Source organism: Diabrotica virgifera, chromosome 7, assembly GCF_917563875.1.
Source record: "Diabrotica virgifera virgifera chromosome 7, PGI_DIABVI_V3a".
NCBI lineage: Eukaryota > Metazoa > Arthropoda > Insecta > Coleoptera > Chrysomelidae > Diabrotica > Diabrotica virgifera.
In genome coordinates, this window is record NC_065449.1 from 11181226 (window position 1) to 11253314 (window position 72089).

The following is a 72089-nucleotide window of genomic DNA, read 5'->3' on the forward strand; positions in this document are numbered from 1 at the left end:
TGGTATAAGAATTTAGTCCAAGTTTATACCGACCCACACCCTTGTTTAAGTCTGGTATAACCTATTTTATGATTGTCAGTGTCATCAGAGGCAAAAATATAAATATTATCTTTTGATTTGTTTTGTGAGTAATTAAATAATAAAAAAATGTGTTTAAGGGGTATTGCGGCTTTCGAAGAAGTTGATAATTTAATTAACATGATAGAAAATACACGAAAAAGGAAACTTCTCAAAGATAGAATAAATCCCTTTTCACAGTACACTGATAAGGAATTCAGAATTAAATATCGGTTTTCTAAAGATGGTGTAAGGTTTTTAGAAAACTTAATAGGTAATTAACTTATTTAAATTCGATATTGCATGAAAAGTTGAGTCAAACAGTCCATATAATGCACAAAAAATTTCAAGATGATTCGTTAATTAGTTTAAATTTTATTCAATTTGTTTACCCATAAGAACTATTTTTGCAATGTTATTGTTCAGAAAATAATAGTGATACAGAAATTATGTGGAAACCATATGAAAGAAGAATACTGGTATTTTAAACGTATTTAAAAAATTAATAAACACTCATTTTTATCATTCCGAAAACTTTTCGCCTAGGTTAATTTGGTTTGTCAGTTACAGAGAAAAATCAAAATTGACATATTTGACACAATATATCGTTGTTCTACGTATTTGTGCAGAAGATTGCAACGTTGCCAAACTATTATTTCGGAATAAAGTAGGAATACTTATATCTAACTTATACCGGGTTTATTAGTAACGAATTATTTTCGTACTATATCTACCTTATACTTAGGATAACTATTCTAGATATAAATACGGAATAACCTTAGAATACGAGTGTTTTATTAGTAACAGTGTTATTTTACAAAAAAGTTAATAGTAGTTTAATTCGTATAGCTTATATTCTAAGAATAAACTCTTAAATCACACGCCTTTCGATTATAGAGCTACAACCCCTTCGCAAGAAAACTATCCCATATTCCCGACTTACGAGAGTTGTATTTAAAATAATTTAAATAAATTATTTGGCGACCAGATATCGTTTAATAATTTATGAGCTCGCAAAATATACGCATCTCAATTATTGAATTGCCATTTTCTTTCTATAGTGCAGTCACTGAAGGTAAAAATCAACTATGACTTTCGATTTCGGTAAATCTCCATTCATTTTCACGAAAATTGGTGAGCGGATTTTGATGCTATCAACTTTTTCTGGAGCTCATTTTTGATAGGTATTTCTAAGTACTTTGACAAGTATTTAGTACCTTAGTGTTATAAAATGCATCTCTTTCCCGTTATTTAAGCTTGAATCCTTAGATTTGAATAATCGCAGAAACAATATACATTTAATTACCAATAACTTACTTTAAATTAACATTAAAGGGTTTTTCAAGTAAGTAATTTATTATATTTTTTATTAGCTTGAATTTTAGTGATGAACACTTTTTTGTAAAAACTTACAGTTTTTGAGTTATTTATGAAAAATCGCTTTAAAGGCCTGGCTGAAAGACTTCGGTCGATGGTCTTTTGGAACATTGTATCAATAAAGTATGTCCCTCTCTCTCTCTCTCGCTTTAAAGCATGCATTTTCTTTCACAAAAATTAAAATATTTGATCTTTAATAACTCAAAAAGTATTGATTTATTTTAATCACATTATATAACAAATTTTTTAGTGGGGAGGGCTGACTCAGCCCCCCCCCACTAAAGTATCAAATTCCTGCTCAGTGGAACGAGCTCAAAAATTTTAGTTTGCGGAATATGAGAGCTCATAAATAGCTCATAAATCAGGGCTATTTGTTTTTTGATTTTGGCAAGTGGGGGGGGGGGGCAGATCAACACGGGTGAATTAACGGCAGTGTCTAAAATATAGATGAATAAATTTATTTTAAATTTATTTTCATCTGGTAAGGGCTCGTCCACAGATTTTTCGTAGTCAAATAAACGTTTTTTTCTTCTGGCTCGAATTTCATTTTCAGCTAGAAATTCGGAACTTATATCAAAATTTTCTGCAATTGCATTAAATTTTCATTTGGTCATTAGCCACATTGTCTGTAAGTTTTCATTTTTTCTATAGTTTATGACAGCATTTTTACACAATCTGACATTTTTTTTTATTTTGCTAATTATGCCGCCCCCTTTGTGATGCCGCCTGATGCGACGGCCTCGCGATCATAGCACGGCACGGCCCTGAGAGCAACAACCTTCTAAAATTTTCCAGTAACTATTTTATATAACAACAGTTACGATAAAACTATTTGTGTTCCGATAAAAGTTAAAAATACCAATTTTCGTACTTCCTTTCGGCGATATAATGAGCTTTATCGTGTTTTCGAGATCTGCGATATAGTATAAATTATCAAAATACATTTCTAAATAAGGTTTTTTTGAGAATAAACTGTACAAGTTGTTATCGTTTCAAGATGATGTTCAAATTTGTTGTAAGTATTTAAAGCTATTTTTTTTGTAAGAATTTATAATAATATATTAACACTTCGAGCAAACAGGCTAACTGCTTGGTTTACAATCTTCCTCCATTCCTATTTGTTTTTCGCTTTTTCTTTTCAATTGCTTACATAGAGGTACCTCAGTTCGTCATTAACTTCATGACTCTGTCTGGTCCTAGACATTTTTTATTTCTTTTTTCCACCTATTGTAGCCCTTAACAAGATTTTTGGCGTTCTAGCTTGGGCCATTCTTTAGATATGTCCTAACCATCAAGTCGTTGTATTCTTTGTACTGCAATAATTATATTAGGCTCCTTTTACAATCCTTCTAACTATTTGTTTGTTGATCTGTTAATATAAGCCTCTTTTATTACCATCTCCAATACCAATACTATATTAAATAACAATAATTGACATCAGATGTTGTCGTATGTCGTACTACCCTCATTTAAATTTTTATGTTAGGTTATTATTTTCCCTCACTTTATTTTCTGTTTTCGTAAGTGTTAGCTTATCATTCATATTATTTTCGGTAAATTTTAGATTTTTTAATGCTTTATATACACTCCTGGCCAAAAAAATCGGGACACCTTAAAATGGGTCATTTTTGATGTGTCGAATCTCCTAAACCTGTCGGATTTAAGTGATTTTTTTAATATGTTATAGCCTTATTCTCTAAGAGTATGGATGTAGTAATAGTGTTGCTGAACAGGTAAATGTTATTGTATACAGAGTTTAACAATAAGACTGTGTTTTTCCTGAAAGTTCGTAACACCCTGTGGTTCATATTCTAGCATTTAAAAAATATTGAAATTAAAACTCAATTGTAGCCTTAGCCTTTCTTAACATTCTGATTTTTGACTTATTCACTTAGGATAAATACTGAAAACGTTAGGCACTTTGACAACTAGCCATGTTTTTCATCGATACAGGGTGTTTCTAAATAAGTGCGACAAACTTTAAGGGTTAGTTTTGCATGAAAAAATAATGACAGTTTGCTTTATAAACATATGTCCGCAAATGCATTGTTTCCGAGATATGGGATGTTGAATTATTCCTTACAAACTGACGATTTATTTATTGCTCTAAAACCGCTTGAGATGTGCAAATGAAATTTGGTAGGTTTTAAGGGGTAGTTATTTCACATTTTTTGACATAAAACTGAAAATTTTATATTCGCCATTGGCGTGCATACAGGTAATATGACCGGGTAATATGACCCGTATAATATGACCCGTACAACGCACCGATTTTATTTGTACATATCAACCGGTTTTAGAGCAATAAATAAATCGTCAGTGTGTAAGGAAAAATTTAACATCCGGTATCTCGGAAACTGAGTATTTGCAGACATATGTTTATAAATCAAACTGTCATTATTTTTTCATGCAGAATTGCCCCTTAAAGTTTGTCGCACTTATTTAGACACACTCTGTATTGATGAAAAACATGACTAGTTGTCAAAGTGTATTCTAAGGTTATTTCGTATTTATATCTAGAATAGTTACCCTAAGTATAAGGTAGATATAGTACGAAAATAATTCGTTACTAATAAACTCGGTATAAGTTAGATATAAGTATTCCCACTTTATTCCTAAATAATAGTTTGGCAACATTGCAATCTTCTGCACAAATACGTAGAACAACGATATTTATGTTGTATCAAATATGTCAATTTTGATTTTTCTCTGTAACTGACAAACTAAATTAACCTAGGCGAAAAGTTTTCGGAATAATAAAAATGAGTTTTTATTGACTTTCTTAAATACCTTTAAAATACCAGCATAGATAAAAGTGTTAACCAGTATTCTTCTTTCATATGGTTTCCACAGAACTGCTGTATCATTATTATTTTCTGAACAATAACATTTCAAAAAAGTTCCTAGGAGTAAACAAATTGAATAAAATTTAAACTAATTGACGAATCATCTTGAAATTTTTTGTGCATTATATGGACTGTTTTACTCAACTTCTCATGCAATATCAAATTCAAATAAGTGAATCACCTATTAAGTCAATAGTTCGTCAATTAGTTTAAATTTTATTCACTTTGTTTATTCCAAAGAGCTTTTGTTGCAATGTTATTGTTTAGAAAATAGTAATGATTACAGCAATTCTGTGGAAACCATATTATGACAGAAGAATACTGGTATTTTAAACGTATTTAAAAAAATCAATAAAGACTTATTTTTATCATTCCGAAAACATTTTACAAAAGTAGAGTCAAGTTTGGCTTATAAACAATTTGAATAACTCTGTTAATATTGACTGTGGACTACAGAGAATAATCTACTTTGGTATTTGAAAAGCTGGTATTTTTACACGAATTTAAAAAAAACTTTTCGCCTAGGTTAATTTGGTTTGTCAGTTACAGAGAAAAATCAAAATTGACATATTTGACACAATATAATATCATTGTTCTATGTATTTGTACAGAAGATTGCGACGTTGCCAAACTATTATTTCGGAATAAAGTTGGAATACTTATATCTAACCTATATCGAGTTTATTAGTAACAAAATATTTTCGTACTATATCTACCTTATACTTAGAATAACTATTCTAGATATAAATACGGAATAACCTTAGAATACGAGTGTTTTATTAGTAACAGTGTAAGGCTATAACATATTAAAAAAATCACTAAAATCGGACAACAGGTTTAGGGGATTTGAGACATCAAAAACGACCCATTTTTAAGATGTCCCGATTTTTTTGGCCAGAAGTATATATTTTTTATTCTATGAAAACCTTGCTTAAAATATATTAAAGAGTGCCATTGTCGGCAGTAAGTAAAACAATGCTTGTTAGTATGCTGGGCAACATGAGAGCCAAAGATCGGCAAGCGGTCTCGGCACCTTAAGAAGAAGAAGCCATTGTCGGTTTATTATGTTCATGATTCTCAGCTTGTATTTCACTTAAAGTAAAGATGTCTATAGTCCTTCTCCCTTTTCGAAAGCCATACTGGTATTCTTCTATGATATTGTTATAAGTTCTTGCTAACTCGTTTTTGACGTTTTCTGTAGTGCCTTCTTCTTCTTGTAGTTCCTTCTCCTATCGGAGGTTGGCTATCATCACAGCTATCCGTACCTTATTGGCGGCTGCTCTGAAAAGATCTACTGAGCTGCAACTATACCACTCTCTTAAGTTTCTCAGCCAGGAAAATATTCTTCTACCTATGGATCTTTTCCCCTTAATTTTTCCCTGAATTATGAGCCTTAACATCTCATATTACGCACCTATAGAAATGTGGTCCAAATATTCCATCTTTCTTGTTTTGATGTTCTTTATCAACTCGCAATCCTTTTATAGCCTTCGTAACACTTCTGGATTCGTAACTCGTTGGATCCATGATATTTTCAAAATCCTTCTATAGCACAATATCTCAAATGCTTCCAACACCTCTTTATATTGTTTACTTTTAGTGTCCAGCTTTCCATTCAGCAAACAAAGTCGAGAACACGTAGCATCTTAAGGCTCTTATTCTCAACTCCCGAGGAAGGTCTGGATTAATAAACATTTTTTTCATTTTTAGAAATGCTTTTCTTGCAATTTCATTCCATTAGTGGTTCTTCCTTTTGCCATATGTTTTTTAGTACCTAGTTTGTAAATTTTGTACCTATGTCAGCTGCGCTTTTCCATATTTTAACTAATTGGGCTAAAATTATGCTGAGGTTTATTTTTTAATCACATAGGATGTAAAAAATGAAAAAAAGCGAATGCTTGGATTAAGAGCATTTTGCCTATATCTTAGCGGGGGGTACTTGCAGCTAGGTACTTGTTGCCATCATTTTAATCTTACACATATTTTTGTTGCACCATCTCTTCTGATGTCCCTAATTCTTCAGTTTTATTGACTGTATTATTAGTCCAGGGTAATGAGGTTTTTTCCATAACACTTGAACAGCCAGGGTATTGAAGGGTTTTTTCGACAGGTAATAACTATAAGAGCAAATTATAACTATTTCCTGCGTAGGATCTGACAGCCATTTTAATTTATAAACAATTAAGTGTCAAACAATGACATTTTTCACTTTTTTTTTCAAATCAATGGAAAACAGGGACACTTATGGATTTTTTAGTACAAATATCTTCGAGATTATGGAAATAGCTTTAAAATGACGTTTTACAAAGTTTGATATACTCATTTATTGTTAATATAATTGCGAAAAAAGTTTGGAATCGCAAAAAAATTATTTTCGCAATAACTGTTGTAAAAATTAGTGTACAGCTCTGAAGTTTTTGTCAAATAATGGTTCTTAGGTGCTTAATATGTGATAAAAATTTCAAAGCGATTCATTCAATTGTTTAAATTTTATTCAAATTGTTTATCCCAGAGAGAATTCTATTTTGCAATAACATAAGTCAGAAAAAGATGACGTTAGAACCATTCCACCGGTGTCAAATGAAAGAGCATGAGCTATATTTTTAACTTGGTTTAAAAAAAGTGAATAAAAAATGCATTTATTAGTAATAAATAAATATGCAAAAGTATCGTAAATCTTTCCTTATAAACTTTTTATTTTGTTATGATAAGAAATTAAATAAATTTATTACAATTTTTTATCAATTATGATATAAATAACAGTACTCGGTAGTTGTGCACTTAAAACAGGGTAACAAATTTAATTTTTTTGGAAAAAGTTATTCAAAAAGTTTATAAAGAAAAATTTGCATAATTATTGATTATTTATTATTATTATTAAAATTTCATAATACTGCGCGCATGCGCACACAGACAGTATGTCGTTTAGTTGCTAAATCTTTCTATAGTTATGTATAAATATATCAGTGCAAGAAAATGTGTGAAAAGAATATATTAGTGTTTTTAGTAAATATATTTATTATAATTTTTGTGTCTTTGGATTTGTCTTCTTCAGGAGTAAGATGAGTATTATTAAAACATTTTATTGTATATTTATTATACATCACCTTGTCTGTTTGTTACCGTGAATTTTCATTAGTTACGTTCGAACCGATACAGACACAGTCCTCGTAGCGTATTTGGTATAGCATTCGACCAGAGATCGAGAGGTCTTGAGTTCGAAACCAGTGCAATCCTATACTTTTTTTTATCTTTTTGAAAGCAGTAAGCACAAAATTAGTTTGGTGTTTAAAAAAAATAAAACAAACTGTTTAAACTATATTTATTTTTAAGAAATCATTTAATGTAAGTATAACTTCTTACGTGCGTACAAAGTACACACACATTCTTTTTTTATTCACTTTTTTAAACCATGTTGAAAATGTAGCTCATGCTCTTTCATTTGTCATCTGTGGAATGGTCGTAACATCATTTTTTTCTGACTTATGTTATTGCAAAAAAATGTTCTCTAAGATAAACAATTTGAATAAAATTTAAACAATTAAATAAATCACTTTGCAATTTTTATCACATATTAAGCACCAAAGGACCCTCATTTGACAAAAATTTCAAAGCTGTACACTAATTTTTACAACAGTTATTGCGAAAATATTTTTTTTTGCAATTCCGACTTTTTTCTTAAATATATTAACAGTAAATGAGTATATCAAACTTTGCAATACGTCATTTTATAGCTCTTTCCATAATCTCGAAGATATTTGTACTAAAAAAATCGTAAGTTTCAATCCTTTTCATTGATTTGAAAAAAATGGGGAAATGCCATTTTTTGACAGTTAATTGTTTGTAAATAAAAATGGCCGCCAGATCCTACCCAGGAAATAGTTATAATTCTTACAATTTGTTCCTATAGGTATTACCTGTCGAAAAAACGCTTCAGTACCCTGGCTGCTGAAGTGTCACGAACAGGGTATATTTTTGTCTTATTACCCTGGCCTATATTGACAAAACTGAAATTGATTAGGTGTTTTTCATTTTTCATCTATTTTTATTCCCTTTACTTTCCAATCCAACGATTGTTCAAAGGACGTATGGTATGTTTATTTTGTGTGTATGACAGTATTGTGTGTCTATTGACTTTCTCTAATTTTAAGTTTTTTTTTATCATTTTTGTTTATGTTTTAGTTTTCTATTTCTGAAGTGGCTGTGTCTATGCCGCAGCCCACTCGTGATCCACTGGTAGACTTTTTCCGGGGTGGGCTGTTTCGAAAACCGTTCAGTTTACCCAATACTGAGATACAGGTAGTTCCTAGCTACTTCAAATTTGTCAATATTTTATCGATTTGTTTGTTTTATTTGTTTTAGTCTTCTGTTTTTGAAGGTGCGTTTTCTTTTCCGCTACCTGTTCGCGATCCACTACTAGACTTGTGCTTGGGTATGCTTTTCCGAAATCCAAGCTTTGCTGATATTCAGGCACAGGTATGTAGTTGTTTGGTTTCTGTTTATGTTTTTCTATAAATTAGGTGGGTAATTACAATGTGCATTTTTATTCTTTTTACCTGATATTAGTTATTGTTATAAACATATTAATATTTTTAAGTGGCCATTCTTATATTATATTCCTAAATTACGCTATTTTGTGTGATGTCTCTCTCTCTCTCTCTCTCTCTCTCTCTCTCTCTCTCTCTCTCTCTCTCTCTCTCTTTCTCTCTCTGTGTGTGTATCTCTCTCTCACTCTAATGCCTTCGCTTCTTATGGAGTATTAGGCTCTCTTGCGTTTCTTAGGCCGCACCTACATTGGATCCGTTTTTCTCCGATCCTATCAGATCATATCAGATCCGCCGCCATCCGACGTCTGATTAAAAAATAAACTCATGGTATTAAATGACGGCACCTACATTGGATCCGTTTTTTCCGATCCGATCAGATCAGATCAGATCAGATCCGATATCGGCCGACGTCGGGAGTAGCTTCTAATATTCAGATCGAGAAGTGTTTGGTTTCATTCCGGTTTTTGCATATAAGTAATTTAATTTTTTGTTTTAACTATTTCATGAAATAAATCAACAATAAATAGCTTCCAAATCTTAATATTTAATTTTGTAATATGTGTCTCTACAATATAGACATTTTATAATGTTGTCTTGAATATAAGGGTTACAAAATTTCTTTATTTATAGGTATAAAATTTAATATAGTCGGTTCGCTAAACTCAGACACAACTGGCTAGTGATTTTAGCAAGTAATTTTGCCAATTTAGTAAAATTGGCAAAAAAAATAATTACTAAATAGTTAATAATTACTAAATAGTTAGTAATTTTGCCAATTTTGGCAAAAAACAAAAAAATACCTACTAAAATCATTAGCCAGTTGTGTCTGAGTTTAGCGAACAGACTATACCTCTAGCACAGAATAGGAAACAGTTATTGTTTCCTATTTCTGTCCCTCTAGGTAAATAGTTTTATTGGGATGGTCAATTTCACTTTGGTTATAAAATTCTAACGGGTACTATGTGTCTTTGAAATGGCCAAAATAATCTTGGATAAAACCTTACAAAGAGAACCGAAGTTTATTACTGATCAATTTGTGATAAAACCGGAAGTATAATTATTATACTACCTATTACATAATGTGTTACTATATCTTTATATATGAGAATATTTTTTAATACGTGCCAACACAAGGCTATTTTGTAATAAATCAATGTATTTTTTCTTTTCTCATAAATTATTTTACATTCTTGTGACGAAATAATAGGATCTTAAATTTATCAGGATAGTTAATAGTTATGTAGATCTTTGTTTATATTAAATTTTCCTAAAAATCTGTCTTTATTAAATTTATGCATCCATTGTTTTCCAACAACAGCCAATACATTAACACATCTTCATCAGAAGTCATTGTCGGTAGTCGGTGGTCGGAAGTTAACGGAATCAATGTAGGCACCCTCGCCGGAAAATCGGTCTATATCGGATTGGATCGGATCGGAGAAATACGGATCCAATGTAGGTGTGGCCTAGTCAAAAGTGGAGCATGGATGATTGGATAGATCAATGCATGCGCTTCTATTTTATTCCTTCTAAATTTCCTCTACAAGTATTTTCTATTGCTTTATATTTCTTGTTCTTTGTTTGATCCCTCTCCATCTCAGGCCAATTCTTTCATGATCTCTTGTTAAAGTTCTTCTCCAGATATTATCCGGTCTTCCTTTTTAGTTTCGTTTTTTTTTTTGTATTTTTTAAGGCCCTTTACATTAGAGTATTTTGCAAGCTTGTCGATCTTCTTCTACATATGACTGCTATGTTTGGTTAAGTGACAAATGTCATCTGCGAGCTTTAAATCCTCCAACCGGTTGTGCAGTTTCCACCTGATACCTGTTTCTTATCGTTTATTTTCCCAATGATCCAATTTATTATTATCAGTAATAGTGTCTTTGACAGTACTAATCTTTATTTTAACTTCGCTTTGTATAGCTACATCTTCTACCATTGCTCCCGCATGTTCAACTCTGGTTCTGTATCTCTTGTAGAATAATCTGATTAGGTTGATGTATTTCGTCAGTAGTCCTGATGGTTTCAGAATCGTCATTTACACTCTGTTTATACTATTTTGGCTTAATATATTTCATTGTTTTTTTTTATTTGTTTACTACTTTTTAGTGTTTTTCTGTTAAATTTAGGTTTGGTATATTGTATTCTTAGATCGTTTTCTTGCGCAGCTGTTTCTGTCATATCATTTACGTAATTTCTGTTATTTTTTCTGACATACTTTTTTATCTGTTATTATTTTTCTTTGTACTTTATCTATAGCGCTCTTTTATTTCTTCAGTTGCTTCCCTGTGTAATAGTTATTCCCTGATTTTGACTTTATTATAATGCATATTTATTTATTTGGTATGATCAAAATATAAAGTTGGATGATAGTTCAAACAACCATATGATTTAGGGGACATGTAGCTCTAGTGTGTCTATATCTAATCAATATTGGGTGTATATTTATTCGATCCATATAATTTTTTTTTATTTAATGACATAGACATTAGTCATTCAGCCAGTTGCAATAAAGAATATACAATCCTACCTCTAATACAAAATTAAACAAACAAAATAGTAATACAGTAAATAATACAATACAATAATAATCTAAAAACAATGATGGATCTCTGATAAAGTGATAAAACATTTAAAAAGGATGCAAATCTGAACTTAAATCATAAAAAATTTCATGCCTGCGTACAAATCTTATAGGACCGTGCGTGTATCTGACAAGAAATCTATAATGATATTGTATACAGTAGGAAACATGAAAGAATATCCATGAACGAACACATAAAACACGCTGTATTTTCCTGTCACCGTGTCACACAAAAAATTGGCCAGCTCAACTAGATGTAATAATTATTGTTACATGTACTTGCACCGGACAATTTTCTTTGTGAGTCGGTGACAGGAAAATACAGCGTATTTTATATGTTAGTTCGTGGGTATTCTTTCATTTTTCCGACTGTATTTGTTGTGAACCTGTAGCCAAAAGAGAGTGGATACTGAATGGTGCATGCATATTAAGTTTAAATAAATTTTTATACCGAGATTTTGAATGCTGTTGAAACTTAGTACATTCAAAAAAGATATGATCAAGATCACCCTGTTTTCTACAATGTTTACAATTATCGTCTTCAATTACATTTATTTTATATAAATGGCTTGGATAGCAAGTATGCCCAAAACGTAGTCGATTTATAATTGTTATATATTTACGTGGAGTTTTAAAACTCTTAAACCAAGTACTTTGTGGAAATATTGGTTGTAAAGTGGTGTATCTTGTGGGGTTTGTTAAGCAGTAAAGATTCAATTGATCTTTCGATATCGATAGTTGGTTTCTTTTAAAAATAGTAATAACATCTGATACACATAAAGATTATGACAATAAAGTGCCTGACGTTATACTGGATTTAGCTAAGTAGTCTACATATTCATTATCTCTGAGTCCAATATGTGCCTTAACCCAAATAAATTTTATATTGAAGCCAGAGTCTTCTAAATGCTTTAACATATCCTTTATTAAAAATATGTAAGGATCACTAAATGTTTTGGGCAAAAAAGTATTTTTGATATTCTGTAAAACTGATAGGCACTCTGAAAGAATTAACGTTTTTTAGTAAAGGAGTTTTTAACATATTTCAACGCTTCGAGTATGGCCAATGATTCCGCAGAGAAAATTGAAAACTCATTGGGAAGTTTGTACTTGATTTCGAAACCTCCTGAGGGAAACAAATAAGCACAGCCAGTCCCTTCTCTTGATTTAGATGCATCTGTGTATATAACTGTGGCATCCCTGTAGCAGTTCAAAATAGATTTCAGGATATTGTTGCTGATTATGTTGTTTTCGTTGTATGTGGGTATTATTACATCAGTTTTATGGAAGACAGCAAAGTAGTCTTTTGTCTACTGTGTTCAATTCCTTTGAAAAAATAGGATTGTTCTGTAATGCAGTGCATAAAGGCGGAGATGGTTTTTTGGAGTAAGATCTGATTCGTTTGACATAATATACAGGAAAATAATTCTAAATTTGTAGAGTATGTTTTGAGTACCCATTTTTTCCTTAGTAAATTTCTAATCTCCAAAGGAGGCTCAGAAGCTTCAACATGTATTGGTTGTATAGGAGTAGATCTCATAGCACCTAAACAGATTCTCAACGCAGAATTTTGGAAAACGTCAATTTTTCATAAAAGGTTTTTGGAAGCAGAACCGTAGAGAGTAGCACCATAATCTATAATGGATCGTATATAAGCTCTACAAAACTAAAAATCGCAGCCCCACCACACTCTAGTTGTCATTCTAAGGAAATTACTACCTTTGTTACATCTTTCGAGCATATATTGTATGCGTTGTTTCCAAGTTAGTTTTTTGTCCAGAATGAGGCCCAGATATTTGACATTATTTTTAAATGTGAAAGATTGATTAAGTAATACATCTTAGTTTATAGGAAGGTTGTGTCTTGTAAAGACAGATACTGCTGATTTGTTAATTGATAAATTTAAGCCGTTCTCTAAGAACCATGGAAAGAGGGAACTACACACAATACTTAGGTTTTGCATACCGTTTTCATATTTCTTGCTTTCCGTATAGATACAAAAGTCATCCGCATATTGTATGATATTAAATATGATGTTGTTTATTTGCATCTTATGTATGTCAGAGGTGTACAGATTGGATAAAATTGGTGATAATACCGAGCCTTGTGGTAGGTTCGAGGTCCTATTAGTTTGTTATTATGATCTTTGATGTAAATTACCCTATCTGTATAGAAACCGAATATTGTGTTAACGAAAGCAATTGGTATATGATCCATAGAGTTGCCAATTTAACAAAATCCATATTTTTGCAATACGTGATTCATTCCAGCAAAACAAAATTTTTTTTAGTGGAACAGAAAAAGTCCAAGGATGTATCTTGACAATGTAAACTTGACAAAGGCAACCAAAGTGTATAAATAATTAGAAGATAAGACTGTCCTGTGCAAGATTTGGAAAAGTCAACTGGATACTTAAGAACCGCAAAATACCTCGATACTTGAGTAGCAAAGTGTTCAACCAGTGCATCCTCCCTCTTGTGACATATGGATGTCAAATCTGAATGCTAACCAAGTTAAATTTAAATAAACTAGCTACAACAAAAAGGACAATGGAAACGGCAATGTTAGGCATACACTTGTCAGATATAAGGAAGCACGACTGGATAAGACTAAAACCAAAAGTCGAAAATATCACAACAAAAATTGTCAAACTTAAAATGGAGCTTTGCAAAACACACTGCTGGATAAACAGACCAACGCTGGAATGCCACAATACAACATTCGAGGCTTCACAAAAGTAGACGACCAATAGGAAGAACACAGACGAGGCGGGTAGATGACATCAGAAAATAGCTGTAACAAATTGGGAGTGTGTTGCTAAGATAGTGATCAATGGAAGATATTGGAAGAGGACTAAGGAACAACAAGAAGGATATAATACATTTTTATGTATTTGTTATGACCAAAATGTAAAGTTGGATACTGATAGTTCAAACAGACACCAACAGGACTCATATGTTAATGTTATACTTAGAATGGTAATTTAAGAATTTTCATAATCCAATAACTACCCCAAGTCACCATTGAACCAGTATCCCAGTGGCTCCAAATCCGAAAGATAATAACTGGGATTTGGTAAGTTATTGGGGAAAATAATTACATGCAATATTTTACGTCTTTCTTTGTAATTGTGGTGTAATGCTGAGTATTAAGAATTGGAAAATCTGAAAGCCTTTCTCATTCCGTATTTAATTCAGCTAAACCCCCAATGGAAATCAGAATTAAAACGTAGTTTTCTTACAGGACTGCAATACGTGGTTCATTCCACCAAAAAATGTTTTTTGCATAAATTACTTGGCTATACTTATTTCTATATATACTAATAATTTCCACAGTTTTCACTGTATTCCTTCACTCAATCGTTCTCTTCAGTTATTTCTGTTTTGTCAGCCTCCTTCATGTAGATTTATTCTTTTCATCGCTTCGTCTACTTCATCTGTGAGAGATCTTCGAGATCTGCCTTTTTTCCTTTTTCCTATGGGACTCCACTTTATTATTTTATTTATCCAATGTTTTTTTATCAGCTCGTCTGACATGCGCGTACCAGGTCAATTTCTTCTGTTCTATTTAATCTATTTTATCTGAGTTCACTCTCATTCTTTTCTTAATCTCTATGTTATTTATTCTATCCCTTCTTGTTAGACTGTAGCTTCTCCTTAGGAATTCCATCTCTGTTGCTGTTATTTTGTTTTTGATTTTCTTATTTATTATCCAATTATCACCACCATAAGTCAGGATACTTCTTGTCATGGTGGTTATATATTCTTCTTTTCGTTTTTAGCTGATGTTCTTATCTCACAGTACCGGGTTTAATTTTCGTATGCGCAGTGTCTTGTTTGTCCTAGTCTATTTTTTATATATTTTTCAGTTTTTACTTTGTTTGATATTATAAAATCTAAATACTTGTACTGGTCTGTCCCTTTAATTTGTTTACCTTCGCCTATTTCCTATTCTTTTATTTCTGTATTCTCCGTTGTTAGGTATTCAGTTTTCTTTACATTTATTTCTATTCCATTTTTGTAGGTTCTTGTTCCAGTTTTATCATCATAAAGCTAACGTCATCGTCATCTTGTGAGATCACTATTTGGTCGTCAGCAAAACTAATTGTATTATGGTTTCAGGGTTTTCTAGGAATATTTTAAAAAGGGTAAGAGATGTGAAGCAGCCCTTTGTCTTCTTAAATGGACGGACTGCATATTCTAGTACCCCTTTTGAAAGCTACTTTGTTATTCTTGCCGAGTTATTTTATTGCTTTTTTTAATACTCGTGGAACTTCGATGTCTTCCACTGCTTCTCATAGCTTCGTTCTAGGTATAGAGTCATAGTCTTTCTTAAGATCGACAAAACCAGATAGACATATCTATTTTTGGCCATTCTTTTTCTATTGATTGTTCGATCGTATAGATGTGATTGCCTGCCCGGGCCAAAAAAATTGATTTTTATAATTTGTTTAAAAAAATTATTGCAATAAATATAGCAATAACTCCAAAATTGTGATATTTAGCTATAGGGAACATAATATATCAACGTGTTCCGCTTATAATAAGAAATTTCATTATATTTTCGGAAAAACGGAAGATCTGACAACAATGTAAATACTACAATAATATCGGCCGCATCACAAGACCTTTACTCACTAATACCTGTAAAAATCGTGTAAGCCGTTTTTCAGATAATTGAAGCATACCATATACCCATAACATTCACTCTGTATATGTACAGCTACATAACCGGATTAGCACTGTAGTTTTGATAATCCGGTAATACTGAGTTTTTCCTAACTTTTGGTGGAACGTCAATCTTGTCAGGATTTTCTCTTTTGACTCCTTCTTTCATTTAAATATCTCGCTTGTTTTATAATCTGTCTCTGTCTCTTATTCTTAAATCTATCACAATTCTGCGTGCGTTTTATCGCAGGAACTCTCCGGACAAATTACTCCCAGGTTGGAAAAGTGTAGGGGGAAGGTAGTGGATGGATTCCTCTCTTTTTAAGCAGGACCGTTCGGCCCGAGGATGCGAAAGGGATATGTATTACCATATCATATGTGTTCGAAAATGGAGCTCTTTAAAACTTCTTTATTGACGAGTAATGAGAAAAATTCAAACTTACAGCGAGACACACTCAGGAGGAAATTTGGGCAGACCTATTTGCTAAAGGTAATGATAATGAACTGCCAATACCAGAAGTGACGACAAACATAGTAACAATGAACATTAGGAAGAGAGGGGCAAGGAAAGCATTAAGGAGAATAAGAAATAAAATCCCCAGGAGAGGACAGTATACCAAACGAACTCCTATAGTACGAAGGACCAGATCTAATCAAACAATTATTAAGACTAATCTAAAAAATAATAGAACAAAATAGATTACCATGTAATTCGAAATTAATACCTCTCATCCTAGTACCTTTATTCTGACAGGGTTACAAATCTAATCCGGAGAACTAGAGGAGTTAACTTATTAAACACATCAATAAAATTAAAAACCAAATTAAAATTAAAAAACCAAAGTGATAACTAAAAGAAATTATAATAATAATTAACAGAAGAACAACAACCGGTATACACGGCTGTTTTATATAATATTCTACTGAGTGCATCTTCATCTATTTCCTCATTAGGTACTCTGAATACCGATCCTTGGTAGGTACTCTAAATACCGATGCTAGGTACTTAAACAATTACTTTTCACAATTATTTCCCATCCAAATCATTTGTAGTAACTTATTTTTTCAATGAATATGTTTGTACCTATACCTATAGATATTGTAGATATAAACATAATACTGCAGAAGTATAACTTGAAGTTTGTAAACTTAAAATTTTGGCGGAGGAGCGGGGTATACTAATATAATCAAATCACTCCCATTCTTGGATAAACGATATAGAATTTCTATGATCATATATAAATGGTATACCATTATTTTTGCTTCTTGCCGTGTTGTGTTTCTAAAAATTTTCCAACTGCAGACTTCCATCTCGTGGTCAAAGTTACCAGTTTTCTTGTTTTTTAATCTTAGCCTCTCATATATGTTTGACAAGTCTTGTTTTGTTCATTACATCCCTGATGAGACTTTTTTATTCAGTCATTCGAGTTGGACAACTTTTCTAATTCGGACAATTTCGGGAGCGGGGCGTTTCGTACATATTAGAGGTTTAAGTAAAGTACCCTTAAAAATTTGTCGGACAATATTACCAGTTACCTAATTGTAAATATTTTTATCAAAAAATCCTGCAAGATTCAGCTGTGAGGGTATAAATTTGATTATGCGTACGTCCCCTCCCCACCCCTCTATGGAGCCATAAATGATGAATTCTTGCAGGATTGTTTGATAAAAATAGTTACAATTTACTAGTAATATTGTCCGACAAATTTTTAAGGGTACTGTAACAACCTTAAAAATTGTCGGACGATACTACCAGTAATTGGAAATATTTTTATCAAAAAATCCTGCAAAAATCAGCTGTGGGGGAATAAATTTTATGATTCTTCATGATGCGGGCGGTTCCTCCCCCTATGGAGACGCACTATGCAGTCATAAATGATGATTTTTTTGCAGGATTGTTTGATAAAAATACTTAGAATTTTCTGGTAATATTGCCCGACAAATTTTAGGGGTACTCCAGTTGCCGGACTCACAAAAGTTCAGAAACTTGTACATTTACGAAACGCCCCCCTCCCGAAAATTTACAGAAATAGAAAGATTGTTTGACTTGACATGAATAGTCGAATAAAAATGTCTCAAGGGGAAGGTAATAATTTTTTTAATGGTGGGCCCAGTGACTATTGCAGACCTTAAGAGCATATTCATCCTCCTCTTCAATAAGTTTAAAAAATTGCAGAGTAGGCGGTACTGTAGACTAGCCTGAAGCTTCATGCTATATTTTCTGTATGTTTAAAAAATATGAAATAATATTTTTGAAATTGAATAAAGTAATTTTTATTATTTATTTTTTAAATTTTCGCCTGAAATATAATGCTTAAGAATTATGTACATAAATCCGCGTGTAGTTAAAATCCTTGCAATAAATTTTATTTAAAAGTATACATCTTGAATAACGGACTCCCCTTGTCCCGTAAATAAACTGGAAAAATTAATACAACACCAGTATAGAAGTTTCGCTTCATTAATTTCGCCTGGTAGTTTGCCTGGGCCAGGCTCTTTGACGTCTTTCAATGTATTCAGCGCATATTATAAGGTTCCTTCTTTTCCGATGCCTTCCTTTGACGTCTTTCAATGTATTCAGCGCATGTAAGGCTCCTTCACTTTCCGATGCCTTTGAAGTTTCGGTAATTCTGTAGTCTTTTGACATATATTGAAGCTATCATGATTTGTTATAGCTTCTCAGATTTTCAAACTCTTCTTTATAAAATTGTTTTTTACCACCCTTATTTTACTTTGTATTTTATGCTGTATTTCTTTGTGTAGTTGTTTGCATTGTAACGTTTACGTTTTCCCAGTGTAGATTTTAATTCGATCCCCATACCTTCACGGCTTCTACTTATTTGCCTGTAGCCCTTAGGACCTATATCCGCGTGTTTTTCTCAGAAAAACATATGTGCGTTCCAATGCCATATTCCCCATAAACCGCCTGTTTTCACATTCAACGTGGGTATCTAGAACTGGAAAAAATCATTAACACTTAATCCCTTAAATAGCCATAACTCATTGAAGAATTATAGTTCTGAGACATTTGACGACTATGCCGATGCATGTTATTAAGGCTCTTTTTGGATGTTTCTCGGGGCCGTTGACAAACTCGCGTACCCCAAGCCGTCAGTCTTATTTAAGCAGAAATCTGAGATATCTTGGCATTCGTGAGTTAAACTTTGTGGCAGTAAGTTAAGCCGTCTCAGTCATGTAGTGAACGTTAGTTGTTTTGTGATGGACCAGCCCAGACTAGTATGGTAACTCGTTAAAAAACCTCTTTTCTTCATAGAACACTCGCTGTGAATACTTAATTTTGTTCACAGGGCTGGTCCCTGGCCCAAGTCCCAGCTAGCATCTATCGCTGGTATCTGAATCCATATTACACTGTGGCCAAAGCTATTCTTTGTCGTTCCTTCTATTTTGACTTCGCCGCTGGGTAAATGACCTGGCCTAGATAAAGAATGCCTCTAAGGGCATCCTCTACATCTGTTTCACGTAAGTTACGCATTCTTTATTAGAAGTATTGAGATGTCTTCTCGCGTGTCCAGAGCAAGGACTTTATGTTTGTGTTTCTTCCGTGGGATAAGTTCATTGACTTACAGTTTTAGCCCATTTTTAGTGCTAATAGTGACATTTACATATATGCCGGTCACTTGTTTTTTATTTTTAATATTTAAATAAAAGACATTTCACCATGTAAATTTTTTGAGTATCTTTAGAATATTATTATTGAGTATTATTAGATTTATATATAAACAAAGAGCTCTTTCTTTTTTTGTTGTAAGTGAACGGTAAGAATAAGTTTTATTTAGAGTATCGATTTTTTATTTTTTTGAGTAACTTCAGTTTATTTTTTTTTGAGTTAATAGTGGTTTTCGTTCACTTACATTTTACATTTCGTATTTTGTTGGTTTTATTGTGTTGGTGAATACACTAATGTATATGCAATTTGTTAACCATTTTTAAATAATTATTGTGTAATTTTTGTTTTTGTGGTTGACGTTTTTACGTTTTATTTGCATATATTTTGTGAGCATTAAGAGATTTCATTGAGTATTTTAATAAATGTTTTGTTAAAGTTTACGATGTCGTTTTTTATTTATTATTTACAGCTCAAGACTAAGAATAATGTTGTTTTGTCGTAGTAGAGTTACTAATTTCTTTGTTGCGTTACGTATAGTTAATTGTTCCTTTGTAAATTTAAAACGGTTAAAATTTAATGCAGCCCAATATTTTCATTTGTGTATTCAGTATTTACGTTTTCTTAGAGTCCAAGTGTCAAACCATCAGTTAATGCTATCTATTTATCTTTTCTCTATCTTCGTTTCATTAGCTCTATTCGCATACCATTATTTATTCATTTAACATCTTTCATTGTAACAGAAGCCCAACCCAAAGAACCGCGCCCACATCTCTTCCGACTGAGCAACGTGGCCTTTTTTTCGTCAATGGAAACGATTGGACCTTTCCATCTTCGGTCATTCCTTATTCCATCTAAGGATAATATCGTCCTAATCCTTCTGGTTCAGCCTTCATGACCTCTTGTCCATCCGATCGTTATAGCATTTATTTCTAATAGTAGTTTTTTTATCTATAAGATGAAGTGTATCATTGGCCATCCACTACTGTTTTATTTATTTTTTGCGTTTCTACGTATTTATTTTTTTCGCAGACCAATTTTTCACAAGTTTTTTTTTGTATTTGGCAAATTTTGTCCAAAGTTGTTATTTTATTTTGAAAATAAAACAAATGCATTTTTATTCGAATAATTGTTTGTTTTATATGTCCATTTTTAGAGAATATTCCTCCTGTTAACGCTTGCGGCGCCTTCTGTAATAGTTCTTTGTTTTTTTTTTGTTTCAAAAGTCTATAAATATTTACTTCTTCAACTTCGGTCATAGTTGATCATATCAAAACTGTGAAAACTATTGTTTTCAATACTTAGGGAAAATTTTTTACGTAAGAATGCCACTACAGCTATTTTGGCGGAGTTCCCTTTTCAAGTTTTTACTATGCATCTACACTTTATATTCTGTAACTGAATACGTTGAGGAGTGGGGAACTGTTTGATTCAAGTTCTTCATTTAGAATTATATCGTCATATAATTGCTTAAGTTGTTGTAAAGAATAACAAGAGCCAAAAGAAAAGTCACTTACATAGAGAAGTATACAAACATGCACGTGTTGACTGCCCTAAAACTTACATAGATCAAACTGGTGGAAACTTTAACGAACGTATAACCAAACATAAAAGGCTTTCAATAATAAAAAACACATTCTACGTACGCAGTTCACCTAGATCCTATTATTCTTTTAATGAACAATTTCTAATTCTTAATATTCAAAATAAAGGCCTTAAACTATTCTTATTACAACCTTTGGAAATTAATAAATAAAAAATACAGATATTATTCTGAATGACCAACTTGAAACAAACGGCTCCCCACTCATCAACATTTAGTTAAAGACTATAGTAGTGTTCGCGCAGTACAAATCAAGCATACCCAGAGTAAGTTCAGGATTAGTTTCCAATGCGCAGGCGTCAACGTAAACTTATCCTGGACATGCTCAGGATTTTTCGCTCCGCGAACAATTTTCGGATTCGCAATGTAATGACGGGTTGCATACATTAAGGTTAGAGAAGGAAGCATTTTGTTGTCTCTTTCTTATTTCGAAATAAATGTCAAAAAAATGCAAATGCAACAAATTTTTATGTCAACAAAGAGAAAGAGAAAAGAGAATAAAAGCAACAGGCAAAGGATTAACTTTCTATTCAATAATTCAATGCCTTTCTTAGAAGGTAGAAATTTGATTAGAGTCTTTCTTTATTATTTCCACAATATTATGTGGTTATTTCCACTCGGAAATCCAGCTTACATTTTTGTAGAGAGTAAAAGATTGTTGATATATAGATATAAAAATTACCTTTAACTTCCTGGGGGTTGAACATTATCTGAAGAAAGGAATAATTTAGTAAAACAATCATTTCCAATTTTGATATCTATGTATTGAATTTGATGGGTTGTGGCATTGTGTTGTGGTTTATTACACCACAAAAATAATGAAATATAACAAGACACAAGAAATAGTTTCAAAATAAGTTTGATGTATTGTTTATGTTTCATTATATTCAATAAGAGACTAATTTAACTAATAAATTAAACTGAAAAATAAACCACAAGAATATGTAGGTATTTATAAGCTCATTTAGATAGAAGAAATGAAGTAAAAACATAGTACAATTTATTGTAATACATACTACCGTAATAGATAATCATGAATATCGAATGAAAATAATATTAGAAAAGGTACCTACTTATTTATAAACATTCGAAATGGAAAACATTGACAAAAACAACTAAAAAAGCTTTAATATAAAAAATATTAAAATTTGTTTGAAGAATACTTAAATGACACAACACTTTACATAATTTCAAAACTTTAAAAACCAGAATCTACATTTACAAGTTGTTTAACAAAACAATATTTTAGGTTAAGAATTGGAAGGAGTAAGAACAGAATGTCAAGAAATTCTTCCCAAATATTTTGTGCGCCTGTGCGAACTTAAAATCCGAAACAAAATCCTCGAACGTCGAGAGCGTATCCCGGACATGATCAGGATCTTTTTTCTGTATTGCGCGAACACCGAATTAAAAATCCGGAGGGTGTTCAGAGGGAAAGATTTGGACTCCGCGAACGCCAAATTTTGTAATGCGCAGGCGTTCTCCCTCTGGGTATACCCAGGACGTACTGCGCGATCAAAGCTTATAAAGTGTAGATACTAAAATCACATCACCTGAAAAAGGCACTCTGCTGAAACAGCTATAGTAATATTAACTTTTAATAAAATTTGTGAAAGTATAGAAAACAAGAGTTTTGAGCGTATTGTTAGATAATACCGTATAATATGAAGTTACCATCAGGTAAGGGTGAAATCGATCACTTATTTAATAACGAGACTTCGTACAGTACTCGTGAGGTGTTCATGTACAAGAGATATGTCATTCGATGTACATTTAACACTGTAATTTTCAAATGCAATCTTAAATGACACTTTTCCGTAACTGTTCTTCATAGGCTACTATTTCATTACTCATTTAAGGCTCTTTGGTATTAACCTGTATGAACACCACAAAAATTATTTATTTTATGTTTTTGAGGTTAGGTGACCACACGTGCTTGAATTCATCATCGATATAATAAACAATCAAAGCCGGACCTGGCGAATGTAAGGGGTTGGCAAATTCTTCTCGTTTTCGTATAAGAAGAGTCGGGAAGAGGAGAGAATTTTCCGAAATTAATGTTTATAATTGCATTGTTTCTTGTGCAAGAAAATAATAGAATACATTGATTAAGTTTCTTAAGTCACTAATGAGTATTTCCCGAGTGAAACTAAGATATACAAATTGAATTACGTTTCGGAAAGTTTAAGAAATCCTCAAGATATAAGAATAGGAATCTCGTCACGATATGAATTTAAACGAGTTTTTTGTTTAATGAGATTCCGAAGAGAGATTCTCTAAGATATTTTAATCAATTTGAGTCTCAGCTGGCTTGACCTCAAACCACTGCGATATATTTTAGATTATATCTGTGGTACTGTGGTGTTGCTACAAGACGACAAACCTTCTAAATATTTTGTTTCATTAGCATTAACGAAACGACATTTTTTGTCTACTAGCCCCAAAAACTTTGAATTGTCTATAAAATCTAATAGACAAGGCGAAAACGGCGGGTTCGTTGGAAAAAATATTTCCATGAGATTTTTTTGCATAATCACATCCGTGAGACATCCCAGAATAAGGTTCAAGAAGTCGCCCACGTGAAAAGTGGTCCAATTTTTTTTAACAATTTTTTTTAATCAAATTGCAAAAATTATTATTTTTGGTCTGGACAAATTTTTTTTAGGGTTTTTAGACCATTCTGGATAAAAAAGGTCTCCTGTAATTTTTCTCTAAAGTTGATGGTTTTCGAGTTATAAGCAATTTAAAATTTGAAAAACGCAAAAATGGCTATTTTTAATACTTAATAACTCGGTTAAAAATTATTATAATGAAAGTCAGAAAGTGACTTAATCAAAGTTTATAGTCCCCCTACATGATCGTTTAGAAATTTGTGTCATTATTTTATTACTAAGCTGTTATTTTGAATTATTAACAATAAGCCGTAAGACCGTATTGACGCGGCTGTAAATGTGAGTGCGAGTAAGATTCCCGATTGGACTGCCGGAATGGCATCTCTCTCGCACTCACCATAGACGGTCGCCTAATACGTGCTGGCGCTCATTATTATTACTTAAAAATAACAGCTTAGTAATAAAATTATGACAAATTTTTCTTCAGGATCTTGTAGGGGGCTTTAAACTTTGATTTAGTCACTTTCTGACTTTCATAATAATAACTTTTAACTAATTTAAGCCTTGAAAATCGCAGTTTTTCGTTTTTTTTTCAATTTTAAATTGTTTATAACTCAAAAACGATCAAATTTAAAGAAAAATTGCAAGAAACATTTTTTGTCCAGAATGGTCCAAAAAAACCTAAAAAGAATTTGTACGGGCCAAAAATATTGATATTTGCAATTTGATTAAAAAAAGGACCACTTTTCACGTAGGCGACTTCTTGAACCTTATTCTGGGATGTCTCACGGATGTGATTATGCAAAAAAATCTCAGTGGGTTTAGGCCGACTCGACGACATGCCTCGACTGTTCTCTGTCTTAAGTTAATATTATTTGTATTACTTTTGTTAATTATTTCGTATGTACTATATATATAGTCTATTAAGCTTTACGTATTTTTTTCTTCTGCTATAAACCTATACTGATCTTCTATTCTTTGGTTCCAAGAGGTGTTCTCAATGTTTAGATCATTTCTTCTAAAGAACTCGATCTTCCTTATTTGATTTCTGTTTATGGTTTCCTTTCAATATTTTTCAGTACAGCCTATCACTTTATCTTTGATCATTCTAGCGTTCCAATCAGATATTATTATTATAGTATAGTATAGTTGATCCAGAAGATGGCATAACCCAGACATCCAAAGTGAAAGTTATCCTTCAACACCAAATTGTTCTATATGGTCCACACAATGTCCAGAAAAAAGTCACACCATTTTGAGCGTCGGGTTTGGGGGGAGAGGGGGGAGAAATCGGTAAATTCGTAGTTTTTTAAGTTTTTCGCCATTATTTCTAAAACTATGCGGTTTAGCATGAACAACCTTCTATACAAAAATGTTCTACATTAAGTTTGAAATAAAAAAGGCCCTATGCATAATCTTTCTTAAATGAATGGTTCCAAAGTTACGGAGGTAGTATAGTATAACTGGTCCAAAAAAGGGCCTAACCCAAACATCCAAAGTCAAAGTTTTCCTTCAACACCAAAATGTTTTATATGGTCCACATATTGTTCAGTAAAAAGTTACACCATTTTGAGCGTCCGGTTTGGGAGGGAGATGAGAGAGAAGCCGGTAAATTAGTAGTTTTTTAAGTTTTCGTCAATATTTCTAAAACTATGCTTTAGCGTAAACAATGTTCTACAAAAAATTTAAAACAAAAAATGTTCTATACATAATTGTTATAAAATCAACGGTTCCAGAGTTACGGAGGGTGAAAGTCGAGGTTTTCGATACTTTTTATATTTTTTTGGCAATATTTATGATATAACTATACCAAAAACCCAGACATCCAAAGTGAAAGTTATCCTCCAACACCAAATTGTTCTATATGGTCCACATAATGTTCAGAAAAAAGTCACACCATTTTGAGCGTCGGGTTTGGGGGGGAGAGGGGTGGAGAAATCGGTAAATATAAAAAGTATCGAAAACCACCACTTTTCACCCTCCTTTTTATAACAATTATATATAAAATCTTTTTTGTTTTAAATTTTATTTAGAACATTTTTCTATAGAACATTCCTTACGCTAAAGCATGGTTTTAGAAATATTGACGAAAAACGTAAAAAACTACTAATTTACCGACTTCCCCTTGACGAAAAACGTAAAAACTACGAATTTGCAGATTTCTCCTACGCTCCAAATGGTGTGACTTTTTTCTGAACATTATGTGGACCATATAGAACAATTTGGTGTTGAAGGATAACTCTCACTTTGGATGTCTGGGTTTGGGTCTAACTATACCATACTATTAGTGCGTCGAATTTTTCTCTAGTTTCATCTAGTTCGTTTTGTAAACCGTTGTAAAATTCTATTATTTTTTCTGTGGTTTCTTATAATTGGCCATGTATTTGTGTTATATACATTTTTTCTAGTAATTGTGGTCCCATGTTAATTACTCTTAAATTAAGTGTTTTACTTTTATTACTTTTTTAAGCTTGCTCTTATTATCCTCACTCCAAATTTCGTCATATTTTCCTATTTAAATCCTCAATAATGAATAAAAAATGCAAATAAATATTTAAATTTTTATTTTTATTAAAAATATTAACATCAACAGTCCTTTAAAAAACAAATTTCACCACTAATAACTAATACTAACTACGATTTTAATGAGCATTGAGTACAGCAGCATTGACATTAGCTTTTTGTCCTAAAATCTTCCCGTCCACATCAGCATGTGCTCCTAGTTGCTTTCCAAATCCGAGTTTGACTCCTCCTTTAATGCCGATTTCATTACCCAAGATATTCACTTTGGTGTCTACGTTTAGGTTGGCCAACGCTTCTTGTCCGGTCAAAACTTTTCCAGCTAGAAAATTTTAAGTTGAAAAATCATCGAAAATAAAGTATTCGTTATACACATACATACATAATCGATTGCCTCTTTTACCATTAGGTGTCGAGGATTCCTCCTTTATATTATACTCTCTGCTAATTTACGCCACTTCTTCCTATCTGCTGCTAAAACTTTTGCTTCTTGCCACAATGTTCCTCTTTTCTTGAGTATTTCGTTTACACTAGTGTTCCAGCTTTTCCTTGGTCTGCCCCTCGTGATTTTACCCACTGCTTTGGCCTCCCATGTCATTTTCACTTGTCTGTCATCACTTGTTCTTATCATGTGTCCAGCCCATTTTAACTTCTTTTCTTCAACGTTTTTGTTAAGCTATTTTACCTGTAATTCATGTCTTATATCTTCCTTTCTTCTTTTGTCTAATCTTCTTGCTCCCACCACTTTTCTTAAGTATCTCATTTCCGTAGCTTGTAATCTTTTTGTTTGTCTGTCATTAAGTACCCAGTTTTCTGCCCCATATATTGTAATTGGCATATATACGGCTTTATATACTGTCGTTTTGGTTTTTCTCGATATTTCTTTTTTGTTTAGGAAATTTTTATATAGTGAATAATAAGTTCTCGTTGCCAATTTTATTCTGTTTCCGATTTCATTTTCTTGTGTACCTTTGTTGTTTAACATTATTCCCAAATACTTAAAGAGGTCTACTTGCTAGATTTTTTGCCCTTCGATTTCAATATTTTTAGTTGCTTCTTTGTTGGCTATTGTCATTACTTTAGTTTTCTGCGCATATTTATTATTAAGTTGTAGTTTTTTAGTTCTTAGCCCAGATTCTTATGTTGTCTGCGAGAGCCTTTTCAGTTCTTGCAACTATTACAATGTAATCAGCAAATGGACAGGCTTCAATTTTTATTTGCTGCAAATTTCTATACCATATAGCGCATTTTTTAGGTTTTTCCAACACTTTTTAATAACTTCATCCATAACAGAAATAAATAACAGTGGGCTCAGCACTCTACCTTGTCTAATCCCGACGTTGTTAGAAAATTCGCCTGAGATTAAGTTACTTGTCCTGACCTGGTTTTTTGTGTTGACATACAAACTTTTTATTACACTTACAAGTTCTTCATCTACTTCCTTGTTTATCAGGCTTTGCCATATTCCTTCTCTATTGACCATGTCAAACGCTTTTTTCATATCTAAAAACGCCAGGTACAGTGTATCGTTTTTACACAGTGTTTTTTCAGTAATTTGCTGTAGTGTGAATATATTTATGATCATGTACGCTGTGTGATGGTCTAAATCCACTTTGTATATCTGCCAGTAGAGGCTCAACTATTTCTCGTAGTTTCTTTTCTAGAATGACTTCGCAGATTTTTAACGCTGATCAGAGAAGTGATATACCCTCTAATTACTGCACTCTTTAGTGTCCCCCTTTTTGTGTATAGGCAGTATTATTGAAATGTTCCAATCCTCTGGAATTTTTTTGTTTGTCCACGCTAAATTTAGTAGGTCATGTAATTCTTGTTTACCCTGTTGTCCAAGATATTTCAATAATTCAGCATCTATTCCGTCAATCCCTGCTGCTTTGCCAACTTTTAGTTTTTCTAGTGCATCTTCAACTTCTTCCATCTTTATTTTAGTTTCGTGAACGTCTTCTTGTCCTCTTTCAGTTGTTTCATCTGCTATCTATGTGCAATTCTCTGCTATTGTATTTTCATTGTTTAAAAGTTCCTTGAAATATTCTCTCCACCTTTCTATAATGGGCTCATCCTCAGTTATTATATCTTCGTTTCTATCTTTTATCTGCTGTAGTTTAATTTCCGTTTTACTTCTCATATTCTTTAATACTCTATAAAATAATTTTGTATTTTGGGAACTATTTTATTCCATAGTTCTTCCAAATACTTCCCAGGCATTCTGCTTTTCTTGTTTTATCCTTACTTTAACTTTGTTGCGCTGTTCCTTGTATTTATCGTATGCCTTTTGATTTCTTTTTTGTATATACATCTTCCATAGCCTTTTCTTTTCTCTGACTTCTTTTTTAATATCGTTGTTCCACCAGCTTGTCTGCTTTTAATGATTATTTCTTCTGGTATACCCGCAAACTTGCCCTGCTGTTTCTAATAGTATTGCCTTAAATCTGATCCACTTCTCTTCCACATTTCTACTTTGTCTTCTCTTTTCAATCCTTGCAAACTGTTTTTCCGTTTTCTCTATATACTCATTTTTTGTTTGCAAGTTTCTCAGCTTGTAGGTTCTTATTCTTCCGTAACGAATCGCATTAGTTCATATCTTCCATTTCTTAGTATGTGACCAAAGTAGATAAATTTTCTTTCCTTCATAGTGTTGAATATCTCTTCTTTCTTTTTAATTTTTCTTAACGTTTTTGTTTTTGCTACGTATTGTGCCCATGATACTTTCCACATTTTTCACCAACACCACATCTTAAATTACAGATTATAGTTTAAAAAATGCAAATAAATATTTTGAACTTTTATTTTTTTTAACAAAAATTAACATTAACATTTCTGTAAAAAAAACAAATTTAATACAAAAAACATGAACTTATTATGCACTAATAACTAAGTAATACTAACGATGATTTTAATGAGCATTGAGTACAGCAGCATTGACATTAGCTTTTTGTCCCAAAATATTCGCGTCCACGCCAGCATGTGCTCCTAGTTGCTTTCCAACTCCAAGTTTGACTCCTCCTTTAATGCCGATTTCATTACCCAAGATCTTCACTTTGGTGTCTACATTTAGGTTGGCCAACGCTTCTTGTCCGGTCAAAACTTTTCCAGCTAGAAAATTTCAAGTTGAAAATCATCGAAAATCCAGTATATGTTATATATAAAGCAAATAAGTTTTTTTGTGTGTATTTAGATTTGCATTTGTATATCCTCATAATCAATTCCGGAGGATGTACCAAACAAATAAAAAGAAGGTCAGGCATGGCCAAGGAAGCAATGACAAAGCTCACCAAAGTATGGAAATCTACAACATCACCATGGATACAAATATAAGGCTTGTTAGAAACAATGGTATTCTCCATTTATTTGAAGAAAGTTGATAAACGCAATATAAGACGCGCTTGAAATATTTTTCTGGCGACGAATGCTGCCAATATCCTGGACCGTAAGAAGAAACAACGAGTCTATTCTTAGAAAGCTGCACGTTACCTGTAGGCGTCGAAACATTATGACCGAAAAAATAACCGCTTATTTTAACGATGTGTTGCATAAAGAGAGTTTGGAGAAGCTAACATTGTAGGCGATGGTAAAGAGTACCAACAAGGTACATGGACCACATTTCAAAAGAGGTCGGAGCTCTAAACCAATCCTTTGCTTCAGAGTTGCAGAGGATAGAGAAAGATGAGGACAGTTTAAGAGAAATCATTGAACATTCAAAGTGAAAACTAAACTAAGATTTGTCGAACAGTATTGTTCGTTACTACAAAAAACTAAAATAACGAAACATATTTTTTTAGTTTAATGAATCGGCTATATACCTTAAGATACGGGCATAATAATTTGTCATTTTTCCACCAATTTAGCTCAGCAAAGACATTAGCAATGAAGACAGAAAAGGACATAGTGGAAGTGTCTGAACTGTCTAGATATTAAATTAAAAACTTTTACAAATTAATAAGAATTTCTGGATCTAACTAAAAAATTCTGTAAATTGCACTTACTTTTGTCAACTACTTTTTCAGCAACTTTGCCAGTTTCTTTTACCACTGCACCGGTTCCCTTAACCACTGCAGTACCTGCTTGTCCAACAATGTTTCCTGCAGCGCCAACAGTTTGTCCAGCTCCATTAACGACTGCTTTGCCACCCTGGTATACCACATTACCAGCTCCTTCCACCACATTTCCAGCCAATCCTACAACTCCTTTTCCTATGTCTGTAAGGAAGAAACAGTTTGAGGTAGCGATGAGAGCCACCAGGAAAACTAAAATCTAAAGTGGGAAAAGAAGTATTCATGATTCGCAAATGTGATCTAGAGGTAATAATGTACTTTCTCTAAGATGTACCAAAAAATTTACCAATTATAAGGTTGGAATATTTGGACGTATTTCGGCCCAACATGAGCCATCATCAGCTTTTCTGTAGTTGCTGATTATGGCTGGTGTTTTATAATTGCTTTTAATAAATTTTGTGGTTCATCTTAAAGAGAGTACATTATTAAAATCTAAAGACGCAAATTATTGAAATACATACAAAAGAAGACTTATTTCGTGCTTACCAATTTGCAATTCATTGTTGTATTGTTCTGTAGTATTTTCTTAATGAAAACTTTTAGAGGGTGGTCTGGGATGTGGATTTAAATACATTTAATTATCAGTACCTTATCGCAAAAATTTCTAACGGTTATATTTGTTTTGATACTTACTATCAACTATTTTTTAGGACGTGGATAATATATTTATCAACATTCTTGTATACTCGTGCAATTCTTTATTACAAATTTTTTTGTTTATAATGTTTATATTGTTCGTTTACTCTAACTTTTCCCATGCGTCACGATTCATTTTCAAAGAAACTAATACTCTGGGCTAATTAGCAAAACACAAGGAAAAGTTATTTACCAGCAATTTGATTGATGGAATCGAATCTTATGATTCTATATATTAATAATATAGGCATGCAAGTCCACAGATAGTGTACTACTTTTTTTATAAACAAAATGGCGCCCGAAAATCCTGTTTTTTTCAATTTTTACTCTATTACTCCAAATAGTTTAACTTTACTTCAAAAATACTCAAATAAAAATTCACCGTAATTAAATTCTACATAGAGACATGTTTTTCCCGATTTAATTCGACAAAAATTTTCCTCGGAAAATGCGGATTTTTCTAACAAAATCTTTAATTTTCAACTAAAATTTTAGGTAAGTAATTATTTATCAATAATTAAATATAGACCAGTAGCGATCTGTGAAAAAACGTCTATTTTTGGATGTGAAAGGTGGCATTCGGATTTTTGCAGCTAAAGTTAGGTGACACCTTCAGTAATAATAATTGACTTATGCTCCTCCTCAAATATGCCCGGAACATTAATAAAAAAATTAAAATATTTAAAAATTTCGAAAAACGTCGATTTTTTTCTGTGTTCTTTGCTTATAACTTTAAAACGATTCGTTTTGGAACAAAGTCGTAGAGAAATAAAATAAAGATAATTTAATTTTGTATGATATACGACTGGTCAAAAATGTCTTAACGTATTACCTTTTATGCAATATAGCAATAAATACAAAATAAGGGGGCAAAATACGCCTGTTGTTATTCAATGTTTTTAACCACTTTGGTGGCACTTAGAACCTTAGTAATTCACTTAGGAAATTCTTTGTAATATACTTAAACCGCGTACCAAATTTCATTAAAATCGACTGAATCGATTTTGTATAATAAATTTGCAGTCTAAATGTTTTTAAAAAAGTTCAAATTTTTTAAAATCTTTCTGAACAAAAAGTAGACCATTTAGAAGTTGTCTAATTTTTTTACATATAAAGAGGTGCTCTACCTATCTAATACACTTTACATAATTAAAATCGGATTATTTAAGGGGCCTCAGCAATGTTTTAAACTTATAAACAATTTTTTGGCTTATAAACAAATACATATATTGTTTAATATATATGTTTATTTGTATATTTGTATAATACTAAAAAAATTAATTTTTATTAATTAATTATTAAAAATATTAATTTTAATATGTATATTTGTTTAATACTAAAAAAATTAATTTTTAGCAAATAATTAAAACCGGTATAATTTGACTTAAACTTTCAAATGCTGTCAGCAGAATTGCTATTTTATTTTTTAATCAAAAGTTATTCGCGTTCAAAAATTGCAATTTTTCGAATTTTTGAAAGTTCCACTGCGTTTATCTCGAAAACTATGCATCCTACGAAAAAACTTGTAAGAACATTTTTTGCTTAGAATTACCCAAGAAATACAAAAAAATGTTTTGTTTTGCGAAAAATCGATGTTAGGTAATTGCTCAAGTTCTTTGTTTATAACAATCTTATCGACATCCGGATCAACTGTTAACCAAAAAAATCGTGTTCTACGGATCAAAAAATACATAAAAATCTTGGGTAAGTCCATCTAAATAAAGAAGACCGTAGCACCCCCTCCTGGCCACAGGACTAATTTGTTATAAGCCAAAAAATTGTTTATAATTTTAAAACATTGCTGAGGCTGCTTAAATAATCCGATTTCAATTCTGTAAAGTGCATTAGATAGATGGAGTGCTTCTTTATATGTAAAAAAATTGAAAAATCTTTGTATGCTCTAGTTTTTGTTGTGCAAGATTTTAAAAATTTTAATTTTTTAAAAAAAGTTTAGATTGCAAAATTATTATTCAAAATCTAGTAAGTCAATTTTAATTAAATTTGGTGTACGATTTTAGCACATTACAAAAATTTTCTAAGCGAATTAGGAAGGTTCCAAGTGTAACCTAAGTGATGGAAAATCATTGAATAAAAACAGGCTTGTTTTGCCCCTTATTTTATATTTATTGCTATTTTGCAGCAAGGGTGATAAATTAAGATATTTTTAACCAATCGAATCTGATAGAAAATTTAATTATCTTTGTTTTATTCTTATACGACTTTGTTCCAAAGTGTATCGTTTTAAAGTTATACGCAAAAAAGTAGAAAAAAAACGAAATTTTTTGAAATTTTTAAATATTTTATTTTTTTTATTAATGTTCCGGGCATATTTGAGAAGGAGCATATTTGAGCAATTATTATTAACGAAGTTATCACCTAACTTTATCCGCAAAAATCTGAATGCCACCTCTCACATCCACCTAAAAACAGATCCTTAATGGTCTAAATAACTCGGTGATATAAAAGCTTTTTTAGTGTAGATTATATTTCCAGAAGCCGATGGAAATTGAATGAACAGTTTAGCAACAATTAAATTGTTAATTAAAAATTTACGGGCGCTATAATAATTACAATAATTACGATGCATAAGAATAACTATGATTTTTGTATAAACAGACACTATACCTATCGAATGTACTTTACTAAATTGAAATTGGATTATTAAAGCAGTCTCAGGAATATTTCAAAATTATAAACAATTTTTTGGCTTATAAACAAATAGAATATCTCGGCAAATATTAATTTAAATTAAATTATGAAAACGGTATTGAAAAGAACATGACAGGGTCAGAGTTGACCGGCATGTACGGCGAAGATATAAACAATAGAATGGTAATTTTCAAACCATCACCTTTTTGTTTTGGTCCTCTTTCTTCACTCAAATTTCCATATCTTTATTGTTGTTCTATGACATTCCTGAGCATCTCTTCTAACCCTTTCCATTTTTCTGAAACGTTAAGTTGTTCTTGTCTCTCTACTTTTTGGACTTCCTTGTGTATGTGTTGTTTGATCTGTTCGAAGAGAGCTTCTTATAGTGTTCTTAAATTAATTTTTAGGTATTTTGGTGGTTGTTTTTAGTTTCTTTAATTTAAGCTTCATGTCTGCTAAAAGAAGTTTGTGGTCACTTAATATATCAGCCCCTGCGTAAGCTTGAGTCGATGTCAAATCAAATGGTCTATCATATCAAATGCTTTGCGAAAGTCTACGACAGCCAAGACTTATGGTCGCTTTTAATCCTTTTTGGGCAGTGGAGGTCATTATTGCTGATATTTTTCATTAAACCTGCATGTTCCCTAAGTTATTAAAAAGCTAATTGGGTGTCCACTATATTTGCTACTATTCTTGTGAATAATGTGTAACAGGCTTATACGTCGTTAATTCTCAAGGTCTACTGGTTTGCCTTTTTGGAATATAAAATGGTAAATGCACTGTGCTATCTTGCAGCTGTTTCACTTGCATGTATACACTAAATTAACAGTTCCTCTATTCTCTTTAAAAGTCCATCTCCTCCAATTTTTTCCAGCTTCAATTGCATACCATGAAATAAATAGTTCTGAATATGATTGTTAAGGAAATTTAGTAAAGGGAAAACCAAAATTTTCCAAAAACGTTATTTATTAATGAAGTAACAAAGAAAAGTTATTTATTTGATCAATTATTAATATCTCACATCAATTAAACCACTATAATCCCCATCTTCTACTGCAACACGATATTTCGGGTTGTTTTCATAATCATCTTCTAGTTGCCAGAATTCAGCTCCTCTAACATACCTGCCCTCGTTACCAGCATACACAGCAGGAGATCCAGGTGATCCATATCTATTATAATCTGTTAGGTCTTGCACATTTCCTGCAGGGATATAAACCGGGGAACCCCCTCCATTAGCAACATTTTGTACATCATTAATAACGTTGGGTTGGTATATTCCAGGATATTGTTGATAATTCTGTTGTCCATTTTGTACACTATTGACAACATTGGGTTGATATACTGCAGGATATTGTGGATAATTCTGTTCTTGAGGTAAATAATAAACATTTTGACCTCCATTAGGATACTGATTTTCAATAAACTGTTGTCCATTTACTTCTGCATTTTGGTTCTTGGCCTTATTTATCAATTCCTTTAATTTGTTAATCGCATTCTGATGTTGGTGATGAGTGTCGTTAGGATTTCTATGTGCATTCAAAACATCAGCATGAATGTTTGCTTTTTGTCCTAGAATGTTAGCATTTGCTGAACCATGGAAGCCTGTTCTGTGTCCTCCAATGGTCAACTGACCTTGTACTCCTACTTCATTATCCAGGACTTTTACTTTGGAATTGACCTTTACATCCACTATGGGCTCTTCTCCCTTGGCAATTTTTACAGCTAAAAGAAAACAAAACACATTAGAGTATGTGCAACACTTTGCACATACTTTGTTTGCAAGACAGTTAATGTAAAGAAATATTCGCAGCTCCGTCTATATCGCTATTCTGGGATACGTGTCTCGCCATTTATCGCTCTCCAGTCGGACTTTGCTAGATAAACGAAGCAGGAAATATCCTTTCCATATAAAGGTGGTTAATACACAACCATGCTGTCATCCATAGACTAGTAGTGTAATCTATTTTATTTATGTATTTTTATAAGGGCACTAGATTATGTCGACTGATGTTTATTATAAAAAATCTAAGAACGCAAGTTTCTTTAATTCTTTTCTCTATAGGGGAGTGCAATTAGAACGAAAACATGTATTGTTTCGGAAAAATTTAAACAAGCTTATATTTTTCTAAAACTTTTTTAGTTAATTTACATACATCTTAAAGTAAAAAGTTCTTTTCGCAGATTTGGCCGCTAATTGTTTATTAATTGTTTAAACAATAAGAATTGTTTTGTATAAATAATTTTAAAAATACCGTTAAATTTATCATTTTACTGTGATCAAATATGTTTCTATTTTCTTTTGATTATGCTGAATCCGAATATGGCATTGCAATTTGAAAATTCTTATACAGAAGCTTTTATACAGTGTGTCTGCGTAGCCAGGAACCACATGGAAAACTTTTTTATTATCAATTTTACGAAAAAAATTTATTCTTAATAAAATGCTCTTGATAGTCAAAAATGTAAAACTCAACCATCAGATATCAAATTTTATCAATTTTATACGAGTTATGTCAAAAATATGAATTTCGTTATAGAGTAAAGTACCTTTATATTCCAGAATATCAAAAAATGCTATTATGAAAACCTGTTTGAAATTAGAAACTATGTCGAAATATACAATTACATAATTTTAATCGAAAAAAAAAAATTAAATTTTTTCTCAAATTACGGATACTCATCATCATTTTATTACAATTATGATAACTATTTTATTATCAGTTTTACGAAAAAAATTTATTCTTCATAAAATACTCTTCCTGATCTAAAATCTAACATACAACCATCAGATGTCAATTTTTTTTTAATTTTATAAGAGGTATGTAAAAAATATTAATTTTTCTTAAGAGTTAAGTGCCTTTATTATTCACAATATTTTAATTAGAAGGATGTAATTAAACACTTAAACAAATTTTTTAATGCCAAACAACTTTTCTTAATAACAATTTTCGATATTGTGAAATGTAAAGATACTTTACTCTTGAGTGAAATTCATATTTTTTGACATACCTCTTATACCATTAATTAAATTTGATATTTGATGATTGCATCCTAGATTATATGCGATGCAGAGTATTTTATAAATAATAACTTTTTTTCGTAAAACTGATAATAAAAAAGTTATCAATAGGTTCCAAGATACATACTGTATAAGAGCTGAAAAAATTTTTTTGCTAAACATTTATTATTGTTGAAGTTTATTATTTAATGTATTTTAGGTAAATTTTACAGAAAAAAGTTTTGATCACTTTGTATAAACCTTTGTTTAACTGATAATTTTCGGATTTTGTATTACATTTTTGTTATCTTTCTTAATTTTCTTAAAAAGAAAAAGTATATTTCATTTCTAAAGTTAAATAATCAGTGCGTTTTAAAGACTACATCCTATGCTTTACAAAAGAACTTATAAAACTGTAATAGATCTATTAAAACTTGAGTAATACCGTCTTAAAATGGTGGTAATTCTATAAAACTACGAAGATTTAAAAAATTACATTTTTTGAGACGTCATATCATTTGAATTAAATACTTGATATTTTTTTTGGATAAAACATCATTTATTAAGATACTTGAAAGGTAAGTTGTGCAAAATTGGGAGATTTCTAAGAAAAATTGTATTAGTTACACATTTTTAAATCATTTTTAAACAAAATTCATGTAAGGCTCACTTTCCGCCCACACCGTACTTATGCCCATACATTTTATTTATTTATATTATAACCATAAGATAGCTTAATTATTCTTCTTTCATGTTCAATTTGTAAAATTTTATTTGATCCATTAGTTAAAGAATTGCGTTAAAATAACTCAAGCGTGCACTGCGCAGTACGTTAGTTTACAGTGCGCCAATGTTTGTGAGAAGGGTGACTTTAGCGTTATAAATAAAAAATTATAGACGATACAGATTTAATTTTAGAAAATTGTTTATATAAGGTTTTTTTTTGTAAAATTTTCTGAATTTTTCAATGGTCAAGTCAGTTTTTTTCTAAAGTTTATATTTTCGGAGTTATTTAAAAAAATATCTAATTTCGTAGTTCATTTGTTTAATAAAAAATGAAGCACCCACTTCCCGAGTAGAACTTTTTGATATGTTGTTTATCAAACATTTCTTAATGAAAATACAAAAAATTCTATTTTGTTTGATTTTTTCCGAAGTGAAAATCTATATGCACTCCCCTACTATAATAGTTAATTTATAGGCCGATACACTTGTAAACTATTGTTAGATATGGATAAAAACTGCTCCGTTTTTGTTATTTAATTCATATTTTTTTGTTTTAGATCTTCTCTCTTATGGTAACTAGCTCTTTAGCTTTTATACCAGAAATAATTGGCTTTGGTCTTGGCGTCCACGCATTACATAAAGTGGCAGAGAAGTTGGGAGTTCCTGACACTGTGTTCAAAGTTGAACACAACGTCCCAGATCAAGTATTCGCCGAGCCCGACGGTCGTCAATATGTTCTGAAGAAACAGTGGATTGGTAGTACACCTGTTTTAGCCAAGGTCTACAGTGACAATGGACAGGTCGCTTTTGTTGACAGCAGTTCAAGTGTTGGAACTCCTGTCAACAACAACGCTGTCAACCAAGGAGAAAGTGGAAGCGGAAATGCCGCCATTGAATACAGTAACGAAGAAGAATGGAACAACAGACATAACTGATTTGATGTTTGTAAAGCGATTATTTGTACTTAATATGTTATAAAAGCACAAATGCAAATAATATTGAATATAATTATGAGTTTTAATAATTTACTTTTCCCATCTAATTACAATTTAGATAACTCCCAATTTGTTAACAAATACTGGTGTATTTATAATTAAAAATAAAGCCGTGTTTACTCAGTACATGTAAAGTACCTTTAATTCAAGAACATTGGAGAAACATAGTCTAGATGAAAAAGGGGAGGAAAATAATATCAAAGAAGAATAAAATACAAGAAAAAGAAAAAAATATGGTTTGATCAAGAATGCCAACAAGCAATAAGTAGCAAAAATACAGCTAGAAGGAATGCCTCCAATGAATCCCCGAGTAAGTAGGACAAGATATTATGAAGAAAAAAACAAGTTGTGGAAGGATATTATGTAGAACAAAAAAGAGAAAAATATTAACTTCAAACAGAAAAAAAATCAAGTAGCTATATAAAAATGACAGGGGAAAATGCAGAAGAAAATAAATTGATCAGTCTATGGATGAGTACGACTAGATCATAAGTTCTCAAACCAATTATTTAAGACCGAGAGAGGTATTAGACAAGAATGCGTGTTGTCACCTTACTTATTTAACATTTATGCTGAACATGTCATGAGGATGGTTTTAGAAGGATGGGCCGGTGGAGTAACAGTAGCTGGTAGGAAAATCTCCAATTTAAGATTTGCTGATGATGCTACATTTATAGCAGCAAATGAGCAAGAAATGTTTGATCCCCTGCGAAGAGTTGAGTACGAAAGCAATAAAGTTGGTCTAAAAATCAATAAAGTTAAGAAAAAAATAATGGTCGACAGATTCGACACTATTCAACTGACTAACATGTTACAAGAATACTAGATAGTAAACACCTTTGTCTCTCTCGGGTCTAGTATAACTAACGATGGTAACTTTGAAGCATAAGTTAGGAGACGTATTGGTATGGCAAAAAATGCGATGAGTTGCCTAACTAAAGTTTGGAAAGACAGATCTGTCTCTCAAAATATCAAGTTGAGACTGGTGAATGCCCCTGTATTCTTAATATTTCTATACGGAGCAGAGACTTGGACTCTTCGCGCATGCGAGCGCCAAAAAATTGATGCCTTTAAGATGTGGTGCTGGAGAAGAATGCTGCGCATTCCTTGGACTTGGACAGCTCATATTACAAACGTTTCTATTCTCAACCAACTCAAGATTAAAAAAAGGCTGTCCACAATATGTCTGCAACGAATACTGCAATTCTTTGGTCACGTGGTTCGCAGCGGTAACGACAGTTTGGAGAGATTAGAGAGAGAGAGAGACAGAGAGACACACACACACACACAGAGAGAGAGAGAGAGAGAGAGAGAGAGAGAGAGAGAGAGAGAGAGTATAAATTTAAAAAGGTAACAGAATTTGAGTAAAGACACTGATGTCTTTACTCAATCACTGATCACTCATGTGATCGGTAAAGACACTGTTGAAGGCAAAAAACTTATTCAGGGCAGCCACGCTTCGAACTTATGACACAATAGTGAGACGAAGATGGTGTTTGCATGTGAAACTTGGAGAATGATTCATAAAGAAGAATAATGCTAGAGATTTTGGATAGGAAAATCTTGAGAAAAGTTTTTGGTGGTTTAACCGAGGCTAATATGGAATGGCACAGACACAGAAGAACAAACCATGAGCTAATGGAGATATAATATCATCATCATCATAGTCATTAACATCTTAGTAGATGTGTTGTGGTTCATAATTGGGCTTCAGCATCTCGGACAGTTTGATTGATAATATTTCTCCACTGGTCGCGGTCATCAGTTACATGTATTGCCTCAGTATACTGTTTGTTGAGAAGCTTTTTAGTAATGTCCGCCCATCGCTGTGGAGATCTTCCGCGTTGGCGTTGAGTCTGAGGCCTTCCTTGTACCACCAATCGCTCCATTTTGTGATCACTTCAATGGATATGACCAAAGAACTTTAAAATTCTAGAGTAAACGGTACTGGAGAGACGCTGATCCGGTTTAATTTCATCCAGAACCGAGATATTTGTACGGCGAGCCGTCCATGGAATTCGAAGCAGGCGTCTCCATGTCCACATTTCAAAGGCGTCTATACGTCGTCTATCTGCACTCAAAAAAAATTAAGTTCGTAATATTGATTAACAGTGATTATTGAATAGTATTTCGTTCTCACAACAATTTAATTTGCTGTTTCAACGAACTTTTAGACATTGACGAATGTACTTGGTTATTGTCACAATGATTGAATAATAATTGTGACAATAACTAGAGTACATTAATCAATAACACTCAATTTATTCAGCCAATAACTTAGTTTCGTATATTTAATAAATACTGTTAATTGTGGCAGCAACTCACGTTCTTGATTTCGTAGATGACAAGCAATTACCTTGGTTTATCGTGACAACGTACAGATTTCATTAAAACAATGTACAAATGTTGTTAATATAGAGTAATATATGATTATTGAATAGATGTACACTGATTGTTGTGCCAACGAATGCATTAATTAATTTACTACTGCCTTTAATTCCCACAATCAATGCGTTAATTGTGACAATAATCGTGGTTGTTGAGACAATAAATGTTTTGTTTGACCATTTGAAATGTAACGGCTTTTTCTTGAAAGTGCCGAATAATAATTGCATTTTGTTTCCAAGTGTAGTCCGTAGTAGAAGGAAGATAAGGATAAGATATTACTTATTTTTTATATTTGAATAAAAGTAAGTTTTTCTGATAAGGTAAATACGGGAGAACATTCTAATTAAAAATAAACTTGTCAGTGTCTTATGTTTGTAAGTGTTTACTTTTAATATTGTCTTGTGATGTTATTTATAAGATGAACTGAAAATGAATTTTCGAATCCTGAATGAAAAAAAATAATTAGTATTTTTGAAAATTTTATTACAGTATTATCGGGGGTCTGACGTCCCTGAGAACTTCTATAATGATTATTTTAATAAGTCACAGGGGTGAAAAATAGAAAATTTAGTATGATTTTTTTATTTAAAATATACTATTCAAAAGAAACTTTTTGTTTATTCTAAGGGACTTTCAGCCCTCAGTAATATTGTAGTCTTTTATTCTGCCGTTAAATTTTTCAAAAATACTTATTAGTTTTCTCAGGATTCCAAAAAAATTAATGCGTTTAAAAATAATTCGATCGAAATTTTGCCCCTGCGCTCTCAAAAATGATTAAAGTGTTATACATTTTTGAAATCACCATGTCAAACACTTTTAAATGAGCTGTCACATGATGTACTTTCCCATTAAAAAAAAATCAAAGTTACGCCTGTCACCTGAAGAGGGATCGTGTAAAGTTCGAAACATTGATGTTATAATATACTTTGATAATTTTAAAAATCGACCTGTATGAGCGTTTTGCTTATGTACTAAAAATAAATAAGTTAATAAGGGGGGGGGGGGGGAGTGTAACACTTATTCCAGTGCACTGTATAAGCGATATAATAATTATGAGAAATCACACAGTGGAAAGTCCTAAAGGTTAAGGACAAAAAAGGGGATTTAAAAAATTATTATTAATCAATTAATATGATACATTGGGCTAATGCATTCAGTAATTATTAATATAAAATACGTTCATAGTAGGAATGAACGAAACTGATTGTAAGAATGAATAGAATTGCTTGTAAGAATAACCGTATTTATTGTGCCAATGAACGGAATTAATTGTAACAATAAACGGAAATAATTGTAGAAATAAACGAAATACGTTAGGAGAAATAACACTGTTATTGGCACAACGAATGGTCTTCGTCGGTCAATTAACGACGTTGTTGTTTCAATAAATAGTGTTCGTTGACTCAATGAACTGAGTTCGTAATATCAATAAAATGATATTATGGTATACATAATGAATGTTCGTCCATTCAATAAACGTAATACATTGGCTCAACTAACGAAAATAATGAATTGATGAACACCGCTTTGTTGTTCCAATAAAACCAAGAATTGGACAAATTTTAAGAATTGCGTTTGTTGTCTGAATTAACATTTTTATTGATATTACGTACCTTTTTCGTTGAGTGTGATTCTTTGACTGTCCATGTCTCGCATGCATAGTAAAATATGGAAAAGACCAGAGTTGAAACGAGTCTCTTTTTATTTGTCATAGTAATGTGACGATCACGCCAGACCCCGTTTAGTTCACTCATTGCTGCTCTTGCTAGTTGAATGCGTCTTCTAATTTCGGGTTCACAACTGCCTGTGTTGTTAACTAGAGCTCCAAGATATATCATAGATGAGACTACCTCGCATCCCTCAATAGTTTGGGTTTCAGGAAACTGTTGTTATATAGATATAATATAAGAGACCCAAAATAATACAGAAAATCAGGGCACAGATTATCAGATGTTGAGGTATGTTACCCTGACTTAATAGAAAGATGATCAATGGGAAAACCACAAAAACGATGGAACGATCAAATTTCTGGAGGCGCATTAACATATAGACTAAAAGAATCACAAAGCGGTTTCAGGAAGGGAAGTTAGATTCAAGAGTGAACCAAAAAGATTACAGTGAACCAAACATCAGAAAAAATATGTAATAGAAGAAAAGTACCTATTTTGGTTTTATATATCTAGACCAAGCTTTCGATAACGTATCAAGAAAAACGAATAAAAATAGTGTGTTCAGATAATCTATCGTTTGTCATCAAGAGCACAGAAATTCGAGCCAAACATAGTTTTTGAGGATGTATCTTCAACTTCTTCAGAATGTAATACCGAGGACAACGAGAAATGAGTTGTCGATGTTTTAAAAATGATAAATAATGGTAAATCACTAGGACCTGTTGGAATATCTGTAAAGGTTTGTAAGGCTCTAGGTACGAAAAGGGTTGATGTATTGTGGCAAATGATAAGTAAGGTATATGAGAAAGAAAGGATGCCCGATCCATGGTGTGAGATAATGATAGTGAGCAGATTATTGTACTTGTATAAAGATAAATACTTATAAACTTATACAAACTCCTTACAAGAATAGTAACGAATTGTCTCGAGAAAAAACTTGATTTCTACCAGCCAATGGAGCAAACGGGATTTCGGACCGGATTTTGAACAAATGATTACCTACAGACCATTAAAACGGTAATAGAAAAGACTATCGAATACAATCGACCACTCGTTTTGGCTTTTGTAGATTTCTATAAAGCCTTTGACACGGTAAAATTTGACAAAATTCTGGAAGCACTACAAGCATGCCGCATTGACTACCGATACACAAGGTTAATTTACAATACATACAAGAACGCAACTATGTCGGTGAAACTACATAAAACACGGACCATATCCCAATCGTCAGAGTCCGACAGGGCGATACCTTATCGCCTAAAGTGTTTACCGCAGTTCTAGAATATGCTTGTATAAACTTAACTGGAAAGAGCGAGGCCTGAATATTGAAGGTAGACGATTAAGAAATTTGAAATTCGCAGACAACATAGTTTTATTCTCTGACAACCTCAAGGAGATATGTACAATGCTACATGAACTTAAGTTAGTGTGTGCCAGTGTAAGTCTTAACATAAACATCTTCAAAACAAAATTTATGACAAACCTAGTACCTAGCGGAAAAATCAATATTGGAGACAACGAAGTAGAGCTAGTGGAAAAATACATTAACCTTGGACACGAAATAAAGATCACAAGAGACAACCAAACATGCGAACTACGAAGAAGAATAAACCTAGCATGGTCAGCCTATGAAAATCTCAAAGACATCTTTAAAAGCGATATAGCAATTTCTTTAAAACGTAAAACATTTGACCAATGTGTGTTGCCTGTGATGGCCTGTGGTGCCGAAACCTTGACATTGACAGCTACAACTTCTAAAACGCTAAGAGCAAAATGGAAAGGTCAAAGCTGAGTATATCGCTTCGTGACCGAGTTAGAAATGAAGACTTAAAACGAAGAACAGGAGTTACCGATGTAATTTCCCGAATTGCCACCCTGAAATGGAACTGGGCCGGACACGTCGCCCGAATCAGTAATGGAAGGTGGACGAAGAGATTACTTAAGTGGAGGTCGAGATTAGACAAAAGAAGTAGAGGAAGACCACCTAATCGTTGGACTGACGATCTCAAGAAAATGTCAAGAAATTGGATGCAAAGTGTTCAAAGTAGAGCACAATGGACAAAATGAGGGAGGACTATGTCCAGCAATGGACGCAAAGGGCTGGAGGAGGAGGATGTTGATGATGATAAAGACAAATAGAACGTTCAGGACTATAAGAACTGTAGATGAATAAAGATTTGGGGGAGTGCTGTGGAGCCAAGGTTAAGGAACGAGAAATCAAAAGGAGAAGAACAGTTTGGATTTATGCCATGAAGGAAGACAACGGATGCCTTGTTTGCTTTAAGACAGTTGACAAAAGGATAAAGAACGGAGACTGACTTCAATGATTTGGTAAGCTCAGACGTAAAAATAGGAATAGGGATGTTCACAAAAAATTAAAAAGTCATTTCAAACATGTAAAACGACTAAGAAACACCCTAGGAATAATTATCCAAAATTTCAACAAAATTGAAAAAGTCTTTCTATAAAAAATCTTTATTAGAAATCTAGCATTATTTTAAATTTCAAGAACGCTTCTCTATTGGCCTGACGTCACTAGTTGCATACCCCAAGCGCGCGCCATTCTCATAGTGTTACTGTTTACCTGTTTGACGTTTCAGATCATTTTATTTTGTTCTCTTCTTGTTTTATCAGGGTTAAAGTGGAGTTTTACAGTGAATTTGTTTAGTTTAAAGTGGATAGACTGTTTGTAAGGACATATTTTGGGTTTTACAAAAATAAACAAAAAAATGGAAGAAGGTTTTCAGAAAGCCGATTCGTATAAACTACCGACTGTAGTGTAGAGTGTAGATGTAACAATGGTGTATGATTTATTGGCAATTGTAAAAAAATAAATCTACCACAGCTTTACTGAGTGTATATTCCATATAATTTTCCATGTCTTCTTTAAGCTAAAAAAATAAATGCTTAATACTCCACAAAAAAATAGAGAAAGTTGTATGCATGCATTGTACGCATGCATATTGTATACATACATTGGCTGCTTATTACTTTACCTTGGTTAGGTGTATTAAAAATATTTTTATTCTTCTTCATGTGCCTTGTCCGTTGTGGACGTTGACTATCAGCATGGCAATTTTAATTTCATTTGAGGCGTTTCTGAATAACTCGATCGATTTTTGTCCAAATCATTGGCGTAAGTTTTTAAGTCATGAGTGTCTTTTCTTCCGGGTCCGCGTTTGCTCTCTATTTTACCTTGCGTTATCAGTTGGAGTATACGATATTTATCATGCCTCATGATATGACCGAAATATTTAAGATGTCGTTTCTTAATTGTAAAAGAGATTTCTTTTTGTTTTTCCATTCGACGCAATACCTGTACGTTGGTGTGGGTCGCCCAGGATATTTTAAGGATACGTGGGTACACCCACATCTCGAATGCCTCTAGCTTTTTCATTAATGTTTCCACTATTGTCCAGGCCTCTGCGCCATATAGCAAGACCGGAAATAATAACATTTTAGCAGCCGCATTTTTAGTGGGAGAGATATTATGTCGCAATGGGTGAAAATATTTCTCATGCATGTTGTTAAATGTTGCTATGTCCTTTTCAACTCTAGATCTTATTTCGGTTGTTTCGTATTTCAAGTTGACAACTGTTCCAAGGTAAAAAATATTTTTGAACTTGGGTATTATACATTTTCATTCAACCAATCTTTTCACTAAATTATTAATGATTTTAATATAATATAAAGTCATACCTACATCCACATGTAGTTATTTCAAGGTTTACTTTTACTGTATGTATTATTAGAATCCCATTTTTAGGAATATCCCAGTTTAAGGAATACAAATTTGAGGTCCCGAAACTTTTTCATTTACTCTTTAAGGGAGTAGGTGCAAAATCTTGGTCCAATGCTATTTAAATTCATTCATTTTTTTCGAATCCTGAGAAAACTAATAAGTATTTTTGAAAAATGTAAATGCAGAAAGAACAATTACATTATTACCAAGTCTTTGGAAAGTCTCTGGAAAACTTCTATAATGTTTATTTTATTAAGTTAGTTATTTTAAGTTCTAGCTGCATTTCTAACCATTTCTTTTTCTGTTTTAAATTGGCTGGAACGGTAATAAAAATCTTGTCAGAACTGTTTTTTGATGTATTTACACACCCAGGAACAAAACACCCCTATTTGGCTTTATTTTTAATAATTAAATACGTAAAAAACTGCGCACATTCAAATACACTGAGTAAATAAGTATACAAAACTAGTCGTCGATCAAAGACGTTACGACTGCTGACGTCACAGACCATAGCCTCGCTGCAGGGTACCGTTTTTCTAGCCTCCAAGAAAATCAACATTATGAACTCATTTATCTTAAAAAATATACATTTTTAAACAGTTTTATGATTGTTACGTTTTTATATACCTTGTAATCTATTGAATTTAACTATATTTAAAAATTAGTGAACATCCCTATTATGTGTGTCGAAGGATAGAGTCACTAGAAGTTAAGGAAAAAAGAGGTAGAGTAAAACCGAGAAGGAGATGGAAGGACTACGTGGTAGAGGACTTGGAAGAGAAATATTTAAATGAAGAAAACACGATGGACAGGAATGAGTCACGAAGAAGAATAAGGAATGGTGACACCTGAAAATGGAAAAGCCGAGGAGGAAACAGAAGAATATTTTCAAAATCAATGGGAAAATCCCAGTAGCTGGCTGTATACCATAATATTAAAAATCATACAGAACAAGTAAAAACTTCGTTTGTACAATGGTACAAAAAGTTTATTGAAAAACTATTAAAAAGTCATCCAAAAGGATTCGCAAAACGTTTTCGATCTAGATGAAACTAGCAACCTTATAAAATAGGTGACATCGAGAAATATGATTTACATGTTGATAATCTGATGTTAGTAACGACTGTAAGTCGACGTTAAAAGATAAATTTGTGTCCATTGAACTGGCAAGAACCACACGCTCTTATCGAGCAGTGAATCATGTTGCACTTTGAGCACTCCTAACAAATTTATCTTTTAACATCGACTTAGAGTCGCTACTAACATCAGATTATCAACATGTAAATCATATTTCTCGATGTCACCTATTTTATAAGGTTGCTAGTTTCATCTACTAAGCAGAACGCACTGAAGATGATCTGATCTCGATCGAAAACGTTTTGGATGACTTTTTAATAGTTTTTCAATAAACTTTTTATACCATTGTACAATCGAAGTTTTTACTTGTTCTGTATGAAGAATATTTTCATATTATTTCAAATGTACAGAATACAATTTAGAAATTAGAAATATTTAATTAGAGAATTAGAAATATTTGTTGTATATGCTCCTACCGATGATTCAAACCAGGATGTAAAAGATAAATTTGAGGAAAGCCTAGCGGACACCATCTCAAAAATCAGCAACCGAAAAGAGGTTATCATGATGGGAGACTTCAATGCCAGAACTGGGTCAAAGATAAATGACGACATCGTGGGAAGATTTGGCGAAGAAACCGTTAACAACAATGGAACAAGACTTGTGGGACTATGTTTAGCGTATTCCTTACGGATAACGAATGGATTTTTTCAACACAGATCCATCCATAAATACACATGGACTCAGCCAACCCGACAATTGAAATCGATTATAGATTACGTCATCATGAAGCAGAAATCATCAATTGTGACGAAAGATGTACGAGTCTATAGAGGTGCAGAATGTGGAACTGACCACTTTTTACTCAGAGCAGATCTATACTTTCCATATATCTTGAACAACAAAATTGAAGAAACCCAGGAAGAGATTACAGAAGAACACCCGCCTCATTACAAATACAGCATCGATGCACTGAAAGATAATTCAATCTCCTTTCTTTTTAAGTTAAGGCTAAGCCAAAAGATAACCAATACACAGTTTAATACAAGAACAGCAGATGAAAAATATGATCGGCTAAAAAAGTGCTTACATGAAGCTGCATTCGAAGCGTTAGGGGAAAAATCCTCAAACAACACTAATCACCCTTGGTTTACAGATTCTTTAAAAGAAAAGACGAGGGAAAAAAAGAAGCATATCAAAAATGGCTCAGTACCAATTGCTCAGAAGACCGAAAAACCTACGCAAGAATAAGAATGGAAACAAAAAAAGAAGTGATTAAAACCAAAGAAAATATGTGGCTGAAGAAATGTGAAGAAATAGACACTCTTATGGGAGGAACAAAAAGCAGAGAAGCTTGGAGAACAATATCAAATACAATACAAAACGTACAAGAAAGATGCCAGATATCCCTTATAAGTATAAACGAGTGGGAAACATACTTTAGAAACCTATTGCAAGAAAATAGACAGGAATATGTAAGGCAAACCATCATCGCCCCAAACAACCTGGAACAACTAGAAGATATAACTATTCAGGAACTAGAACTAACGTTAAGAGAAATGAAAAACAATAAAGTTCCTGGTCCTGGAGGTATTCCAATTGAACTCATTAAGCACTGCACGACACAGGCAAAAGAAATTTTAGTTGAAATATTCAACGGATGCCTTTCAGGCAATAGTGGCGTGCCCTCTGAGTGGAAAAACTCCATAACTACCCCTATATACAAAAAGGGTGGTAGAAAAAATTGTAATAATTGCAGAGGCATTAGTGTGACCAGCTCAGTTGGAAGACTGTACGGACGAATAATAAAGAAACGGATAGAAAAGGAGTGGCAAGATTCCGAAGAACAAAGTGGATTTAGGGCAGGTAGATCATGCACAGATAACATTTTCTGCATAAGGTAATTACTAGAAAAACGTTCTGCTAGAAATCTAGAAACTCACATAGTATTTGTAGACTTAAAAAAAGCATACGATACCGTTCCCAGAAAAAAAATGTTTGAGGTATTACAACAAACCACTTTAAATAGAAAATACATCCAAACAATAAAAGATCTCTATGCTAATGCAACAACAGCAATTAAAATTGGAACGAAACTTTCAAATACCTTTGAAACTTCGAAAGGTCTTTTGCGGGGATGCTGTCTGTCGCCCACTTTATTTAAAATTTACCTTAAACATGTGTTAAAATATTAGACTAGGAAATGCCAAACAATGGGAATACCAGTAGGAGATTCTTATTTGTATACGTTGCTATTTGTTGACGACCAAGTTGTGATTGCTGCTGATAAAGATGACGCCAGTTACATGATTAGAAAATTGAAAGAGGAGTACCGAAAATGGGGCTTGGAAATGAGCATGGAGAAAACTGAATACCTCGTAGTCGGAGGTGATACTGAAGACTTAGAATTAGAAGGGGAATACATAAAAGGATGTGATGAATTTAAATATCTAGGTTCTATTTTTGACAAACACTCCACATGCGATCAAGATATAGAATATCGAATAAGTCAAGGAAGAAAAGCTATAAAACAGCTGAATGGCATTTGGTGGAGTACAAGAGTGCAAAATCAGACAAAGAAAAAAATCAAGTACAACTCGGAAGTGTGGGAAGTAAAAGACCGACAAAATAAACGACTACAAGCTTTAGAAATGGACGCGCTTAGAAGAAGCTGCAGAATATCTAAACTGCAGCATATCCCAAACGAAGAAATAAAAGAAAAAATGGAAGTAGAAAATGATATTATAGAAAGAATAGAACAAAAAAGATTGATATGGTACGGGCACGTCCAGAGAATGGGACCAACAAGATGGCCCAAGAAAATGATCCAGTATGCACCACCCGAGAGAAGAAAAAGAGGCAGACCGAAGAGAACATGGTTACAAGATGTAGAGAAAGCAATGAACAGTAGACAACTCAACGAGGAAGATATTCGTGACCGAAAAGCATGGCGAATAGGATGCGGGAAACGGCGAATGCTGTAGAACACCCGATATATATATATATATATATATATATATATATATATATATATATATATATATATATATATATATATATATATATATATATATATATATATATACAGAATACAAACTAATTAATATTGAGAATTGTTAAAAAAATACTTGTACCTTTATCCTTAATCCTTTCTCCAGTTTCATGAATATCTTGCCCAGCTTTCTGAAGTGCTTTGTCAGTGTTCTCAGCAAATTTCTCTCCAGCGTTATGGATATCCTCACCAGCTTTCCGAAGATTCTCTTTTGCTTGCTCCACAGCTGCATTTGTCTTACGAGAAATGTTCTCTCCGGTGTTTTTCAAATCCTCTTTTGCTTTCTCCAACGCTTCGGCCGTTTGGCTGGCGATTCTTTCGTTGTTGTTTTTGATATTCTCACGAGCGTTTTGAAAGGCGTTTGAAGTGTCAGCAGCGAATTTTTGGTTGGCTTCGTGGAGCCTTTCAGCGGCTTTTTTCAGAGCTCCGTCATCTCCAAAGAGGCCAGGTTTAGCCAAACAAGTGGCGACTAAACATGATAGGATCTGTGAATAATATATAAGCGATTAAAATAACAAAAGAAATTATAAAGAATTTAAAAAATTGTATGTCAAGAAGTAAAACACGATGTGAATAATTTCTAAAATTGGTTTGGATTAGTATGATGTCTATTGCGTCTACTGTTGATCTTTCTTTTCTAGACACCTGTTAATAGGTCTTATGTTTTTCTCTTTGTACCAATTTAATCCATTTCTTATGATTGTAGTCAGGATCTTATACGTTGTATTCAGTAATATATTAGTTGTTGGACTTACACAGTTGGATCCCCTGTCCTTAAAAATCGGTGTGATTTGTCCGTTTCTCCATTCTACAGGCATGATTTTGTCCTTCGAAATTTTGACTACTAGTTTGTACCAGTGGCGTACTGATAAATCAGCGGGCCCTGGTTCGAGTTGGGATGCGGGCCCCCGCCCAAAACATTCAATGTAAATCATCATATATCATAAAATATTTCATAAAAACTCAAACTAATATATAGTCCATTTACTCACGATTTTTACTGTAAATTTTAAAGAACTGATCGGATTGAGATGAAATTTGGCATACACATAGCTAACATGTCAGGTGACCCCTGGCTTATATGATCTGTAGGTTTTACCGCTTTAAAATGCTCAATTTTGAAAACAATTTGGAATTAACAAAAAAATTAATACTTTTGAAAAAAATTGTTTTTTCAAAATAACTCAACTTCATAAATCTTAACTACCTAGTATAAAAAAATATAGACTAAAAAGGGTAGTTCCCTAGGTTGGCTGTATACCATATAGTTAAAAAACTCAAACATGAAGTAAAAACCACTTCTATGTAAGTGGTGTATTTATTAAAAATTTTAAAAATCCCAATGGATTGAAAAAATGTGTTCAATTCAAAACGTTTTTGGACCTATCGGTCCATCATCAGTGAATTCGAATACTTGCTAAATAGCCCCAGAACCAAACAACCGACAGGTCCGTTTCCGTCCCATAGGTCCGAAAACGTTTTGAATTGGACACATTTTTTCAATCTATTGGGATTTTTCAAATTTTTAATAAATATACCAATTACATAGAAGTGGTTTTTACTTCATGTTTGAGTTTTTTTAAAAAATATAGGTTTTGCTATTGTGAATATTTTGGACTTTGTGTTTTCCTGACGACAAAAATTGGTTATAAGATATGTCTGTTCAAATTTTGCATACACTTGTGATTAGTGACTCGTTTAAGCCCATTTGACTACAGCCTTTTCAAAAATAAGCACTTTGAACCAACGAATCTTACATATCTTATAAACAATAAGTAAAATAATTTGTGAAGCGTTAACGATTAATATCATTTCGGATGCTAATTAGAAGGTGATTTTCACGACTTTTTTTACTAACAAAAAAAAGATACTAACATTATTTTGATCGAAATTTACTTACTTTTGATGTTAGAAACTTAAAAAACAACAATAGACTATTGAAACAATAAATTAATATTAATCCTATCGTTCTTCATACTCACATGATTGATCACTTTACACTAGTGTTTTTATAAATAATGAAACTCAAAAATTTTTTACATCCAAAATTATAGTCATAATTAAAAGCATTAATACCGGAAAACTAACACAGCTTTTAAAATATGAACATTGGGATAAAATTTATATGAACGCAATAGATTCTCAAATTGCATAATATGATACATTTATAAATAAGTTAAATAATTGCGTCCAAACCTCTAGGGAGATAAAACGCTTAAATAAAAAAAAATATCAAAAAAAAAACCTTGGATAACGGTAGGGCTGATATTTTTTATCAAACGACGAGATTTTCTTAAAAAGAAATTAGTGTCTATAATATAGTGTCTAGTTATCCTTACCACTATTGTCTATATTTAGAATTGTATTTCAATTTTTAAGAATCATCTACCTATATAAAAGTACAGGCTGAATGATGATGGTTCTATAAACACCAGTATTCACCCTCTTGTATTGCGATTATTGCAATAAAACTTGCAATGCATATTTACAACTTTGTAGTATAACGACATCTTATTCATGAATCGTGCTGTTTGAGTTATCACGTGTAGGCAGGCCCTGGCGGTTAGGCTTTGTAAGTTGAAACATGTTTGGAAACAGGTAAAATGTGTAGGGAACCTTACAACAGCATTCCCTGTATTTCGATAAATTTTGTTTTCAAAATTTTTAAGGAAATATTCTTCGTTTTTACCTACACAAGTACCTACACAAAAATTAAAATCTGTTAAGCAGTTACATTTCTTATGTGTGTACTTGCGTAGTTCAAAATGTCTTCATCGAATTAGAAACAAAAGAAACAAAAAGCGCATTAAAGCGGGCCTCTGCGGGGCCCGGGCCCTGGTTCCGCGGAATCCGCGGAACCATGCTCAGTACGCCACTGGTTTGTAAATTTGTTTCAGCACCTCGTCTCCTTCGTTTTTGATCAGTTCGTTGTTAATTTCATCAGATCTATGAGTTTTCTTTTGTTTTAATTGCTTTACGGTATCTACAAATTCTAGATAGGTAGTAGCGTCTTCCTCTGCATCTCTATTATTTGTCATTTCTTTCTCTTCTGAATATGACTCTTGGGTGATTTTTTTCTTAGATCAGTAAAATTTTTTACTTAATCTTTTTTGTTTATATTTATAGTTGTTTTATTGGTGCTATATTGTTATTTTATAATATTAAAACAGCCTTTGGCTGTCCTCTATAGAGTTTCGTGGCTTCTTGCTTTTCTGTTCGGTATTGTTCTAGTTTTTCTCTAGCCACTTATTTCTCGCGAAGCTTTTAATTTGACTTGTTTGTCAACTTTCTATTATGCCATTTTTCATGTTGTTTTCTTTTGTTTCTAATGTTTTCTAATGTTTCCTTTTCCAAATCCTCGTTGTTGTATCTTCTCTTTCCCTCCCAATTCTTCAGTATATTGTAGATTTGATTTTTATATTTTCAGTTTATTTAGGTTCTATTTTTTTATTTCCTTGTTAAATTCATCTAGGAATACATGGTCAAAATTAAAGGATTTTTCATGGCAAGATGAACAAATAAATTTTAAAAGACTATGGGCCGGTTGTTCGAACGCTAATCAAAAATGATCATTATCAAATATTTAATTACTGTCGCCTACTGTCAATGTCAACTTTGATTGAGTTGCTGAAAACATAATTATTAATTACAATTATGAAATTAGTTAATCAATTATGTTAATAATTGTTATGTTAATTGATTAACTAATCTCATAATTATAATCAATTATGTTTTCAGCAACCCAAGCAAAGTTGACATTGACAGTTGGTGACAGTAATTAAATATTTGATAGTGATCATTATTGATTAGCGTTCAAACAACTGGCCCTAAAAGACTAAAGATAATAAATTTTAATTTTTAGTCATTTTAAGTCAAATTGAGTAAAATGTAAAATGTGTGATTGCTTATGTTTTACGTCTTTTTGAGCAATTAATCTTATTTTATTTTGTTTTTTTTCTAGGTGTTAAAACAGAACACTATGATGAAATAGGTAAGTGGTTTTGTTTTATACTGTATTATCCATATTTAAAACTTCTATGCTTTCTTGCAATCCTTTGTGAATGAGAAAAACGAATTTTTCCTCAAATCCGACTAGTGGATTTGTGGCTTTTGCGCATAGATTATATATTTTTGGCAAATCGGGCCAGGTAGTACTTTGGCTTGAACTGTCCTTATTGCTCTTCGGACAATTTTGTTAATACAACATATAATTTTTAATAAAAGTTTTTGATACAAACGGGAAAACACTCGATACCTAACAGTCTAAAAGCAGTCTTAAGACCACACTGTAAGCTTACAATTTATTTGAAAAACATTAATGATTTAATCAAACTGTAACCACTGTTAACATTTTGTAAATCCCATTTCTAATTTGTAAATTATGATATTGTTACTTAACTGTGAACATATGTAATAATCAAAAATACTATGTATTAGGTTTAAGTAACCATGTATTAATTATAATACAGCTAATAATCAAAAGGGGTTGATGCTGTTATAAATAAAAAAAAATTTTTGATAATACTACTCGTCACGATTACTAAAAATGATAATTTTTACAAAAAAAATCTGCAACAGAAACATCATATAAATATTTAGCAAATAATAAAATCAGGGCACATTGATTAGCAAATTTGGGTCAATCCAAGACAAAATATGAAGCAATATATTCAGGACTAGACTTCGGAGCTAAAAATGAAGCTGTAGATGATATGCTTGAATTAGCAGCATCAAAAAATTTGGTGATTGTTAATGCATTCTTTCAGAGGGAATCTCAACGTACTACGCAAAAATGTGGACAAAATTGGTCCCAAATGGATTATTTCACGACATAAAAACAAGATATACGTAAATTAAAGTACGGCAAGGTAATGGCCGGGATACACGAGGCTAGTTTTTCAAGCTAGGATAGCAAGCTAGCGCTTTTAAACTAGCAAGCTAATATTACTAGCTTCATGTATACAGAACTAGCTTAGCTTTTAGGCTAGTAAGCTAGTGAGAAAGACAGTAAGCCAGTGTCTTAAGCTAGGATAGTTTAATAGCATGGAGTTCTATTTTGTTAAGCTACTTGCTTCCCCCTCTACTGGTTTTAATATCCTGGCTTGTGTACCACCCTCGTATGGCCGGCAAAGCTAGTGTTTTCGAACTGCAAGTGCGTATTGTCAACCTGTTTTAGTTTTTCAAACAGATAACCCCGTGTCTCTAAAACTAATATGACAAAATTAAGAGCCGAGATTAATTTAAATTTTGTACAAATGTATTGCAAGGATAGGTATATTCGTGATTCAGCGTTGTCAAAACGCATTTTTTCGATAAATCTTCTGTTAATTCATCCAATGCAATTTGACACAGTTTCCAAAGTATCTGTTCACTCGAACATTGTTTTTTTTTAGAAATATTTACCATTTTTAGTGCTTTTGTTGCTCTATTTACCTAGCAGTAGTACTAGCTACTGGCTGAAAATTTCATAGCCACATGTAAACCGTTCTAGCATGCGCCAAGCCAGGACAGTAACTCAGGCTAGGATACCGGGATATCTACCTTGCTATCCTAGCTTGAAAAACTAGCCTCGTGTATCCAGGCCATAATAGTTAGTAAGCTAGTAAGCCAACAATATAAGTTACTTGTGTTGGACATGGAGAAGCAAAACAATCAAAATATCAGAAGATATCAAGAAGTGGATGTTAAAAGATGAGAAAAAAGGTTTACTCAGGGCAAAAATAGTTGGAAAAAATAGCAGAAAAAGTGTATTGGAAAATAAAAGAAAATCTTAATCTAATTTGGAAGAAGATGACCAGTATTATTCTGGGGACTGCCTTGAAAAAGGACAGAAAATGAGTTTAGGAATAAATAGACCTGGTGGTTAAAACAACGTTTAAGGAAAAATAAAAGAGAAGAGAGTTTAGACAGGGTATGTCGGTAAAGGGGGCTGTTTATGGTATTGTCCAAGATAGAAATTTATGAAAAAATATAATTATGAAGGCTGTCACCACATAGGTATAATAAAAGTAAAGATAATGGTACTTATAATGACCAATTTGAAATATAATACTGAATACTTTACGTGCATAAAAGTTTTATTTGACTGGGTTATAATGAATGAGAAGCAAAACTAAATCAAGAAGCTGTAACACACTTCAAACTATTTCGGATTGGGGATAAATACAGGGTGTTTGGTAAAGAATGGGCCATAGCTTAACTTTAGATTGCTGAGCTTAAAATAGGTCGATTTAAGCTAACTCATCTTAGTATGAAAGTTGATATTAACCGAAATACAGGGTGTCAAAGTTAATTTTTTTTTTATTTATTCTTGAATATTTCCTGTCTCGCATGGAATAACAAGCACTCATTTATTACGTTTAATTGTATCAAAATTTTTATTCTCTTAATATTTTTACTTAAAAAAGGTATACTACATGCATCTCGCCAAACTCAACTGTTTTCGAGATAAACGGATTTTAAATCTGCGATACAAATAATTTTTTGCATATCATTGTAGTTTGCCCGAAAAATAAACTTGAAACCATAATAATTTTGCCATTTCTCATATTCACGTTATTGCATCGCAAATTCCATTTGAGGAAATGTTTGTAATTTTTTATGGTTTTAAGTTATTTTTCAGGTGTAACTACAATGATATTATGCAAAAAATTATGTTGCCTCGCATATTTAAAATGCGTTTATCTCGAAAACAGTTGAGTTTAGCAAGATGAATGTGTTATATCTTTTTTAAGTAAAAATATTAAGAGAATAAAAGTTTTGATTGAAAAAGTATGTAGAGTGGGCAATAAAAAAAATTTAACCTGTTAAATTAGCGCTGAAAAGCGTATGTGGCGCCCTCTGGGTAATATATCATTTTTGGTGGAAAATTTAGATTTCTTGTCCCAAAAAAACACCGCTTACCAAATTATCCCATGCGTGTTAGAAAATATTCAACAATAAACAAAATAAAAGTGTAACTTAGACACGTATTTCGGTAATTATCAACTTTTGTACTAAGGTAAGTTAGCTTAAATCGACCTATGATAATTTCAGGAATCTAATGTTAAGCTATGGCCCATTCTTGACCAAAAACCCTGTATAACTAAATAAAAAAAATGGAATGAAGATACTGTAGGTAGTAAAGATAACCTGTTCACCAAATGATAAAAAGACAAACAGAATAAAACAAACTGGAAACAAACGTAAGGATAAACTAGATGTTAAATATGCTATTAATTGCAGTATAAAAGTCATTTCATTTATTTTTTGGTAACTTCTAATTGCAAAATAACTGATATACAAAAATGATAAACTCACCAGAATCTTCATTTTATTCTTCATCTTTATACATCTAATAACTTCACTTGCAAAACAAAAATGTTGTCAACAAAATTATATCTAAAACAAACAGGAAAGGAAAAATCAATGATACGATAATGACTTGCTTAAACAATTTATAAAATAGATGCGATAATTTTTCAATATCAATAAAATACAAAATAATCTAGAGGCCAGTGACAAAAAATATCAATTTTCAAAAATTATTTTTATAATATTACATTGACAATAAACAAAAAGTAGCGCCAATAGTTGATAGCAGGGCGTAAATAAATGTTTTATCGTAGATTCAAAATAAGATTATTTAAGATAAGTGTTAAGTTAGAAACCACCTTGTTGAATTGGTCAAGAAATTCTGATATACTCATTATCAATTGACGGGGAAAGATTTAAAATTTATATACAGGGTGATTGATTAGTGGGGTAAAGCTCAATAGGTCCGATATTGTAATTGATAGCAATAAAAGTTAATAACAAAAATTGTAGCCAACTTTGAGCGTCATATTATAAAATTAGTTAGAATGTTACAGGTTGTTCGATAAGACAGTGGCAGACCAAACTTGTTTTTTTTTAAATGGAACACCCTATATTTTATTTTATATTCGAAATCTTCTTAACTTCCCCATCACAAAAATATAAAAGTTTGTTATGTTATACAGGGTATTTACAAAGTTATAACCAATTTTGTATGAGTTCAACTCCCTGTATAAATAAAAATAAGCACAACAGCAATGGTTTATTAATGCCATATTTTTTATTTATTGTCCAAGTTTTCAATAATTATTGACATTGCTAATTTTCTTTATATCAAATACAGGGTGAGTCAAAACGCAAGTACATTATTTTCTCAGTAATGTTAAATGGAATACCCTGTATTTTATATCATTATTTAAAAGTAGCATTACCGTACTTAAATTTTTAACATTCCCTATCTCCAAATTTATTGGTTTTCGAGATATTTTCATTTATCAGAGCAAATTATTTTAGGTCTCTAAATTTATCTAAATTTTAAGTAAGCCATGACTGAATTGACAATTGACGATTACTGATTATTATCAATCCGGTAATCCATGTAACAATGAAGCAAATAAAGAAATAAAAATAATTTATTAGTAATACATTTTACAAAAAAAAAACACAACCACAACATGCAACATTTTTGAAACAATTAAAAACTACTTTTTTATGTAAATGTAACAAATAAAGAAAGAAAATTAATAATACATTTTACAAAAAAAATACACAAACACAAAATACAACATTTTGTGAAGACAATTAAACACTACTTTTGTATGTAAATGTAACAATGTAACAAATAAAGAACGAAAAATAATTTATTAGTAATACATTTTGCAAAAAAAACATGTTTGAAAAATTAGAAGCTACTTTTAATAAAATATTTTTAATATTTAATTACATGAAGTGTTCAAAATTACCTCCTAACACATTTATGCACGCCTGAAAACTATCATTGAATGAGCTACTTACTCTACGAAGCATTTGTAAATTAACACATCGAAATACACTTTGTATTCTATTTTTCATCTCACCCCTTGTTGTTGGAGGTATTTTATAAACTTCATGATTAACGTAACCCCAAAAACATCAGTCGAGTTTATTAAATTCTGGTGATTTGGGTAGCCACGCTACTGGTCCATTGAAAAACGAAAATATCTCGAAAACTAATAAATTTAGACGTAGGAAATGTTATCTAAAAATGAAAGTACGGTAATGGTACTTTTCAATAGTGATATAAAATACAGGGAGTTCCATTTAAAATTACTGAGAAAATAATGTACTTGCGTTTTGACTCACCCTGTATTTGATATAAAGAAAATTCGCAATATCAATCATTCTTGAACATTTTGACAATACGTAAAAAAATTGCTTTAATAAACCACTGCTGTTTTGCTTATTTTTATTTATACAGGGTGTTGAAGTTGTTAGGATTTTTATATAAAATTGGTTCTAACTTTGTAAATACCCCGTATAACATAACAAAACCTTTATATTTTTTTGCACGATTGCTCATTTTTGACTGTTTACCGTGACAGATTTTACGTCAGTAGGTGACATTTACTAGCAACTCGACGGTAAGTAATCCAACTCGACGGTAAGTACTCCAACTCGACGGTAAGTAATTCACTTACCGTCGAGTTAAAAAATCTCTTAATTTTAATTTATTTTTTGAGAGAATAAAGAAAACTAACGAATTATTTATTAATATTGAAACTTATTGTACAATTTGTTAAATTATTTAATGAAATTCCACTTGTTTGGGCTGTGGTTTCACTTCTAACAGAAACTCCTGCAGAATCGCATACATTAGTAGTATTACTAGTATTGCACAATATTTTTTCGGCAAAATCTATTTTATTTTGAAGAGAATCTTCTACATAGCTTTCTGCCACTGTCGATGAACGCCAACCTCCATGACGCTTTAATCCGAGGACATCAACACCTTTATCAGCCAAAAGCGTTGCTGATGTCCTCCTGAACGAATGGCAAGTATAGTTCTCGGGATTAGGCAAAAACTTTGGTAGGTATTTTGATAACGGATTTTGGATTTTTCGGGAATAATTGCGGAACACCCTTCTTCCCAAGTCCGTTCAATTTCTTCAAATTCACTTTCGCTCATATTTTAATTTATAATAATCAAAATTGTACTTAAAATTATTAACAACTAAATAAAAACTCAATTCTCCATTGTTGTTATGCACCCTAGTTACTACCTAACAACCAAAGTATCTATCTTGATAAAATGAATGAAACTAGTCAATATGACGAAAATGTTTAATTTTATAATTTATAATGGTATCAATCGTACAAAAAACGTTATAAGCATGTCGAACGTTAAGGGTAACCGATCTCAGACAATAATTGGAGTCGTCGCTCCGCTCCTCCTCCAAACAATTGTCTTCGATCGGTATAAAACCCTTACCGTTCTCCATACTTAATATACTATTGTAATGGAGAAGTTAACAGGATTTCGAATTTAAAATAAAATATAGGGTGTTCCATTTAAAAAAAAACATAAGGTTGGTCTGCCACTGTGTTATCGAACACCCCGAATTCTATCTAATTTTGTAATATGAAGCTCAAAGGTGGCTAAAATTTTTGGTATTAACTTTTATTGCTATCTATTACTATATCGGATCTATTAATCAATCACCCTGTATAGAATAGAGAAACAATTTTAACCGAAAAATTAATCTTGTTCCTCTTATTGCACCGTCTGCTTTCGAAGGTTGGCGATCCAAATGGCAACTGTAGCTTTGGAAACTGCTCCACGGAAAATTTCTGCAGATGAGCGGTCAAACCATCTTCTCAGGTCCTTGAGCCACGGGTTCTGGCGTCTTCTTACTGATCTTTTGTCCTACCAAAATGATTTGAAGTAGTTCATGTCTTTCCCGTCTCAACAAATGGCCCGAGTATTGTATTTTTCTTTCTTTGATTATTCTTAGTAATTCCTTTTGTTTGTTCATGCGCCGAAATATCTCATTGTTAGAAACATTTTGTACACATGGAATTCTCAGCATCCATCTGTATGCATATATCTCAAGGCATCTATTCTCTTTTCTGTTTCAGAGTTCATTGTCCAACTTTTACAGCCTTAGTAGTCTGGGATGATTATCGGAGAATATGCCATTTTTGGGAAAAGTTATTTACCAGCAATTTTATTGCTGGAATCGCATTATAAGATCCTATATTTTAATAATATAGGTATTCAAAGTCCTCAGATAGTGTGCCACTTTTTTTTATAAACAAAATGGCGCACTAAAAACGTGTTTTTTTTCAATTATTGCTCTATAACTTCGAAGATTTTAACTTTGCAACAAAAACACTCAAATAAAAATTCACCATGATTAAATTCTGCATAGAGACGTGCTTTTCCCGATCTGCTCCGACGAAAATTTTCCTCGGAAAATGCGGGTTTTCCCAACAAAATCTTTAATTTTCAAATAAAGTTTTAGATAAGTAATTATCTACCAATAATTAAATAATTTACATTATAGTTCCTGAAGCTGGTGAAAATTAAACGAATATTTTAGCCACAATTCAATTGTTAATTAATAATTTATGGTCGCAATAACAACCAAAATAATTATGATACACTGATTAAACTTTGAAATCTTATAAAGATGAGATGCCTATTTAACATTTTGTCGACAAAATATAAATTTTTTATTTTGTTGCATAATATTTAAATGTTAAAAAAATAGTTATAAACAAATTAACGTTTCTCAGAAAGTTTTTATTATATTATAATTTTAAAAATAGCTAAATGCGCATTTCAAATATCTTGAAAATGAATGCTTTAAAACTTTTTTGCAACCATTTGCAAAAAATTTATGAAACAGCAAAGTAAACATACGATTACTACGGTGTTTATAATTTTTTTTTAAATTCTTTCAAAGCGTAGAAGTGCGTTTATAGTACAAGCTAATTATTTACAAAAAAATATCGATTATGAGTTTAATGGTTTTATTTTAATTAAAGATTATAAATATATTTTTTTGTAATTTACAGGCGCGAAAGTAGAATAGTACTGTAGCTAAAATTTTCACTCGGAGCAACGACCGGCGGCCGCGCGACGTACACTTTTAATAAATAATGTATGCTGCGTGTCAGTCGCTTCGAGTGAACATTTTAGCTCCGACTTTGTATCAGGCCTACTTTTGCGCTAAAAATTGCAAAAAAAGTATTTTTAATCTTTGATTAAAATATAACCATTGCACTAATTTTTGACATTCTTTGTGAGTAATTAGACTGTACCACAGTCTCACTTTTAAGCTTTGAAACAATTAAAACAAATTATAAACAACGGAGAAATCGTATAGAAATGAAACGAATACTTTAGCAACAATTCAATTGTTAATTAACAATTTACAGTCGCAATAACTACCAAAATAATCATGAGTCATTGATCAAACTTAGAAAGATTATAAAGGTGTAATGCGTATTTAATATTTTGTCGACAAAATATAAATTTTTCATTTTTTGCATAATCTTTAAATGTTTAAAAAAAATTGTTATAAACAAATTCACATTTCTCAGAAATTGTTTATTATATTCTAATTTTAAAAATACTTAAAATGCGTATTTCATATTTCTTGAAAATGAATGCTTTAAAAAATTTTTCCAACCATTTGCAAAAAAGTTATGAAACAGAAAAGTAAATATTATTTTGATCATGATTATTTTGGTGATTATTGCGATCATAAATTGTTAATTAACAATTGAATTGTTGCTAAAATATTCGTTTAAGTTTCACCGGCTTCTGGAATTACAATCTATACCAAGAAAGCTTTGATGTCACTAAGTTATTTAATTATTGATTAATAATTACTTACCTAAAACTTTATTTGAAAATTAGAGTTTTTGTTAGGAAAACCCGCATTTTCAAATTTTCGTCGGAGCAAATCGTGAAAAACATATCTCTATGCAGAATTTAATTGCTGTGAATTTTTGTTTGGGTGTTTTTGTTGTAAAGTTAAAATCTTCGGAGTTAAAGAGCAATAATTGAAAAAAATATGATTTGTCGGCGCTATTTTGTTTATAAAAAAAGTAGCACACTATCTGCGGACTTTGCATACCTATATTATTAATATATAGGATCTTATAATTCGATTCCAGCAATAAAATTGATGGTAAATAACTTTTCCATGAATTTTGCTAATTAGCCCAGAGTATAGTTTTTATAAAGTTCTGGCAACACTCTGGTGTAAATAGATCCCATATTTTTTGCAAGTTTTGCTTCAATTCTTTGACGAATCTAGCAGGATGTTTCCTCAATATTTTTATTAAGTGTAAAAAAGAGCCGCAAAAGTTTTTCTCGGGGACAAGTTGGGACTGTTAGAAACGTATTCCAGAAGTAGTATACCGTGGTCACCAATCCAGTTTAAACTCTTTTTTGAGGTATGGCAACCTTCGCCATCTCTTTGGAAGACAAAATCTTTCGCTAATTTAAACTTATCGAAAAGAATTTGTTCCACAATCGGTAAGAAATTATTTAAAATATTTAAAAAATATTTGCCCATATTTAAGATTCCATCGATAAAATGCAATTTTTCCAAACTATTCGATGACATGCTGCCCCAGACCATGATAAACGTAGGAAATTTGACTTATCTGTTAAAACATTAAGCTGAAAAGCTTTACTTTTCCTGCGTATAACTCGACTCCTACTGTATCCAACTCGACTCCAACATAAACTTCAAATCTGGATTCATCACTCCATTGTATTGTATCCCTTAGTAAATTTGTCCAACCTCAATGTTCTTTTGACCATTTTAACTTATTTTTCTTGTGTTGTAATGTTAAGACTGAATTTTCGTTGGTCTGAGATAAAATTAAAATTTTCACAAAGAATTCGTATTGAATATTTTAACTTTATCAATCACTTTGTAAGTAGAAAATCTTAATTTGTGGACCTCTCAGTGACATGTCGATCTAGAAACGTGTGTTCCAACCAGTTTACTCCAAAAACTACTTAAATCTAGATAAGTTGTACGTCGGTTTTTCACTATAATGCGTCTTAATCCACTTCTATCTGCTTCGCTTATTTTACTTTTTCCTACATTTATAGGTTTTGTGACGTATCTCCTAACTATATTTATTACATTATACTGTGACAAATGAAACATATTCGCGATTTTCGAATGGACTTTCGAGAATTAAAAGATCTATTGATGATTGAACAAATGTTCTCATCCATAACTTTACCTTCAGTCATTACCATCGATGACTTTATCCCGAAAAACGGCAATAGGCTTTATAATATCACAAAATCTATTTGACATTAATTGACAATTGTTTTGATATCATTTTCCATAGCCTATTTCTGATTTTAAGATAATTATGAAAAAATCAATGATCAATGTATGTTGATGTAATTGAATCAAAAGCCACGATTTAGCGATTATTGTTTGAAATAAATAAAAAAAACCGTAAGGGTACTGTTTTCAATAAATATTAGTAAAAAATGCAGTAATAATTAATATGGGAACTTATAAAAATATGTTGATTGTCACTTGTTTATGGTAATCGTCATAAACCGCAAATTCCAAAGGTGGGCCAACTGAAATGGGAAGGGGCTCGTAGTAGTCACCTTGGGCCCTAGGTACTCCGAGAGTTCCATATTCCTGTTCAGTTTACTTATCTCTTGATTACTGTTAAAAGTACATGATTTTATATATTGTTACTAATAGTAATAATATTCTACTCTTTTCTAATATTTATTATGATTCTCATTATTAATAGTTTCGAAAAATGTTGTAATATTTGTAGTATTTTTGAAAAATATTAGTATTGCACCAAATGTATTCGTATTTACTATTATTCTAATAAGCAAAAGGAGTATTTATATGCGGTATTAATATATTAGTAGCGATCGTTTGAAAAATCTCGTTGGCCCCACCAAATAGGCCTCAAGGGCCTCTCATTTTTTACCCGATTCTCTGCACGCGAACGATAGTAACATCGTACTAATTAGGATCTAGGTAATAAATAGCATCATAATATAAAACAACCACCCACAAAGCGTTTCGTGAATTGCCTCTTAAGCTGTTAAAGCAAAATAATTCTTTGTCCGCGGCTGACTAGCCGAGGGATAGAGATAGAACGAGTTAATTAAGGGAATCATTCTGACAGAAAGTTTATTAAGGTAGTGTCGAAGAGAACTCATTTCGTCCCCCGGAAAAATTAGGGGAACCATTTCGGTTTGATTTAAGACAATCATAAAATCAATTATGTATTTGATAAAACGTTTTAGTATAAGTGATGAATTAGACCGTTAAACAAAAAGTAATTAGAGAGTGATTACAAGATTACAAATATACAAACTGACATGTGGTCACTGTCCAAAAACTTACATCGGTCAAACTGGCAGAACCTTTGACAAACGGATAGCAGAGCACAAAAGGGCTTTCAATAATAGAAAAACATATTTTACATACGCACTTAACCTTACAGATCAAGATCATTCGTAATAAACAGTCTTATATATAGGGTGTTTGGTAAAGAATGGGCCATAGCTTAACCTTAGAATAATGAGCTTAAAAAAAGGTCGATTTAAGCTAACTTACCTTAGTAACAAAGTTGATAATAACTGAAATACAGGGTGTCAAATTTAAACTTATATTTTATTTATTATTGAATATTTCCTGACAGGCATGGGATAATAACACGAAATTTGGTAAGCGGGAGTGTTTTGAGACGAGAAATTGCCACCAAAAATGGTGTATTGTCCAGAGGGCGCCACATACCCCTTTCAGCGCTCATTTAATAGGTTCAATTTTTTTATTACCCACTCTACATACTTTTTGAATCAAAATTTTTATTTTCTTAATGCTTTTACTTAAAACAGATATACTACATTAATCTCGCTAAACTCAACCATTTTAGAGATAAACGCATTTTAACTCTGCGGGATAACATAATTTTTTGCATAATATCATTGTAGTTACACCCGAAAAATAACTTAAAACCATAAAAATTTACAAAAATGTATCGCAAATTTTATCAAATGGAATTTACGATGCAATAACATAAATATGTCATTATGTCTAACGATGTCTAACTACAATGATATGCAAAAAATTATGTTGTGTCGCAGATTTAAAATGCGTTTATCTCGAAAACAGTTGAGTTTAGCGAGATGAATGTAGTATACCATTTTTAATTAAAAATAGTAAGAGAATAAACATTTTTTTCAAAGGGTATGTAGAGTGGGGGGGGGGGAAATTGAACGTATTAAATGGGCGCTGATAGACGTATATGGCGCCCTCTGGGTAATACATCATTTTTGGTGGTGAATTTAGATTTCTCGTCCCAAAAAACCCCCGCTTACTAAATTTCGTGTTGTTATCTCATGCCTATCAGGAAATATTCAAGAATAAATAAAATAAAAGTTTAACTTTGACACCATGTATTTCGAATATTATCAACTTTCGTACTAGGGCAAGTTAGCTTAAATTGACCTATTTTAAGCTCAGGAATCTAAGGTTAAGCTATGGCCCATTCTTTAACAAACACCCTGTATATGATAAGTAAAAAGCTAAAATCAGCTGCACTATATTCCAGAGAAATAAGATTTTTCTCGTGACACATCCCCCTCCAGGACGAAACCAAATTTTTTGAATAGTATGGACATCTATAATAATAACCTATACGCTCTGAGCTTCGCTGGTGTCGCTCCTAGCGGATTTGTAATGCAACTTTCGCCGCCAATTTTTAAATTTATTATTTAATTGTTACCGCTAAATATTTACAACGCAAAAAAGTAATTAAATTGTAATCGATTTTTTTAAGATTTTGCTAATCATTTTGACGTTCTATTGATGAAATATTAATTTCTTACTTCGGATACTTTCACAATTATCGTGTAGATTGTAGATGACGCTCTCATTAATAGATTAATTTATAATGACATATTACGGAACATTAAAAATACTTAAATTCAGTATTTAAAACGTAAGTATATTTAAGGTAAAATATATACCACAGCTTTGACCAACTAATATTTTTTATATTTAATGTTTTTATTTTTAATTTTAAATTAATCACTTTGATATTTATGTCAAATTTCCAGTAAACGTTTACAGACTTGTCACTACTGGCGCTCGCGAATTTTTAAATATCTCCTCTACGTACGAGCTCACAGCGTATATGTTTCCTGCAGCTGATTTTAATGATATACATAGTTATAAACAAATGAAGATCAAAAAACGGTAAAGCTTCGCTTTTTTCGTCTATTACTAAAAAGTAAGTTATTCTAAACAAATTTGAGAATAAGAAATTCATAAATCAAATTAAAATTCTTCAATATGGCGTTCGTTGGATATGTCTATCCTTATTTGTTGCTTAGAAAATTGCAAAATAAATCATACATTTTGAGATTTTATAAATGTTCATAACTTATGTAAAAATTAAGTTATAGTCTAAGAGCTAGTGAACCTTTTGACTAACGGTCGTCCTGTAAGGCTAGAAATTTGTAGAGTGATAATTCATAGCACACCAAAGCTAAAAACCATGACCTGGCAGGCCTCAGCGGTGCACGTGTATCTACCAGGTGAATCGAAAAGTGCAAATTTAGGGGGTAAAATAAACTTTCTCCTGTAAGGTTTAAATTTAAGTATGTGTTTGAGTAAGTCATTTAAAAGAAATGTGTAAAATGACAAGCGATTCTGAAGAGCATAAGACCTTGCCAGGCGAGGGGAAAGATTAGGGGTTTTTCCTAAATTTATTTTTTTTGCATCGAACAAATTTTTTTTAAGTTTTTTGAATCATTCCAAACAGAAAAGGTCTTTGGTGATTTTTCTCTTAAGTTAATAGTTTTTGTTATATAAGCGATTGAAAATTTTGAAAATTGCGAAATCGACCATTTTTAACCCCAAATCGGATATTTATCTAAAAATCTCAAAGTTGCCAAGGTAGGTAGATATTCTTTAAACATTGATTGATGAAATCCCAAAGAGTTTTTTGCAATACAATATCGGAAACCCCTTTGTTTTTTAATTGCTAATCAAGCGGACGCTTCACTGTAGTATAAGTGAGGACGTTTGAGTTGGCATAAATTCATTATCTCGAGAATTGGCAAATTTCAAGAGCAATCTTCAGACAGGTCGATTTTTATTTTAAATTAGGACTTTTTGGCATATATATAATACTAGTGACGTCATCCATCTGAGCGTGATGACGTAATCGATGATTTTTTTAAATGAGAGTAGGGGTTGTGTGATAGCTCATTTGAAAGGTTATTTAATTCTCCATTCACTAATATAAACAATAACATAATTATTTATACAGGGTGTACAAAAAAATTTTTTTTATTAAATTAACTTTGATTAAATTTGACAAATAGAAGAAAAAAATTTTTTTGTACACCCTGTATAAATAATTATGTTAATGTTTATATTACTGAATAGAGAATTAAATAACCTTTCAAATGAGCTATCACACAACCCCTACTCTTATTTAAAAAAATAATCGATTACGTCATCACGCCCAGATGGATGACGTCACTAGTATTATATATATACCAAAAAGTCCTAATTCAAAAATAAAAATCGACCTGTCTGAGGATTTCTCTTCAAATTTGCCCATTCTCGAGATAATGAATTTATGCAAGCTCAAACGTCCTCAATTATACTACAGTGTAGCGCCCGCTTGATTAGCAATTAAGAAAACAAAGCGGTTTTCGATATTTTATTGCAAAAAACTCTTCGGGATTTCATCAATCAATGTTTAAGGAATATCTGCGTACCTTGCCAATATTGAAATTTTTAGATAAATGTCCGATTTGGGTTAAAAATGGCCGATTTCGCAATTTTCAAAATTTTCAATCGCTTATATAACAAAAACTATTAACTTAAGAGAAAAATAACTAAAGACCTTTTCTGTTTGGAATGATTCAAAAAGCCTAAAAAAAATTTGTTCGATGCAAAAATAATAATTTTAGGAAAAACCCCTAATCTTTCCCCTCGCCTGGCAAGGTCTTATGCTCTTCAGAATCGCCTGTCATTGTACACATTTCTTCTAAATGACTTACTCAAACACATACTTAAATTTAAACCTTACAGGAGAAAGTTTATTTTACCCCCTAAATTTGCACTTTTCGATTCACCTGGTAGATACACGTGCACCGCTGAGGCCTGCCAGGTCATGGTTTTTAGCTTTGGTGTGCTATGAATTATCACTCTACAAATTTTTAGCCTTACAGGACGACCGTTAGTCAAAAGGTTCACTAGCTCTTAGACTATTAGAACCTTCTTATTACACGGAATACTGGGACTTACTGTGCTTAAATTACATTTTAAATTTCAAAGCAATTGGTCAAATAGTTTAAAAGTTATTTAATTAGTTTATCCCAAATTCATTTTTTTGCAACATTATAAGTCAGAGAATTATGAGGTTACAGTAATACTTTGGACAGGTTATGAAAGAAGAACATTTATACTATTAACATAGTTAAAAAAATGACACAAAATAATTTTAAACAGTGTAAAATTATTTTGCAAAAACATGTCGATTTTTTGCTTACTTAAAAACAATTAGAATAACTTTTTAACCGTTACCCATAGAAAAATTATGTTTTCATAATTAGAAAGACTGAATTTTTATACACTTTTAGAAAGAGAAACAATTGTCCTAGGACAATTAGGGACGAAGTTAGCCCCCCCTTTTTTAATTCACATGTTCTTGCAAATTAATTTTGCAATATTTAGAATTATTTTTTGACATTTTTTTTAATTAAAATAATAGTGTAAATCTTCTTCTTTCAGAAACTATTCAAAGTATTACTGCAACTTCATCATTTTCTGACTTAATGTGTTGCAAAAAAAATTAATTTGGGATGATCAAATTAAATAACTTTTAAACTATTTTACCGATTGCTTTGAAATTTAGGGTATTATTTAAGCACCAGAACAAGGGCGGATCCAGGGAGGGGCCATGGGGGCCATGGCCCCCTCCGAGAATTAAAAAAAATATAAATTTACATATTGGCAGTTCAAATTTTTAGTTTCAAATTCATGTAAATCTACAAAACAGGAGATAAATATGTTGTCTGGACTCGAATTGAAGAAAAGCTGTAACAAAAGCTTCAAGAATGACATAGGATTCTTTGCAAATCAAAATGTTGATAATTTTACAAAGTGCTAATTTTTGAGAACGACCTTGGCAGCCATCAAAAGCGTATCAATTTCCATTTCTGTACAAAGGATAAAAAGAAATGAAGCACTACTTGGGTCACCAGCACTTAGAACAAAGGAGTTGGTTTGTTACATTCGCACAGTCAAAAGGGATCGTTTATCAAGTAATGCGTTTTATTTGTCTAACGAAAAATATGGTCACAATAAAGGGATGATAGCCCAAAGTCTTGTCACGAAACCTTTAACATCTTTCGACAAGCTCATGGTCAAGACGGAGCCACACAAACCCATGAAAAAACATCATACCACATAGAGTGCGTTCAGGCTGGGCTGGATTTTCTACGTTATTGCAACCCGCAAAAGTCAGTCATTAACCAGATAGACTCTCAGAGGTCTAAATAGGTACAAGAAAATAGAGAAAGACTACGACTAATAATAGAGTCTATAGTGTTCTTAAGTCGACAAAATATTCCTCTAAGAGGCCATCGTGATGATAGCCTTCTGCTTCTGGACGAAGATGCTGGACCTAATAATGAGGGGAATTGTTAAGGTTTAAAATCGCATCGGGAGATAAGACTCTTAAACAACATCTATCCACAGCATCTTTCCGATCAACATACATTAGTAGCACCAGTCAAAATCAATTGAAAACATATTGTGGTGAAGAAATAATTAAACAAATAGTGGATATTATTCACAATACAAATTATTACTCTGTCATATTTGACGAAATGACCGACGTATCCCACGTGGAATAGCTTTCTCTAAATTTGAGATACATACATAATAACAACATTCGTGAAGACTTTGTCAAGTTCGTTGACGCTTATGAGAACATACAAATAATAAGTGAAAATCAGAAAGAGGGGAAGAACAACGCCTGACAGGAGAAGCATTGGGAAAATAGTATTAAACTTGTTGAAAGAACTGCACTTGGATCCGAAGAAATGTGTAGGAATCTTTACTGACTTTAATAATACTTTAATAACGATAAGTTTTGAACGTCTTTATGGCACTCAAAAGTGTATGAAAAGTATCTACCTTAAAATTCACCATTGTGACCCACATTTTAAAAAATTATTCCCAAATCCTCCGGTACCTCTTTCCAAAAAAAGTTCATGGCCCCTCCCGAAAATCGGTCCTGGATCCGCCCTTGCACCAGAAATCTCAGCAGTTCGTGTAATAAGAAGGTTCTAAGTTCATTTTTACATAAGTTATGAATATTTATAAATACTCAAAATTTATGATTTATTTTGCAATTTTTGTAAGCAACCAATAAGGATAGACATATTCCGCGAACGCCATATTGAAGTTTTTTTATAAGATTTATGAGATTCTTACTCTCAAATTTGATTAAAATGCTTAACTTTTTGGTAATAGACGAAAAAAAGCGAAAATTTACCGTTTTTTGATCTTCATTTGTTTATAACTATGTATATCATCAAAATCGGCTGCAGGGCACATACAGTCGGAAAAATGAAAGAATACCCATGAACGAACATATAAAACACGCTGTATTTTCCTGTCACCGTATCACAAAGAAAATTGTCCAGTGCAAGTACATGTAACAATAATTATTACATGTACTTTTTTATTTTTTATTTTCTTTGGAGTTGTATGACTACGGGCCCTTCAAGGCTCATTCGCCGATTCACCAATTTTGCTCATTTAT

General features: G+C 32.0%; 3 protein-coding genes across 4 annotated transcripts; 1 reads left to right on the forward strand and 2 right to left on the reverse strand.

The window, feature by feature from the left end:
* Positions 1 to 2332: 2332 nt before the first annotated feature.
* Positions 2333 to 38528, forward strand: LOC126888482 (uncharacterized). The gene is made up of 4 exons (XM_050656815.1): positions 2333 to 2449; positions 8463 to 8579; positions 8643 to 8756; positions 38078 to 38528. Exons 1-4 carry the CDS (start codon positions 2432 to 2434, stop codon positions 38453 to 38455), a joined length of 627 nt encoding a protein of 208 aa, XP_050512772.1. The 5' UTR covers positions 2333 to 2431; the 3' UTR covers positions 38456 to 38528.
* LOC126888483 (uncharacterized) lies at positions 26546 to 31111 on the reverse strand. 2 transcript variants are annotated; one of them, XM_050656818.1, is made up of 3 exons: positions 30995 to 31111; positions 30440 to 30707; positions 26546 to 26760 (listed from the first exon to the last, which is right to left on the reverse strand). In XM_050656818.1, the coding sequence occupies exons 1-3, from the start codon at positions 31007 to 31009 to the stop codon at positions 26561 to 26563; spliced, it is 483 nt and encodes a 160-aa protein (XP_050512775.1). In that variant the 5' UTR covers positions 31010 to 31111; the 3' UTR covers positions 26546 to 26560. The 2 variants fall into 2 exon arrangements, with proteins under 2 accessions (XP_050512775.1, XP_050512774.1); XM_050656817.1 differs by lacking the exon at positions 26546 to 26760 and adding an exon at positions 29226 to 29549 and having other exon boundaries at positions 30995 to 31110.
* On the reverse strand, positions 34742 to 57852 carry LOC126888481 (uncharacterized). The gene is made up of 3 exons (XM_050656814.1): positions 57744 to 57852; positions 50527 to 50929; positions 34742 to 35518 (listed from the first exon to the last, which is right to left on the reverse strand). Exons 1-3 carry the CDS (start codon positions 57765 to 57767, stop codon positions 34803 to 34805), a joined length of 1143 nt encoding a protein of 380 aa, XP_050512771.1. The 5' UTR covers positions 57768 to 57852; the 3' UTR covers positions 34742 to 34802.
* Positions 57853 to 72089: the final 14237 nt, after the last annotated feature.

Bases quoted from the DNA above. Each gene is read 5' to 3' on its own strand.
- LOC126888483 (XM_050656818.1), bottom strand. The intron at 26,761-30,439 runs GTAAGTGCAATT...AAAATTTTCTAG, and splicing joins TGAAAAAGTAGTTGACAAAA to CTGGAAAAGTTTTGACCGGA.
- LOC126888482 (XM_050656815.1), top strand. The intron at 8,580-8,642 runs GTAGTTCCTAGC...TATTTGTTTTAG, and splicing joins TACCCAATACTGAGATACAG to TCTTCTGTTTTTGAAGGTGC. The intron at 8,757-38,077 runs GTATGTAGTTGT...TTTTTGTTTTAG, and splicing joins TTGCTGATATTCAGGCACAG to ATCTTCTCTCTTATGGTAAC.
- LOC126888481 (XM_050656814.1), bottom strand. From the start codon at position 57,767: ATGAAGAATAAAATGAAGATTCTG. The intron at 50,930-57,743 runs GTGAGTTTATCA...TATTATTCACAG, and splicing joins AGAATAAAATGAAGATTCTG to ATCCTATCATGTTTAGTCGC. The intron at 35,519-50,526 runs GTACAAGTATTT...GTTTTCTTTTAG, and splicing joins AGAAAGGATTAAGGATAAAG to CTGTAAAAATTGCCAAGGGA.